The sequence below is a fragment of the Emys orbicularis genome, chromosome 9 (assembly GCF_028017835.1).
Source record: "Emys orbicularis isolate rEmyOrb1 chromosome 9, rEmyOrb1.hap1, whole genome shotgun sequence".
In the NCBI taxonomy this organism is placed as follows: Eukaryota; Metazoa; Chordata; order Testudines; family Emydidae; genus Emys; species Emys orbicularis.
In genome coordinates, this window is record NC_088691.1 from 42,305,889 (window position 1) to 42,377,398 (window position 71,510).

The 71,510-nt window shown below is 48.4% G+C and overlaps 1 protein-coding gene across 1 annotated transcript; it reads left to right on the top strand.

Moving 5' to 3' along the window:
- The first annotated feature begins 5,072 nt into the window (after positions 1–5,072).
- On the top strand, positions 5,073–43,843 carry LOC135883341 (Krueppel-like factor 5). The gene is made up of 5 exons (XM_065410393.1): positions 5,073–5,240; positions 30,856–30,900; positions 35,117–36,011; positions 38,883–38,942; positions 43,665–43,843. The coding sequence occupies exons 1-5, from the start codon at positions 5,073–5,075 to the stop codon at positions 43,841–43,843; spliced, it is 1,347 nt and encodes a 448-aa protein (XP_065266465.1).
- The last annotated feature ends 27,667 nt before the right edge of the window (positions 43,844–71,510 follow it).

The window sequence follows — 71,510 nt, forward strand, 5'->3', positions numbered from 1 at the left end:
GAAATCAAAAGATCCTCCTGCTGGGAAATCATTGCCAGAAATCAGTGTAGTCCTAGAATTTGACTGAATGGTCACTGCAGGGAAATGCCCGCAGGTCTTGTTGAATTCCTAGAGGGGCCCAAATGTGAATGCAAGGGGGGAAAAAAGCAATAAAGGATCGATTTCACTGCATAGCAGAATGTCATTTAGTCTCTAAACCCAAGGAATGATACCTTCAAATCAGAACAGTGTCCTCAGCTGTGTTATAGTAACACTTTGTATGATTAGAAATGGAAGAAATTTTAAAACTTGAATTTGCTGTAAGCTGTTTATGCGGTTTGTTTACTTGTGTGTATTTCACTTCTCATGGACAGGGGAAAGAGACTGATCACTTTCTCAGACTGGGCACTTTCACTTTCTCCCCCTAGTCAGTTTCATTGCCTTAAATTCTTATGAGAGCCGGTCAACTTTTTTCAAAAATTCAAATTTTGGATGAAAGTTTTTCACAAAAAGGGTCAAAAATCTGTTGAGGAAATTGTTCATTATTTTGCCACCAGCTTTACTTCTTGTGCACAGCACAGTTCTGGAGTTGTCAGACTAGGTCCATACTGAGTTTCCTAGGTGCTCTAGCAATACAAATAATAACTATTATTGATAACAATAATTGCAAATCCTGCAGTGGGAGGTTTGGATTAAAAATAAATGTTTTCATTGATATAAAAAAAGTCCTGAAAACATTTCTAATAATAGGTTTTATGCAACTTGCTGTATTTTTAAATGTTTTGATTCTGCCCAACGCTGTCTCTTTAATATTAGAACTTGGACTTATTCAACAAACTGGATTCAGAGCAGTTCTTTAAGAGCATATGAGTACATTGCTGAGTGTACTGAAGTCCAAAGTCTTGCATCTGATATAAGCTATTTGTTTTACATATTTGTTATGTGTTCTGCTGGCAAAAGCCTGGGGCGCTAATAAAGACTGACTGATTGCTTGCATTTTTTGGAAACATTTACGATCAGTGTTTGCATTAAAGGACTGATCTTGTGAGGTGCTGAATGCTTTCAGCTCCCACTGAAGCTTTTGCCAGCAGCACGGAAGCAATTCCAGTCTGGGATCAGTCTTTCATCCATGTCAGATGCAAGGTAGCAAGGATTGTCTTCTACCTTCCCTTCCTAAGTCTGACCGCTGAAAACAGAGCTTTAGGGACTTGAGTCCCCTACTGAAATAACTTGGCCGATCCTCTGCTGGTGTCAATCAGTGTAGCTCCATTGATTTCCAATGATGTTGATTTACACAGTCCAAAGCACCCTGAGTGGACTGGGGAGTCTGAGCCAGGGGATACAGGTAAAGCTGCCACCAATTCGTAATTGCAATGTGGAACAATATAATCACATCGTAACACTGTGCCTCTGGGTATGTTTACACTGTAATTTCCATCTTGGGTAGATATACCCGGGCTAACTCTGACTGAGTTAGTGCATTAGAAATAGGAGTGTATCTAAGGCTGCATGGATGGCAGGATCTAGGGTTTCAAGACGGGATTACACTTGGGGTGGTTAGCCCATCCCACCACTCACGCTGTAGGAGCTACACTGCTATTTTTAGTCCACTAGCTTCATCAAAGCTAGCGCAGGTATGTCCAGGGAAATGATGCCTCCAGCTCCAGTGTAGACAGATCCATTGTGTCACAATGTCCTACCATGGCTATTTTTCCTTCATCTATGATGCTGGGGGGGACACCTTGCAATATCACTGGGACGTGTTACATGATGCAACGTCAGAACACAACAGTGTGATGCAAGGCCTTATAAACCTCTAGTTTCCCAGCTTGTTGGTCAGGGCACAGAAGTGTGAAAATTGTGATTGTTCCCAAACATTTTGATGGCTAGGGACGACTGAACCGCAAAGATTTGGAGAGGCAGTTCAGAGAAGCCCCCAGAAATGCTTGTGATGATCCAACTTTGTGGGTTTGCAAAACTAGAAACCTTCTGAGAACAAGATTTCCACTTTTCCTGTGGGAATTCAGATGCTTCTTGCTTCCACATGAGCCAGAAATAGAGGACAACAGCCTTTGCCCATGTGGTTAGTTTGGCCATTCCTGCTTCTGCACCTAGACACAGCAAAATAGGAAATGTTATTCAAATCAAAGACTTGGCTTCATCCTGAATGACTGTTATTATGGTAGTTCCAAGGATACTCAGTCATGGATCAGAGCCCCATGTACAAACACAACAAAAAGACTGCCCCAATTAGCTTACAGTTGAAGTATAAGACAAGAGACAGGTGTATGCAAACAGACCGATGGCAGAGCCCAAGGAAACAGTCGTGGGTAATAGTTTGTTCTTACTCTACCGGACCTGGTTGGCTTATATCTGCAGTGGTGACCCTGTGAGTAGATCAGGGATGTTAGGAGCAGAACTGGTTGAAACTTTGGGTTTTCTCTATGAAAAGTTCAGAAAAAAATGAACAGTTTTAATTTGCAAGTTTTCACTTTCTTTACCCTGTTTTTTGATTTGGGAAATGAAATGTGTTGAAGCAACATAGAAAAACTCCTTTTAAATGGTTTTGTTTGGAAATGTTTCATTTTGGCTTTGGATTTTCTTTCCTCTGTCGTTCTCATTCTTTTGCTCCATTTTTTCCAGTGGAAAAGTGAGAGCTTTTCCCACACTTCTCCACTGGAAAAAGTTTAAAAGTGCAAGAAAGAGTTCCCCACCCTTACTTTCACTTCTAAAACTTTTTTCCAACTTTTTCTGGTGGGGAAAAAATACGAGTGTTTTTTTTCTTCACTCTTTTTTTTTTTTAAACCTTTTTCCTCTTTCCCCCCCCCCCCCGTAGAAAAAACTAGGGAATAGTAAAAAATCTGGAAGTGGGAATTTTCCCATTATGTTAAAAAAAAATCATTTTTTTTGTAGGCTTTCATAGAATTTAAGGCCAGAACGGACCATCATGTTCATCTAATCTGACCTCCTGCACATCGCAGGCCACAGAACCTCACCCACCCACTCCTGTAATAGACCCAGAACCTCTGGCTGAGTTTCTGAAGTCCTCAGATCTTGATTTAAAGCCTTCACATTACACAGAATCCACTTTTTAAATTCTTGATTTAATGAAAATTTTCAATGAGATTTTTTTTGGAAAACAAAATATTTATTTTCACCCCCCCCAAAAAATTCCTTTTCAATGAACCCCCATTTCTTGATTGAAAAAATGTTTAGTCAAAAATTGTTGACCACACTCTTAGTTAGTAGATTACTTTCCAAGATCTGCTATACTCTGAATCTCTCTAGGGCAGGATGGCCTGGCAGTCTAGACTCTAGAGCAGTGGTTCCCAAATTGGGGTTTGTGAACCCCTGGGGGTTCGCAAAATGTTACAGGGGGTTCTCGGGAAAAAATTCCCTAATGGCGGACATAGCTGTCCCTAGGGACCCCGGGCAGCACGGGGCCAGCAGCCCGGAGCCCCTGGACTTCCAAGAGCTAAGCAGATCAAAGCAAGCATATCTATCACACTGAGGAGATTTAAACTTCAAGACTCCTTATAAGAAATGGAAAGGGAGGTGAATATTTTTTGCTGTTTTTAAAATTAAATAGGCAGCTAGTATTGTTTTTAAAATTATTATGAAGAACAAGTGTAAGCTCTGTCTTAACGTGCATTGTTTGCCTGGTCTGCTCAAGACCTGAATGCTTGTGTAGGAGGAACTCTTTAAGTTGGCTTCTTAAATACCTTCATGCTGTTTCACATCTGATACTCCTTGATGAAACATAGGAGCCTTGTCTTATAACAGGCTTATTCAAAGTGATACAAGCTACGAAAGTGAGGTCTTGGAAGAGTGTTGCTGTTTTCATAATGTAATAAAAATACTGTAATGATAAATAATAATTAATAATAAATAGTGTGTAATAAGCATGTCATAAAAACAAATTTTATATTTCCAAGATCAATGCTTTTATAATTTATACTCAGGTAAAGGAGAAAATCCCTAGAAATATTCATTTTTAAGAGGGGGTTCACGAGACTTGACGTGCTAGTGAAAGGGGTTCACAGGCTGTTAAAGTTTGGGAACCACTGCTCTAGAGCGTTGCTCTGCAGGAAGCCAAGTGAAAGTCCCTGGGCTACGGTCTCAAGATCGCCAACCTGGTGGAGCATTCAGTGCCCAAGAAGGGAGCACCGTACATGGCTCCTCTACCTCTGGTTGCTCAAGGAGTAGCACTTATAGGCTCCAAAATGAGTCCTGTCTTGGCCAAAAGAGCAGAGCTGTGATGCTGGACCCAGCAGTGTGTATGTGAGGGGTGTCAAACCAGTGTGAGCATCCAGGCCCTGACAGGGGACAACAGAACACAGCTACAACTGTGTCACTTAGGGTTTGTCTACACTAGAAAGGGTTTGCTGTACTGCTATAGCTATACTGGCAAATCCCCTGGTGGAGAAGCAGCTTATACTGGCAAAAGAGGTTTTTTTGCTGGTATAGCTTATAGCAATTCTGTGAAATAAGCCGTACCAGTAAAAAGAGTTTTTTGCTGGTATAGCTCCATGTACGCTAGGGGTTTTTGCTGATATAAAAATGTTGTGATGAATCACAGCCCTAACCAACATGATTATACTGGCAAAAGTTTCTCGCCTAGCCCTGGACTTAGATTCTCATGCAAGTCTGTCTGTAATTTTCTCTCCCCTTTTCTCTCTCTCTCTCTCTCTCTCTCTCTCTCTCTCTTACTAGGTAGACCTGCTGCAGGTAACATGGCTGGTGGAAAGAGTCACAGAAAGCAGGGCTCTGTACTCATTGTATCTTGTGTTGCCTTAAAGAGATGTCAGCTGGCTTATTGGCCAGAGCAGCGTTAGCCCCGGTCCTGATTGGCTCAGCCAGCTTGTCACTGAAGTTTGCCAGGTTAGTGTGCCTCCTACTTCAGGACAGGTAAGACTTTTCTGTAACAGATCAGACTTCTTAAGGCTACAGTGCACCTGGATTCCTAAGGATTAGCAACAGGCTTGCTTCCGAGTTCTTGAATCCCTTCCAGCTTTGTCCAAAACCTTTTTTTTTTTTTTTAGTTTTTGGTTTGTAACACGCTAAGAAGGGGGGGAAAGGGGACTGCAGGAGGGATGAGCAGCAGTGGGCTGGTTCTGAGCACCCCAAATCTTGAAGAAAGTACGGTGTTTACGCAATTAAAACCAGTCACAATGTCTGGGGAGTCTGCTGAAGACACCTCGGTCTTTGAAGACATCAAACCTGCTATAAGGATCTTGGAAAACCAACATGAGCTGGCGCAGGTAAGTGAAAGCCTTAACAGCTCTCCTCACACCTCAGTATCCTTATTGATGTGGAATAATGAGGTACTGGCTGTTGATTTTCAGAGGTTGGTTTTCATTATTTGACATTTTTGTGGTTTTTTTTTTAAATTGGTGCTATAAATGTTAAGAGAAAAGCCAGATCAGAATACTGCCAATGAACACAGCCCTTCCCCAGAAATTGCAGCTTGCAAAACAAGCCTAGCATGGGGAAACAAAAGGCCGGATCCTCAGCTCGTGCAAATTGGTGTAGCTCCATTGAAGTCCATGGAACTGCCCTGATATACACCAGATGAGGATCTGGCCCATCAGGGTATAGTTATGAAAATTTCCCTTCTGTGGGTGCTAGACTGGAAAGATTTCAAAGCATGTACTTTCGACAGAAAGAATCCATCGGTCACTAGATGATAAAGGTGTGGATCTGATTTTTAAAGGGGAAAAAATTGCAGTGGGATTTTGTTTTGTTTGGAGGAATTTTAGAAAGTGTTTTCTGCCAGGTGTGAAACAAATGGGTTGTGAACAATCCTCTGGAACGTAGTTCCAGTCATTTGTTCCGTGCTAGGAAGAAGCCAATGTGGAAAGATTTAAGTTCTATAGGAGTTTGTTGAAGTTTGATTTTCATCTTGGAGGAGCAATAGGAGAGTCCCTTTTGTAAAACAGAGACGATCACTAAGGAAAGGCTCCAGGAATGGATACTTTCCTGTAGTTCAGGCTCCTATTTTTCAAATCACACTAGTGGAGACAAGAATGGAATTCTCCTTGAAATTCCCCAGTGCTGCTGCTTCCCTCTGTGAACAGCAAGGCCAGAGATAAAGCAGTGGATAAGCTGCCTGGAAATCAGCCTCCAGCCCCCCTCCCCAGAGTCACAAGCAAAGATCCCAGACAGAGAAGATTGCTGAAAAGCTCTGGGAGCAGCAACCCCTCTCGCTCTAATTGCGGGGCCGGTTGTGAAACACGGGCAGTGTCCTGCCGCAAGCTAGGGAACCATTTTACAACGGTCATTGTATTGCCGCCTTGCTCTTTTGAGATGAAATGCAGGTTTCCCAGCGGTCAGCAGTTCCTTCACCTGCCTTTAAGGCAGGTTAGCATCACCCTTTCTTCCCCCTGTCCAATCCAAGTGGAAATGAGTGAGAGTTTTGGAAATGCTCCTTCAAGGAGTTCTTGAAAAGAAGTGAAACTCAGTGGGGCAAATCTCCCCTGGTGTAACTTCCCTGATGTTAGTGGGGTTCTACCAAGGGTCAAGTTGTCCCTAAAGAATGAGTCTTCATGGGAAGGTGAAAGGAACTCTGGGATCTGAATGACTTTGGCTCATGGTTTTGAGGCTTGGATGGGTCACTTCTTGGAGCCGTGTCTCCTGTTATTGATTTGCCGCCGTTCCCTAGAGCAGCCTTCCTGGTTGCTCCCAGAAGTGGTGCAGAAAGCGAGGAGGTTGGCGTTGCTCTGTGGTGTCTTGCTAAGTCAGAGTGCTAAGCTGGCTAATGATTAACCCTGGGTGCGCGCCTTCCCAGCGCCATCTTGTTGCAGGCACTGGGAACTAGAATGGGTCTGTGTGCTGGGCCCTGGGAAGTGGGTGGCGGGAGGGGAGCAGGAAAGCTCTTTCTGGATTTGGAGGGCGATCGTGGTTCTTTTAGGACAGGGCGTGGTGCGCCATTGCTCTGGACCTGACTTTGTGTGGGCAGAGAAGGGAGAACCACCAAATAAAATAATTCTGGGTCAAGCGATCCCCCGAGAAGTACTGATTCTCACCTCCGGGTCATGCCAGTATTCTGTCTGGGGATCTGCTAGCTCAGGGCTGCTGGCATTAGAAAAGAGTATGACAGGAAGTTGCTAGGAGGAGTGGACACCACTCACGGCCTCTTTGCTGTGACCTGGTGCTCTGGAAACTCTGTTTTTAAAGTCTAGTGAGAGGGACCCTTCCCTGCAGCCTTTTCCCTGGGTGGCTTTGCATGTTCTGCTGCCGGCCCTTGCACTGTGCCAGTGATTCTTCTGCTGTCCAGGTGGGAGTGGCATGCAGCCCATCCATTGGGTCTCTACTCTGCCAACCAGCCAACAATCCAGCCCCACCTCCCTCTGTCTTTAGAGCCCCTGGCGAGGGTGGGGCTGGGGAAGTGTGAGACAATTCAGTGGGCACAGGAGGGAAGGTTGGTGGTGGAGGCTCCAGCTTTCCATACCACCACTACTGCCACCAGCAGTAGAATGAGTGCCATAGCAATGGGCTAGAGGCCAGAAAGCAAAGGGTGCATCTATGGAGCCGTTTAGACCCCAGCATAGCTGGGAGCACAGAGGGCAGAGGCCAGGGGTGCCAGCCATGGGGTTGATTCCCCCCCCACCCCCGAGGGTTACTGATGCAATTCCCTCAAATGGTTGGGTTAGGTTACAAATGGACTCAGCAATTTGCAGGCTGGCCTGCTGTCACCCTCCAGCAGCAGGATCGGGGTGGGGGTGCTGCTCCGTGTCCCCCTCCAGCAGTGGTACCAGAGGGGGACACAGCAAGTTGGTCTGATCTCCCACTCTGGCAATGGGATGGGTGGGGAAGCAACATCATCTCTCAGCAATAGGACAAGAGGGGTTGTCGTGGGGTGGCCCTGTCTCCTTCTTTGGCTTGGGGATGCCCTGGGCAGGCATCAGGACACTGCACAAACGGGCAGGAAGACATGGTCTAGCACTGAGACGGCAGGGGGATGCCAGGCTGGCCCCGTCTCCCGCTTCAGGAGCAGAACCACAGGGAGGTGCTATCCCCATCCCTCCGCCACACCTCTGCAGCAGGCTGGGTCCCGCTAGATCCTGGGCTGCCCCTGCTCTCCCAACTGCAAACAGAACCACTGGCTGCTCCGAGTGCTGAGTCAGCCCAGACTCTGTGATATCCCTCAGCAAACTCCCGGGGAGTTAATCTGAGGCAAGGGGCTCCCCTGGTGACCCCGAGACTCCCACAGACAGCTGGAGAGTACTTCAGAGCCAACGCCCTGGCTGGTTGTTAGCTACGACACACGCTTTCCTTAGTGCTCTGCCTGCTGAGGATTTGCACACGCATACCCCCCCACACACAACACACATGCATGCGTGCGCACACACTCCCACCCTCACCTCCCACCCACAATGCACATGCATACACACACCTCTCCCAGACACAGCGTATGCATCACACACCCCGCCACTCTACCCACTCCTCTCCCACACAATGTGCATGCACATGCGTGCACACACTTCGAATATGGGGGGGGTCACATTCTAGTCATTCTCCCCACTCCCCCACTTGTTTTGTTGCCCCCCACTCCCCGGTCAAAGCAGACGGGATTGCTGTGCTGGGGAGAATGAGTGAACTGCCCTTTATCTCCCCACAGAGTTCTAGGGAAAGTTGTTTGGTTGCTTGTTGGGACTCCTGGCCCAACTGCCGTCCAATGGGAGTTTTGGCATTGTCTGCAATGAGAACAGAATTTCACCCATGAAATCATAGCTTTGCACTGCTACACACACGGCGATTTCTGCCTTTCCCTTCCTTGAAGAACTTTTTTGACTTTTACAGGGACGGGCTTGGGCCATGCAGTTCAGATCCCACGATAAATGGATCTGGTGGGGAGATGGGTTCATGATTCAGGGTTCCAGTTTGGGGGTCTTGATAGCAATGGGCTAAGAAGTTTGGATCTTGGTTTTGTGCATGTCCCCTTCAGTCCGTGGAGGGGGGGTTGGTTTAGGCTTCATTCTGGGTTAGCTCCATCTCTGATCTGTACTGTTACATCTGATCCTGCATAGTACCAGACATCGCACTTTACCCAATGATTCCAATAGCTTCCGATGAACTAGAGGACCTCTAACGGGAGAGACAGGTGGGTGTAGCGTGGGGAAGCCCCTTGGATTAAATCTGAGGCATGTTGAGACGAGGCAGGGCTGTGACTGTGCTGCCTCCGGTCAGTTTCGCCAGCTCCAAGTTCAGGAGAAGGAAGCCCCACCCTAGGTGTAAGCTGAGGAAATCCAGGCTCGGGGATGTGCAGGCGGGGGTTAGCCTTCTCCCCTCACGGCTCGGGGATGTCAGCAGGGACATGTGCATATAGCAGTGTTCATTCCGAAGGGTTTCATGAATTGAGAAAAGAAAAGGCCAGGTTTGAGGGGCTCCTGGGGCAAGCTCTTGCGTTCAAGAACCGAACAAGGATGCGAAGCACAAGGCCCATCATGGTTCTGGGGCAGGTTCTCATCTCAGTCAATGTGAGGCCAGAGACCAAGACTTTACAAAATGAGGTCCTACTTTAGGCTCCTTGATCCGTAGTTGGGCACCCAAATTAGTGCTCTGATTTTCAGTTTCACTTCTCCCACTGACGTCTCTTAGGGTTTGCTGACACTGCGAGCTAGGGGGTGATTCCAGCTCGAGGAGACATACCTACGCCAGCTCTTATCAATCTACCATTCTAAAAATAGCAACATAGCTGCAGTGGTGCAAACAGCATCAGGGGCTAGCTGCCCAGAGTACTGTCCTGTCCAAAAGACAAGGCACATACTCTGGGCGGACAGCTCCTCATGCTGCTTGCACCACCACAGCTGCACTCAATCAGAGCTAGTGCGGGTATGTCTCCATGAGCCGGGTATCACACCCCAGCTCCAAGTGTAGACATACCCTTGGTTTCAGGAGCTGCTCCAGATCTGCACCAGCGTAAGTGCCACTTCTCCTTTTGATATGGGCTCTCTGGGGCTGATTCCTTCTGGCACGATCTTCCAATGCAGGTCCCGGGAAGGAGGCGGGATATTGGCAGTGATTGATTTGCTGTAGTGGAGGAATTCAGGGAAACCTCTCTCCCACACACAGCATTCCCCTCTCATCTATCTGTTCCCTGGCACTAAACATCATTAATGTCCTAGCCAGGGAATGTATGCCCTCCTACCCTCTGTGGGCTGGAGCTTGATACCTGTATACAGAACACCTTTTGGCACTTTCCTGAGTAAGGACGAAGCATGGGCTTCCTGTGATATTCATGGCATACACACAAGGAAGTTCGATAAAAACAGAAGTACTCTTGCTGGAAGATTGGAACTTAACACTGCTTTATTTCTTAGAATTCAGAATGGTAACACAATCTCCCAACACCCCCTCCCCCCAAAAAACCAGCGAGACACAAAGCAGGCTGCTCCCCTAAGGCAGAGAGGCATAACTCATCTGTCCTTGCTCTGGACTGGCTGATTCTGATCACATACGTCCTTACAGAGTCACCTGCCCACAAGCAGGACCAAGAAAACCCCAGAGAATTTAAAGTGACCGATCCCAGTTTTAACACCACACTTCCAACACCCCACGTTTCCCAAGACTCTGGGGTTTGCCGACTGTAGGCCTGATCCAATGCCTGTTGAAGTCAGTGGAAAGATGCCTGTTGACTTCAGCAGGCTATGTTACAGTGTCCTAGTTACCTCCCATGTCCATTTCGAGGGAGTGCCCTCAGAGAGTCCACCTCCAGCCTACCCCATCCTGGGAAGTCAGAGTCAGAATGCAGTTCTGCTGGGAGTTGGGGTGCCCTGTAGTTTCAAGCTCCCAGGAGCCACATGAATGTGCATACATGGCACCTTGTTAGCCCTCTGCTTTTCCGCTCGGTGCCCTGTAGCTTGTCAGGACAGGGATGGTGCCACCCTGATGCCACAAGCCAAACCAGAGCCAGCAGGGCTGACTTCAGATTTCCCAGCCTGGCTCACTTGCTGCCAAGAGCCCGCCAAGAGTTCATCAGTTTCATTGAGCAGAAGACAGGCTATGACTGTACCCCCCACCTCTGTGGCCTTTGGTTTTCATAGGCACTCAGCCATGGTCAGGGCAGTGTCCCAAGGGGCAATAGCAGCAGATGCATAGAGCTATAAAGACCAAGCTGATCCTGGATCTAGGAGGCATCCCAGGGGCTTTTCAGAGCCAAAAGGGGCCCTTTGCAGGAGGAGGCTCAGGTTGGCTGGAGGAGGGGAGGAATTTTGTGGGCTGGTACGTGAGTGAAGTAGCTCTGCCTGCTGTCTGTAGTGGTGGCAGCTCCTGTCCAGCCTGTCTGTTATTCCAGGTCCGGCATTGCACAATTGGGAGCCTCTTTTAAAGCCAGGCTGGCAAACACAGGCATCAGCTCTTGATTAGTTTGTTCTTTGATCTCAATCAAGTGAGGAGTTTGCTTCCCTCCCTCCCCACATTGCTGTTCATTAAGTGGTCATAACCCAAGCATTAGGATGATTAGCCAGCTGGACTCAAGGTTACTAATCAAGGGAGCTACCAATGAACCACCAAGGCAAACAGAGCTAGCGTCTCTGGCTTGTTTTAAATTGACTCTCATCACCCTCTCTCCTCAGCAGCATCTGGTATCAGCGGTGGCTGAGCAGTGCAGAATGGCTGCCACGTCCCCTTTCACAACAACTTGCTCCTGACTGTTTCTGTCACTGTGGGGCTCTAGCCAATAAAATCTCAGTTCTGCCAGCCATCTGGGATGCTGCAGAACAATATGAATCTTGGACCATTTAGCCTATATTCCTGTCTCCGCTTTAACGGAAACATCAGATTTCCCATGCTGGGTCAGACACCTGGGCAATCAAACCCAGTGGATACATCTACACTGCAAAAAAAAACCCATCGTAGAGTCCAGGTTTGTAGGTGTTCCCGCTCAGACTGGACTTCAGGCTCTGAGACCCCTCCGCCAGGTTTCAGAGCCCAACCTCCAGCCCAAATGCGAACATCTACACTGCTAATTGTAGTGCCAAAGCGTGAGCCCGAGTCTGTAGACCCGGGCTCTGATTCACTGCCATGGGTGGATTTTGTATACCTAATGTCTCTTCCCCAATGATCCAGAGGTATGTGAGAGGCAGAAAGGGTGGCCTAGTGGATGGGGCACCACACTAGCATATAGAAGCTGTGGGTTCAGTTCCAGTGTGACTTTGGACTCATCACTTCAGCTCCACGGGCCTTGGTTTCCCCATCTATAAAACAGGGATCATGCTTCCCTTCATCAAAGGGATGTTTTGAAGATAAAAACCATTAATGCGTGTTAGTTGCTCAGACACTATGGCCTTATGAGGGCCAGAGAAGTACCTAGATCTACAAATTCCTAGTTAACCATGTGATACTGTGTATGTGGAGAGAAGGGCCATGGGCATGAATTCTCAGCCTAGTGATAAAATCCTCCAGCCTCGGTATCAGGCTCTGGGATCTCCCAGGACAGGATGTCCCATGAGGCAGCCATCTGTGTGGAGAAACACTTCTGTTTATTAGTTCTAAATGAGGAAGAGAGAGAGAGTTCAAAGTTGTCTCATGGTGGTAGCTGAATAAATGGGAGTTTGGGAGATCCTTGCTTCAGGAGAAGGGGGTTTTCTGAGCTACTCGATGGGAGTTTATTAAAAAGATTACTCCCAGTGAATGCGTCACCAGGGCAATAATAGACCCAAGACGATAGCTAACACGGCATCTCAGAGCATGCAAAGCTAGTCTTCCTCATGTCTTCTCTCCTGCCATGGGACAGAAGCTAATTTTCCTGCATTATGATCTCTCTAGCTGTGGCCAGTTTTTTCCATCGGAAAGTTTTGTCCTTGAAAAACAGTTTTTCGATCAAGATAGAAGTTGTCACAAAAGATGTTGGGATCGGTCTACATTTTCTGATTTTTTTTTAATTCAAACAAAAAAAGTCATTTTGATTTGATTTGAATTGAACCAAAACATTTTTGATGTTCTTATTTTGTTCCTCCCGTTTGCCTTTTTTCAGTTAAACAAAAAAAGGGGGAGAAAAGGGAGAAGGTGGTCAAAATATAAACGAGAAAAACTGATAGTTTTCATTTCAGCTTGAATCAGATAGAATCAAAGGGGAACTCTTTGTTTTAAAACAAACATTCATGTTGGGGAAAAATAAAAAAAGTTGGTGGAAAATTTCAAACAATGAAAATCATTTCTTTTGTTTGGATGTTTTTGAGGGGAAGAAATGCCGTTTTCCGACCAGTTCAAGTTGTCAGCAAGGTGGCAACGAGTGATGGGCCCTGCCCAGAGCATCGGATCTGAGCTCCTGTGAGCTTGGCTCAGGGTCCAGATCCCCATTCAGAACTCACGGCTTGAGTCCATCTCTAGTGACAGCCCCCATCTGTACTCAGTGCAACAGAGCACGTGGGGAAGAAGAGTCGGGGAGCCCCTCTCCTACCCCCATGCAGCAACACAACAGGCTTGTGAACTAGTGGAGAAGAGCCAGTTCTTCTGCAACCCCAAGCGTGGCCTGCGGACAATGGGGCGTGGCCACGCCCAACCCCACCAGCTGTGGTGTGCAGCCTATGCCAGTGGGGGAAGAAAGGCTCAACAAAGCACTCTCAGCCATGCTCTTCCCTCACCCAATAGCCATCCGTGCGCTGGCAGAACGGCTGCATTTATCTCACTTGATCAATTCCCTGCCACTGCAGGGGTCTTGAGCGCTGGGGCACCTCGGTCCCTCCTATTCTCTGCCTGTGGCCCCAAATAATTGAGTCTCCTGGGGGCTGTGATACTGTGGTCTAATTCTGGCCATTGGACTTGATATGCTTGGGTGGCGTTAATGGCCACTGATAGACAAGTCGTACTGGATGTTCTGGAGGTCCCCTCTGACCTTAAAATCCACTGCCCCTTCCCAGCAGCTAGCACCCACAATATCTGGGCCTTTGTAATTAACAGCAAGCACTCCCCATTCCAAGTGCCCTGGGAATCCACACGTAGACAGGTCAGGTCACTCCCTTAGCAATCTGCTTTGGCTGGCCCTGCTCTTTCCTTTCCTCCTTGCTGTGGTTTACACCATAAATGACCTGCCAATGCAGATCAGATGCTTGGCGGACAATTCGGGAGACCTCTGTTTACACCTCAGGGCAGGTAGAGCATAACAAGCTCCCCGCTCCACTACTCAGTGCCTCACCTCTTCCATCTCTATATGCATCTACACTGCCATGTAATCCAGGGTTAGTAGAACTCAAGTAGCAGATGCTGGGTTTGTTATCCTGGGGCTTGAGTGTCTACACTCATTTGTAACCACAGGTTAGGAATTGTTGAATCCTGAGACCCAACCTGGGGTTCCAGCGTCTACATTGCATCATGTGGGCCTGAGTCCATCCACCCATGTCCCAGACTTCTTAGCGCCTTCCCAAAATGTGGCCACTCTAGCCCTTTGGTCATGATGCAATGTGGGAAAATTTGATTGTCTAGAGGACAAGGAGAGTCAGCCCGTGGGATTGTGGTATACTTATGGCAGGCTCCCAGCACACGAGTACAGTAGGGCTGTGTCTACACTGCAAAGTGACAGGGCTTGAACCCTGGGTTCTGGCATGTCTCAGGCTCAGACCCTCCACCCCCATGAAGTCCTGGGTTAGCACAATTTGCGTGTAGATGGAAGGAGAGTTAGGCTTGAGCCTGAGTTCGAATTCTGGGCTTACACTGTAGTGCAGACATACCTTAAGAGTGAGGGGGAGGTTAGTCCCCACGGTCTCTTCAACCCTTGGTCTCCCTGCTGAGAATGCAAGATGGATGGTGGTTTGGTGATGTGGCTAGAGACCAAGCCACCAGAAATCAGCCTGAGACACAGTCACGTAGGTCATTGACACACCTCCAATGATACCTGCTGGTGATCTTCACCACCCTGGGCTGGGTTTGAACTAGTGGTAGGTAAGAAGCTCCATATCCCTTGCCAATTCCCTAAGACACCCAGCCCCCTTCCTCTTCCTTTGTCCCGGTCACATGTTGGGCCTGCTCCTGCTCCTTGTCAGGAGTTTTGCTATTGCCTCGCATGGGAACAGGATGGGGCCCTCTGATTGCACAAGGAGCCCCCCTTTGATTTCCTTGTGGCCTGATGTAATTTCTTGCTCCTGCCCGGATCCTGCAGTGAAATCAGCTGTGTCTGGGCCCCTGCCAAGGGGAATGAGATCATGTGAAAAGGGCTCAGGTTTCCACACTCAGGCAAAGCTTCCAGGCGGAAGTGAACATGTAGCCATGGGAGGTGAGGATGAAGTTTAATGCCTTCCATGCTGAATAGCAGATGGGTCCTGTGCCTCTTCCTACTCTGCCTTGACGGCTCTGATCACCTGGATGGAGGTTCTAGGGGACACCAGTGAGGGCATGAAGGGGTTAATGACCCTGGGTTAAAATGGAGTGGTTCAGATTGTACCAAGCTAGTGGCAATTACCAGTGGATTATAGTAACGATGGAGGGAATTCAATGGCTTGTGCTGGCCACCCAGCTGAAGAGCCATATTCCACCCAGTATAAGTCCAGGATCACTCCTCTGACATCAGTGTCAGAGTAACTAGTGTCACTCTGGATTTACATCTGTGTAAGTGATGGCAAAGGCTCAATGTCTACATAGCAGCTGTGAGGTGTAAATTCCAGCTCAGGTAGACGGACACGTGCTAGCTCTGTTTAGCAAGTGCCTAAGTATAGCAGTGTGGCAGTATGTACTTGGGGGGTGGGGTTGGACAGGATTGTGCTTGGGTAGGTAGCTGGTGCCACCACACGCACACTGCTACTTGTAGGCAGTAGCTTGAGCTACCCCCACTGGAATTTACCTCTCAGCTGCTGTGTAGACGTATCCTATGAGAGACCCGCCTGTCTTATTAACCTCTTCCCTGCTGTTAGCACATGCCGTGGCATGCCTGCTGTCAGATGACTCCGATAGCATCTGTGCCCATTTATCGCATGCTGGGAGCTTTGGGCTGCTCTGGCAGAGTGGGGTCCGTGGGTGTATAGTACCCAGTGTGCTGATCAAGATTGAACGAGGCAGTAGGAGACCAGAGGTTGGGTTTGATGATCTCCCTCAGTAATCATTTCTCCGGAGCTAGAAATACATGCAGTGAAATGTACAGCACCAAACAACAGCAGTGGGGTAACAGCAAGCCCCTGATGTGTGTGGGTGTGGTTGGGTGTTTCACCCAGGCTGGCTGTGGTATGCGGGGACCATTCTCACTCTCAAGGGGAAGTCAGCACCTCCGTTTGCTCTGCAGTCATGCATGGATGGCCTTGAGCAGCTCTCTGGGCGCCTGAGCTGACCCCTGTTGAAGTCAATGGAAAGGGCCCCATGCCCTGTGTGAGGGAAGGACGCTGCGATGTGGGTCGTGGGATACAAAGGGGACTAAAGGAGAAAGCCCCCAGTGCTCTGAGATATCCCCTAGTGACACCGTGGGAAGTAGGGCTGAGCAAGTGATGGATTTTTTGGTTCAGGGGATGAAATGAAAAGAAACAACTGGAAATCTGGTTCAATTGGAAGAAAAAAAAATCTTTTTTTTTTTTTTTGGGGGTCAAATTGAAAAAAATTCGTTTTGAGTCGAGCGAAATTTTTCAAGAAGCCCTGAGAGGAAATTTCTTCGAGTTTTCTGCTTTGTTTTGGACATTGTATGCCTTTTTTCCCCTTTTAAAACTGGCCAAATTTAAAATCAAAACAGCATTCTGAATTGAAAAGTCAATACAAAATGCTTTGACTCTGCGATTTTTTTCCCCCAACCAAAACTATTTGTTGAATTTCACCTGAATTCGGCAAATAGTTTTGGACCCCAGAAAATGCATGTTTTGCCTTAAAAAAACCCAATTTGTTGAAAAAAAATTCACCCAGCTCTACTGGGAAGCTTGCTCCTGGGTCCTGTCTATCTGATGCTCCAATCTCCCTCGATGTAGCCCCTACCACTGCAGTGCTTGGAGCTCCCTTTGGCCCCACCTAAGCTGATCTGAGCTCCCCTTTTCTGATCCATCCTGAGTCTCACTTGCTTCCCCCACTGCTCAGAGCGCGCCCCTTCCACTCCACAAGGAGGCCTGGGGTTGTGAAATGTGGGACAGAAGGGAGCAGACGAGGTAGCAGGAAGGAGTTCAAGGAAATGAAATGGCGCTGGAACAAGATGTTCTCAGGTTCTTTCCTTGGCTGGCGGACTGAGCCATTATTGGCACTCCAGATCAAGGCACCTGATAATGGGCTTTCCCAAGCCCTTTTCACAAAAGCCGTGTACGAGGTGTCGCTGATCAGCCGATGACTTCAGCGCACAGGGAGCTGGCTGGTTCTTACCACTGTAAATAATGAGGCAAGTTTGGCCTTAACCACTTGATCCTGTCCTAGCTTTCACTAACCATTTTGTAGTCTTCTCCCCCCGGTATCTACATTAAGTGTGCTGTGCACTGCTGGCTTTTCATGGGGTTTGACAGCTCCAACCACCTCTGCTCTTAAGGGCTGGTTCACGGGACTGTATTTTAGTAAGGAATAGATTGCAGGCTTTCTGGGATAAGGACCAATTTCTTTTGTCCTGTGTTTGTACAGCACCCAGCACAGGTGGGTGTGTGGACTGGGTCCCATCGGTGCTATGGTAATACAAAAAATAATCCTCATAAACGAATGCATGTTATACAGACCATTATGCCACCACACATTGTACAGGGCAGTAGGATGAGGCTGTGGATGAAGTTAATTAATGGGACAGCTCCATTTTCAAGGTTCTGTCTGGCTTGAAGAGCAGTTGAAGAGTCACCGTTTTAGTTCAGCGGTCTTGATGTCTCAGCGTTGCATCAATTTGTGGTACCATTGCATTGCCACATCATGACATAATGTGGCCATTTGCTGAGGCAACGGAAAATTAGATTTACACTCATTAGCTAGATAAACTAGTGATTCATAATGATTTGTAAGGGCCAAATGCTGCCTTTAATTACACCTAAGTACTCCACTAGTACTGGGTGGGTAGCTTAGCCCCAGCGCTCCCATTGGAATCACAGATTTGCACCTGTGTAAATAGGAGCAGAATTTGGCCAGTGGGAGTCATTTCCACAGGATCGATGTCGCGGTCATTTATTTATAAATGCCATTTAATCTACTAATGTACTTGGCACTATTGATCGAAATGTGTGTGACTCTGCATGTGCTCACTGGCTGAGAAAGCAGGGATGTAGGTCGCACTAGGCCTGACTGTGCTGTAGAAACATGCATGCATCTGAGATCGGTGTGTGCATGCTGTTACCATGATATGCCACAGATGGGTAAATTTCATACGTCGTGTGGTGCTGGCAGCCCTTGTGAGCTGTTGCGCTTCCCATATATGCTGGAGCAGATCCTGACTGTGCAGAGATGGAAACAAAGACCTGGGAAGGGATGGGAGAACCAGGCTGCCTGTTATCTGCCAACACAAATTGAGATTTGCTTTTTATTTTGCTGTACTGGGCAAATGTTTGTGGGCCTTATTCTCCTCTCATGCTGGTGTAGCTCAGGAGCAAAGGTTGGCGGAAAATGTTTTTCCCATCCTGCGAATGTTTTCAAGATTTTGGAAACATTTCCTGTGGAGGGAAAAGTCAAAAGTTTGAAAGCTTTAATGAACTGAAAAATCTTTAAAAAAATTGGTTCAGGTCAATTGAAGTGTTTCATTCTGATAATTTCAAAACGTTTCATTTTGCTTCCAATCATTTAACTTTTTTTGGTACTATTCTTAGCTAAAATTTGAAAGTGACGTCGTTTTGAACTGGGAAAGTGAAATGATTTGTTTAAAAAATGGCAAAACAGCAAATGTTGACAACTTTGAAACTTTTCAAGTGGAAACATTAGTCAGAGCTGACCCTTTCCTGCAAAATGGTTCAGTTTCCACAAATTGGGACGATGGTTTTTTTTAAACAAAAAACTTTTGTCGGAAATTCCCAACCAGCTATAATCAGGTGTAAATCCCGTGAAAGGGTTGGATTTAAACAAAAGGGGAATCAGACCCATGAGTTCAGATCTGAACCAGCCCTTACAGGAAGGAGGAGAGGAGGCGTGATTTCCATGGGGAAGGAATCGCGCTTCTGTTCATTCAGCACAATGAATGTAGTTTATTCATATTCAAATATCACCAAGCCAAACTGTGGACTGCAAGCCATATACACTTGTCCAATTGGTATGCGGCAAACTTGGCTCTCCTTCTGTAGGCGTGGACAGCCCCATGCACAGAGGGGCTGGTGCAGTTCTGCTGTCTCCCACCTTGAGGGCTCCCAGTGCCACAGGAAAAGCATGGAGAGCACGAGAAGTTCCTGAAAGCTCCAGCATCCGCTTCATAAGAAAAGCCGTGAATTCCTGCTCTGTCTTAGCATTCCCCTTGCAACAATGTTTCATAGGGAAACCGCTGCCTTTCCCTGCAGGCTGGCTACAGCACTGCAGGAGCACGTGACAGGAGGATGAACTAGGCTGCATTAAGGCTCTTACCATAATTCACTACAGGCCTGGCTCCAACGCTCACTGAAGTCCACGGGAGCCTTTCTGTTGATTTCAGTGGACTTCAGATCAAGCTGTAGCTGGGGGTTGACAGGAGGAAGCAGAAGAAGGCTTGAGACGTGGCAGTTTTAAACTCCCTCTCCCCTCCCCTTCCATCGCCCCAGGAACCTTCCTTTTCTGGCCCCTTTCAGGCCACCTTTCCAATGCAAATACTAGTCGGCAGCTATGGAATTTTGTTCGTACTCCCAGTTTGCAAAGTGGGAGCTGGCAGAGGCTGTTGGGCCACTAATCATGCCTGAAAAAGGCAACCAGGCTCATGGAGTGGAGAAGACAAGGGGCTGTAGGAGCTCAGGGACCTGGAGGAGCTAAAGGAGGGGGAAAGTTCAGACAGAAAACGCAGTGCAGTAGATATGGTGACAGCTGTCGAGAAGGGGCAGGGGCAGAGTCTGGTCTCAGTTACACCAGTGTGAATCCAGGGAAGTTACTCCATATTTGGCCTGAGATCAGAATCTGACCTCCCAGTGAGCTTCCCCCACCTACTGTTTATATTAGATTCATCCTTCCACCAGGAACTACTTTTCAGAGTGGAAGGACATGCTACATGGCTCCCACTGAAACCTGCCTTTCAAAACTGGTTTTAAAAAAGTAAATATGTTTCTAACGAGGCAGCCCTACTGGAGCAGAGGCAGTGTAGTCTAGTGGGCAGGCCACTGGCTGGGATGTCAGGAGACATTCTGGGGTTCTGTTCTGGGCTGTGCTCTTGGGCAAGTTTCTGTATGTTTTGGTTCTCTGCCCAGCCTTGGTCTGTCTGTTTAGACTAAGCTCTTGCGGGCAGGAGCTATCTGTCATGGTGTGTGCGTACAGCCCCCAGCATGATGGGGCCCTGGTCTTGGTGGGGGCTGAAAAATAACTAATAACAGAAGCGTGGTAAGCTCCAGCTGGCTGCAGTGCTTTAGCGGTCCCTGTCACAGGTGATTGACGGCATCGAAGGCTTTGACCCCATGCAGCTCAGGGCATCTACACCAATGCTCTGCTAATGTGCGCTCTGCCAGGGCTTGGGGCAAGGAAGATGCCAGCTGACTTGGGTAGGCTGGGGATCAGGCCCATAGTGACCTATATTAGCTAAGAGATTACAAGAGCCTGAACTTACATTGGAAACGATTCCTTTGGAAAGTCTGAGCTGTGATTTCCTGTCTTCCCAAATGCAGGCCTCCTGGGGATCCAAGTATTGACCCAGGTTAACGCTATGGTTCCTTCTGAAGGGCTTAGCCTGGGGAGTGATGAATTCTGAGAAGGCTTCACCGCCTGTCTGCTAACTCCCTCAGCTGTCTATTCTGCATGAGAAGTGTTGTTTGTTAGCTCTGGAGGACCAGCCAGAAGCATTCGCAGTCGTGCTGTGTGTGTCAGGGAGAGATATCTTCCACAGTGAGATGAGAGAAGATACTGTAGATCAGGGCAATAACAGATTCGGAGCAGGATTGCTGCTAAGAAATGGCCCAAATAGCCAGCCCTGGAGATGTCCAAGAATCATAAGGATGGGGAAAACAGGTTGCTTAACAAACCCTGCATTAAAAGATTGCTCTAGTTTCAGCAGGAGTTAATTCAGGAGAGCCCCAGGGCCTGGGCTACACAAGAGGTCAGAGCAGATAGTCACAGAAGTCCCTTTTGGCCTAGATTGAATAATGTTGGACAAGTAGGGAGTCCTCTTCAACTTGGGGATAGTGGAGTCTGCAGTTGTGCTAATGTCTGATAGGAGGTGCCCCTCAGTCCGGTCACTTATCTGGAATACTTCATTAAGAAGACTAGGTTGTTTTCCATAGATACAGACTCCATCAGTGGCAACAGCCCAGGTTCAGTACAGCCACGTGTAACACAGAACAAGAGCTCGATCCAAGCCGAGGACCTGTCGGGCTGCTAAGGGAGGTCTTAACAAGCCAGTTATGGATTCACGGTTGTTTCTGCTCCCTTTCTCAAAGCTCCAGTCAAATATGTCCTCTCATTTTCTGTTTGGCAGACGCTGGAGCTTGGACCTAGGGTCAGAGTTTGGATTTGGACTGGGTCTTCTCTGTGCACCAGCCTCATCGTAGCTAGCAGCGGATTTCTGAAAAATAGCATTCGTTAAGAAATTTCCCCCATCCTGCCTACAAAAGCTGAACACCTCTGCCCGACTTCAGGCTTTTGAGGGGGTTTTTCAGGCTCTCTGGGTCTGCATGCATGAGTTTTCTACCATCGCCAACTAAATCAGGGGAGCTAATGCCTTTGCAGATGTTCCATAAACTTTGTTGCAGGACATAAATGTGTGGGGTTTACCCTGAAACTTTGACCCAGATCTTCAAAGGTATTTAGACTCCTAACTCCCAAACCTAGAACAAACCTTTGTAAGGTGCCCATCCTAGGGTTTACAACCATGTTAGCTACCTCCAGTTAAGTGGCAATCCATTAACTCAAGGTAGAAAGCTGTAGTGTGGTCATCACCCCAGGGGCCTTGTGTAGACTAGGGAACAATGTGATTTTTTTATATTGAGTTAGCAACCCTGAGGTAAGTAACCCCACTGGAATCCCCAGTTAGCACATAGTGTAGACACAGTTTAACACCTGTAAAGTTGTGCTAGCTGGCTGGGGTTGATACTAAGTGGAGGCTGTAGTGGAGAGACGCTGATTTATGCCAGCTGAGAATTTGACCCATTAACTTCAATGGAACTGTAGCCAATTTACACCAGCTGGGGATCTGGGCACATTGATTGCCTTGGAGCTATGATGATATACACTGGCTGAGTATTTGGCCCTCTGTTTGTGTGTGCGGAGTTGCTTGAAAGGAAGAATCTCAGACTTTTCTCCTGGTAGGCTAGGCTGCCTGTGCTATCGCTAATTCTTATACTCAGAGAGTTCTAGAACAAATGAGGCAACAAACAGAAACTGACTTCAGTTGAGGTCAATATCAAGACTGAATGATCAGAGATGCAAATATTTGTACAGGTCAATATTTAACTAGAGGGACAATAAATGCTGATACTGAACCAAATCTGTATATAAATACATTCTATTTATAACACACATTTTTAAAGGGATGCTGCCAAGAACTTGTCATGGCTTCTGATTGATGTCTTTCCTTCCTATTGTTGGTAATTCCTTTTTAGGAGCTTGGAAACTGTGTTCCTAGCAGGTGCGTGTGCGCGAGGGGAAAGCGGTTGTACTGTAACAGATCCATGCCTGCAGACAACAGACTTGGGTCCAGATCCACAAAGGTTTTTAGGCTCCTAACTTCTGCTGATTTCCATGGACGTTAGGAGCTTACATACCTTTGTGGATCTGGACCTGGGTTGCTGTCACACACACACTTGAAGAGGTGGGATTAGAACCTTCAGCTTCAAAACAACACGTCTCTCCTATTGGAACTAAAGAACAGCTTCTTTTGCTTGCACCGGTCCTGAATCTTGTATGTGGCCTAGCCACTAGAGGGAAGCCTCACTCATACACACGGAGGGCCAGAACCTGTATCACTTTAGCACCTGCATAACTTTATTCACATCAGTAGTCTCACTGGCTTCTGTGGGTCTACTCAGGTGAGTAAAGCTACACCCATGCTTAAGGGCCTTGTCTGCTATTTCCCTTTCCCCTGCCCTTTGTCTTCCTTATCTGTTGAGACTGAAAGCTCTTTGACGCAGGGTTTGTGTTTGTACAGTGATTAGCATAATCTAATAAATTTGTTAGTCTCTAAAGTGCCACAAGTACTCCTGTTCTTTTAGCATAATAGGGGCCTCTTGTTTGTCAGCCCCTAGGCACTACCACAATAAACCATCATCATCATAAAGGGTCCTGAATGAAAGACTGTTGATGACTTCCCATTCACTTCACCAGGCTCTGAACCAGGTCCTACGTGTTTGCAGGAGCAGGTTCAAAGCTGGTATCATGGCAAGCACCCGATGGCAAATATGTTGGGTTGGAGTGATCAAAAACCTGGAGGAATGCTGAATGGCTCTTTTCCCCCACTACCAACGTAATAATCCCTTTCTGTTTTTAGCAGACATTGATTCCCTCCGTCCTGCCTGGGTGCTGAAAACACCTGATGTTGCTATGGCTGTTTGTTAGTTAACAACTTCAGCTTACACAGCACCTAATCATCAAGCCAGCAACCTGAACTGATCAGCACAGTTCTAGGTACTGTGATCATTGCCTGCTGTTGCTGCTGAAATGGCAGGGGGAGCACAAGACATTGTTTTGTGTGTGTCCCCAGATTAGTCAGCTTTTAAAACACGAGATTGCATGATGAAAGGATGCTTTAAATTTTCTTTTCTAAAAGGGACTAAATTGGACTGACTGGATGGCCCTGGAGAAAGGACGTGATCTTGATTTTATGGAACATTCTACCTCTAGGGCACTGGTTTGAATCCGGACTGAGACAGCAGCACCAAATTATTCCTGTTTGGTGGCCAGCATGAATTGAATTGGTGGATTTCAGCCCAGGTCATAGTGGATAGCCATCCTGGTCACTGCTTCTCTTTTTGTCTGTCTCTTTGGAGAGGCTAAGGATCACGTGGCACATAAGTGATCCACGTGACTCAAAAATTACATTTTAATATTTGAGAAAAATTTCAAAAGAAACGAAATGGTATGATATGGTTTTGTACAAAACTGTTCAGGGATTTTTTTGATGATAAAATTGGAAATGAAAATTTTATTTTCTTAAGTATTTTTCCCTTCCCCCTTTTTTGGGGCGGGCAAGGGCACACTATGATCTGGTGGCCAAAGCCCAGTAAGTTTGGGTTCTGCTCCTGCCTCTACAACTGACCTGCTGTCTAGTCTGGGGCAAGTCAATTCACCTCTCTGAGCCTCAGTTTCCTCTGGAAAAATGGGTCTGATACCTACTCACTGGGAGTTGAGAGGATGAATTCATTTGCTCTGTAAAAAGCTTGGCGATTCCCTGATAGAAAATACTAAAGGCTTTCTCAGTATAATCATTTCTGGAGTGTGTCTCCCTGCAGTATCTAGGCACCCCAAGCATTGTTACTGCCAATAACCCCATCCCAAGCTAAGCACTTGGCAGTGAGCCAGGGAAAGGGTTAAATCCTTTTTCTCTTTGTGGCAGGCGAGAGGAAATGATTGACATTAAAGCACCAGGTCATTGACTTTTCATGTAATCGAGGAGAACCTAATGGGTGACTAGGTTAGCACATCACTGAGTCCTCACCTGCACTTTCCTCAGTCAGCCCAGGGACAAGCAAAGCAATCATGCATGCAAACAGCTAGAGCTGGCCCAAAAATGGTTTTCCATCCCACAATAAAATTCCAGATGTTACATTTTTTTCATCCCAATTTGGGAAAGTCCAAAATTATGATTTTTTTTGCAAAACAAAATTCTGAAAAAAAAATCCATTTGGGGGTCAATGAAAACATTTTGTTTTGATTTTGACCTTTACTTAATTGTATTTTATTGTTTAAAATATGTAAACTAACACCATTTCAAAATGAAAAACCGGAAGCTTTTTGCTCTGGAAATATCAAAAGGGGAAGTTCCAACACTTTAAAAAAGGCTTTTTCCTATTTTTATTTTTCAAAATGCAGTTTCATCACGATCTGTAAGAGGATGTGAAATATTTTGGTGTAGCAGAAACAGCATGTTCCAAGGGAAAAGTGGGTCTGCTGCATATTTTCCAACCCGCGCTAGTAACAGCCTCTCTAGTGAGGGAGTGAAGTTGTTTGAAGTTGTGAAGTTGTTTGAAGACCTGCGTTGTGAGCCAGCTGCTCCTGTGCTTGCATTCTTCTCCCGATACACTGCAGGTTGCAGGCAAGTTGTGGGAGCGGCAGCAGAGCACTGCGTACTTACCTCCCTGCGAAGGTTTGGATAATGCCCACTTCTCTGCGATTCCTGGCATGCGTAAGGAGAGAACCCTTTTAGGAGCATTCTGCTTTCAGGTGGCTTTTGTCACACTCCCGCCTCATCTTGCCATGTCTGTGGGTATGTCCACATGTGAGCTGGAGGTGTAATTGCCACCGTGGGTGGACGTATGCTCGCTAGCGTCGGTTGAGCTAGCATGCTAAAACTAGCAATGCAGCCGTGATGGTGTGGGCAGCGGGATGGTCTAGGCTAGATTCCCGGTCCATGCCAAGGGTCTCAGATGGGATAATGCTCGGGGTGGCTAGCTCATCCCGCCTCCCACGCCACCATGGCAACACTGCTCTTTTTAGCACGCTAGCTCAGTCACAGCTAGCACGCTTACATCTACCCAAGTTGGAAGCGATCACCTCGTCTCCAGCGTAGATGTACCCACAAAGCTGGGCTCACGCTAGTGTGCTAAAAAGAGCAGTGTGGATGTTGTGGCACCGGTGCACACTCTGGGTAGCCCCCTGATCTCAACTACAACATCCACACGCCTATTTTTAACATGCTAGGTCAAGCCCTGCTAGCACGAGTCTGTCTGTCTGGGCTGGGAGGCTGGCTCCCCCCTGCAGTATGGGCGTACCCGAGAGAACAATAACAGTTAAGTCACAGGCCGAAAGATCCCATTCCTTACAGTGTGCTGCTGTGACCAGGACTCTAATCTCACCATTCCAGTGCCATGGGAACAGAGAGCCTAATTCAGCTCTCGCTTATTCCACCGGGCTCAGTTACTCTAGAATTGGAGCAGAACGGGGCTCAGAGATTTTACTGGAGGAGAGAAGATTCCTGAAATGTATAGTGCATTTTGGGGGTGGGAGGGGTTCTTGTTGGAAAGAAAGAAAGAAAGAAAGAAAGAATCATAGGGTGAGAAAAAAGATGCCTCCCTCTTATGGGACTAGCCCAGAAGAGGCAACCTGTTCTCCAAAGGAGGGGATAGAGGACGTCAACTGGTTGACTTCAGATCCAGCATCGCAGCAAGGAATTGTTTCCAGGAGGTCTCAAAATCCAGTCTGGATCTTCTGCCTCCTTATTGCAAGAGAAGCGGGAGTGAGAGGGTTCTTTGTCCTTGCACTACCCACCCCTGCCCTGCCTCTCTTACCAGTACAGACCCGGTTATCTCGCACTTTCAGGTTTGTGGGAATTCGTTGCCTGTGAATGTGCAGGACTGAAGAGTGACAGTGTTTATGCAACTTGTTGAGCCTGAGCATCCTGGCCTGGCAATATGTGTGTGTGTGTGTGTGTGTGTGTGTGTGTGTGTGTGTGTGTGTGTGTGTGTGTGTGTGTGTGTGTGTGTGTGATCTCAAAGATCTTCCAGTTCTGGCCAGAAAACATTCAAGCCAAAACATCATCAGTAGTCCCTGAGCCCTTGATCTCAGGAGTTGCTGAGATCAGGACCACTGATGGATTGGGCCCAACGACACTGGCATGTGCTGTGCTTCTAATTCCTAAGCAATGGAGCACCAAGCCTAAGGAAATGAATGGAAGAGGTTTTCAAACGACTCCGTTGTGCTGTTCCGATCGATACGTCATAGGGTGATGGGTTCGGATGGACAGTTACACTAGGAAAGGCTCATGCTGCATCTTCCCTTTGTCTTTAATGGAAGCCATTATCCATGTCACTCACTGACCCAGCAGCAGAGACAATTTTATGTTTGCCTTCCAATCCCTTGGCTGAATAGCTCAGGAAGAGGAAGCAGAAACCAAACCATGGATTTCTGCTGGATGCATGTGGTGGGATTTGTGTTGCACGCCTGTGATGGGTTGGTGATGCATGCTCATCATGGGATCCATGTTGCATGCCTGTGATGAATGTGCGATGTACACTCATCGTGGGATTTGTGTTGCATGCATATCATGAGATTTGCGTTTTCATTTTCGCAATGGGGATGTTTTGTGCTTTTAGGCTATTTGACACCCTTACCTGCTGTGTTTATCACTTAACGAGGTCAGTCGATATACCTGCTTCCTCTGATCCATAGCTCCCTCCAGCTAGTGCTAATTAGTCTGAGGAGTCACAGGAAATGGCATGGATGGGCTAGAAGAAAATCTATCACAGGGCACCTCTTCCTCTGTAGGGCTGATTTGTTTGGAAGCCCAGGTATAGGCGCCGACTCCATGGGTGTTCCGGGGCTGGAGCACCCACGGGGAAAAATTAGTGGGTGCTCTGCACCCACCGACAGCCAAGCTGTCCTCCCCACCCCACCTCACCTCCACCTCCACCTCCGCCTCCTCCCCTGAGCACGCTGCGTCCCCGCTTCTCCACCTACCTCCCAGTGCTTGCCACCGCAAAGCAGCTGTTTCGCGGTGTAACAAGTTCCAGGGGGGAGGAGCGGGAACGCTCAGGGGAGGAGGTGGGGAAGAGGCGGGGCCGGGGCGGGGATTTGGAGAGGGGTTGGAATAGGGGCAGGGAGGGGGCGGAGTTGGGGCGGGGACTTTGGGGCAGGGGCGGGGCCGGCGCCAGCAGGAGTTGGTGCCTATGAGCCCAGGGATGTGTTTGTATCTTAGGGCCTTACATTGGTGGCACAGTTCTGAGGTAACTGCATCTCTGATCCCCTCCTGGAGGGCCCCCCAATTAGGTCACAGGCCTCGAGTTGTCACTGTTCTTGGAGCAGAGTCACACAACTCTCTACCTCTGGATTTCGGGTGTGGTTCCTCCTGCAATTCACTCTGGGTCTAACATTAGTCCTGTTGTCTCAGGGGCAATGACAGGGTTAACCAGTGGCCAGCCAGCCTGCATAAAGCAAAGTACTGTTTATTCAGAACAAAAGCGTTCCAGGGAAAACCTATCAGAAAAACAACAAACAGCTTCGATGCAGGCCGAGCTTACCGGGGGGCACTCATCTTCCTCCTGGAGACCCTTGCAAGTTTCAAAGTACTTCAAGCCTCCTCACAGGGTCTGGTTACAAGCGGGTTGGATGCCTGGCTGCTGTCCCTTTCCATTAGTGCTTTGGTGGAGCTGTGGCAATTCTGCACATTATGGACCGGACGTAAGACTTTTAACTGCACTTGCCTACCACCCTGCCAGCCCTGGACTCGGTCAGCCATTCTGGCTAAGCCATGCTTTGCTTTTTCCAGAGTGCTAACAAAAGCTTGAATTTGCAGCATTCATCTGTTCAGATTTCCTCCTTGAAAGGGCAGGGCTGGCTAATGTAGCTGAGGGCTTGAAGGACTCCTGTCTTCACAGGCAGCATTGCCTAATGGGGCTGACAGCTGGAGAGCACGAGTCCCTGATCTAACACTTATTTGCTGGGTGGCCATGGGCAAGTCACTTGTCTCTTGTTTGCTCCCATCTCACAGACAGACAATGTTACAGCCTGACCCCACAGGGGTTATGAGGATTGGGGAATGGCTTCTATGAGCCTCACACCGCTATTCTTGTCTTTGCTCCCTCCCCACAAGTCTTGTTCCTTTCATAACCTCTGTGTTCCCAGCTTGTTTATTCCCAAATAGAAAGTGATCCGTTTCTGTCTGGGAAGCCGGGGTCACCAAGCTCCGTGGGGTTTGGCATGGCAGCTTTCCCCATCGACCTGAAGAATGTCCGCCCCGGGCAGCAGACCCACCCAGCAACCCCACAAAATCCCTCTTTGTCCCTCAGGGAGGATTAGGCCTCTTAAGAGAAGTGAGAGCCGAGGCCTGCTGAGCAGGCCGAGAACCAGCTCCCAACTCATCCGACTGGTTGGTTTATCCCCCGGACGTGCATTGTCCACAAGAAAAGCAAGAAAAGCTCTGAAGGTGGCAGATTGGGGCAAAGCAGCGTAATTCCATACCCTGCCCCCAACCCCACTCTCCAAACCTAAGGATAATGGGTTCCCCACATTCTATAAGGAAGAAATGGGATTTACTGCTGGGCTTAGAAATGCACAGCATTGATGCCCTCATATCATAGGGCGGGGCGAACAGCAATAGTAACCACTTACATAATGATTTTCAAACATCAGCTTATCCTCATAACTCTCATCTGCCCGGAAGGGAGGTAAATATTATCACCCCCATTTTTAAATTAAATTAATGGAGATATCCTATCTCCTAGAACTGGAAGGGACCTTGAAAGGTCATTGAGTCCAGCCCCCTGCCTTCACTAGCAGGACCAAGTACTGATTTTGCCCCAGATCCCTAGGTGGCCCCTTCAAGGATTGAACTCACAACCCTGGGTTTAGCAGGCCAATGCTCAAACCACTGAGCTATCCCTCCCCCCTGACATGTAGAGAAACTGAGGCAGGAGGGATGCTGAGTGACTTGTCCACAGGCTCAGTCATAAAAACTCATGGCTCAAAGGAGCTGGTGTTCCATTCTGAGCCCAGGATCTATCTGGTGTTAGCTCTGGGATTTGAATGTATCTCCCTGGCTCGCAGTTCTGTGCTTAGAGCACCAGGCCACAGCTCTGAACACAGAGTACTAACTTATTCCTCAAAAGTCTAGGGCAGGGGCTCTCAACCTGGGGGTCATGATCACTGCATTCCCAATGTTACTAAATGGGGAGGGGGAGGAGTTATATCCTGGCTGCACAGGCAGGGGATTTGGGAGTGCTGGTATGGAAAAAGAGGTTGTGGTATGGGAAAGGACCATTGATCTAGGGGATTCCTGACTATGGTCTAAAACTCTGAAACCTCCCCCATGACTTGATTGTTTTATTTTGAATTTTTCGCTGGATCCTGCACAAGGTAAATGTGTTCCTTAGGTAATTTTGCCACAGGAATAAATGTAGGAACATTTGTGATATTGTCACAAGGTAGAATTTTGTTACAGAATTTCCCCCACACAAATTCACAATTTCTTGCAAACAAACCCACCCTTTTCTAGAACAATTTCCATTTTGTATGTGTGCATATTTGCAAAGATTTGCAGCCTTGCCAGAAGCATTAGGGAAAACAAATGTAAATTGATTCCAAATGCATTCGAGCAGTTTGGAGTGGAGTTTCAAAGCAACAGGCATTAAAAAACAGAACATGCAAATTACAAAGGAGGCTTTTTTCCCTAATTAAACTAGTCTTGGGGTCAGTTGGGTTCAAGACCCCCATCCTCTGGGAAATGAAGGCAGAAGCTGGGGTCTTGGCTGCTGGTGGGGATTGACTGGGGGGAACCTGCTGTCAGCAGCTGGGACCAGATGGAGCCACAGGCAGCAGCCAGTGGGGTTATTAAGCAGGGGCAGCGGCTCTCTAGCTCACTGGCTCTTGTGCGTGTGTGTTTGGGGCTTCTGGTTGGCCAGTGGTACTAATGACATCGGGAGAGGCTGCTGAGGCACAGCCAGGCATGGAGGGACAGGGCCCCAGTGCACATGCAAAATGGCAGCTAGCATTAAGAAAGCCCCATCCTGTTCCCTGCACCCAGCTAGCAAAGCACACAGAGCTCTGCAGGGCCCTAGTGCAGAGTGTTTCTTTCCAACAGCCAGGCCCCTGGCACATCCGAGTCAATCATACCCTGAGCTTCCATGGCCGCATGGCTGCTCAGCAGGGCCACTGGTCTGGTACAGTGTGATAAGTGGCCCCCATCTGGTGGTAAAGTTCCATAGGATGCTGAGTCTCGTGTTTACTATGAACTGCATCATGACTGCCCAGTAACGGGCTGTGTTTATTCCACAGCTTACCCCACTGAGGATGGAGCAGCGAATGCCGCTTACTATGGAGGTGAAGGTTTTTATTATTCTATACATGTGTATTTCTGCCCCCCATAAAGCTAACTCGGGGTAGCGGGCGCCTTTGTGAAATGCAGCTGGTTTCTCCTTAGCAGATCCATCCCCGGGGTTCACTAAGAACCAAATGAAGGGCCAAGAGACTGTAAATAGAGCATGCTGAATTCCCTGCTCCCTGTCCCTCTCCCCACCATACTTGATGCAGTACACGCTGTAGATGAGTTGTACTGCTGATTGGAAGGGGAGTCTTGTGGTGAAAGCTCTGGCTTGGGGCTTAGGAGATCTGGTTCAGTTCCTGGCTCTACCATGCTCCCCGTGTGACCACAGGCAAGTCCCTGAATCTCTCGCACCTCTGTGCTCCAGCTGTAAAATGGGTTCCACCTACTTCCTTCTCCCTCCCTCTGTATTGTCTGTTAGGAGTTCTCTGGAGAATTTTTTTGGTGGCTTCAAAGTGCAGCCACCATCTCTTGCTGGTGGCCACTCTCAAACTTTTCCCTAAAATACTTAATTAGCTGTAGGAAAACCGAATAAATAGACACATACACACATCCAAATCACTGTAATTTACTTATTGCTAGCTAGCGAGTCTGTTGTGAAAAGTGATATTAACCAACATACAAGTATCACTTTTCACAGCAGACTTACTCAGCCCTGGACAAATTAAGCCCTGGATGGAGGGTTGGGGGAGGCAGCAGGGGGCCAGGGGTGATGGGAGTGGGTGGGGAGCAGTGGGGGGCTGGAGCCTGAAGCCCCACAGCCAGAGCCCGAAGCCCTGTGTCCAGAGGATGGGGCCCAGGGACGGCGCCTGAAGCGTGCTGCCGGAGACTGGGGCTGAAGCCCAAAGCCTGAGCCCCACCGCCCCTGGAAAGGTGGGGAACTCACCAGCTGTTTGTTCCTCCAGCGCTGTGCCCCAGGTGTCTCCAGAGGGGGGCAGGGCCCAACCCCTGCTGGCGGCCCCAGCAACCAACACCAGGGCAGTGCAGCCAGGAGCACCGGGGAAGGGCTGCTACTTTGTCCCCCTCATCCCCAATCACAGCCCAGGAGGCTCTAGCCGCAAGAAAAGCCCCTGAAGGCTGCATGCGGCCACGGTGGCCGCCTTTGAGACACGCTGGGGGCGGGGAGTGTCTGTTATGATGTTCTTGTAAAGTGCCTGGCACAACGCAGGCCTAGTCGTACAACAGTAAAAACACTCTTCCCTGGGAGCCAGGATAGAGCCAGTGTCCAAGTATGGCGTTGGGGGGCACCTTGATGCCAGGGGGATTGCCTTTCAGATGACACACAAAGGGTGTCCTGGCAACTACTCCAGGTTCCACTGCACTTTACAGGAGCAGGGGCTAGCCCCGGGATTCTGCCCGTATCTGGGCTCAGGTCATCCCCTTCTGCTGGCCTATAAATGGTGCTCCAGCTGAGCCTGGGTACAGTATTCTTCACTTCCTGTCCCACACAATGGGCTTGTGGCGCGCTGCTAATCAGCTGCCACACCCCACTCCTGAGCTGGCTGCATTTCAGTAGTGTGAGAGGTAGATTCGGTTGGCTGCATCTCCTTTGGGGGCGGAAGGTGCAATATAGTGTTATTTATTATTATTGGTGGTTCGGTGAAGGTTGCAGAGGCGAGGTGGGGTTTAGGGAGTCCCTGTTTGAGAATGCACAGGATTAAATAGAGCAGCATGGAATTCATGCACAAAGACGCAGTGTCCCAGATCCTCAAAGCTATTTAGGTGCCTAACTCCCATTGATTTAAGTGCGTTAGCTACCTAAATACCTTGGAGGATCTGGGCATCCTTATGGAAACCTCTTAGAAAAACTCCTTTCCTGTAAAGTGAAGGCAAGAAATCAAAATACCAGAGATAAGGGAAACTTAGAAGTAAAATATGTCTGACACCCACACTTCCCTCCTCCATCTCCCCAGCGAGTGGGTCATTTCATTGCTCAGGTATGTGTGGCATTCAGAGGCGGAGGGAGAGCCCCTGGTACTGCCTAGCAGTGATCTGATTCCTGACTCTAAAAATAACAGGCTGGAGTGGCACATAGTGCAGAGAAAACCAGGTGAGAGCAGGCAGCGCTCCAAGGGCTCTGTGTAATCTTCACCCAGGGATGAGTCCAAATAGGAATCATGGATACAAATGCTGTGGAAATTGGGATTCAGATCCAAACTGCAGTTCGGGCATGTCTTTAGAATGAGCCCAGCCCCGATGCCTGAGTGCGAACACCTCTGAAACGTCGGAACAGTTCAGAGTTTGATCCAATTCTAGATTTGCACTTTGTGGCTCTGGTCCATATTGTCTGAAACTGTAACACAGGGTGGTCCCAGATCAAAGGAGAGTGTTTGAGCCCATAGCACCTAGGGGAATAGCTCAGGCATTTAACACGAGCTGAACTTGGGGGCAACAAACTATCCCTCAACCCCTTGCTTTGACAATGTCCCCTCTAATGACAGCTGGGAGCTTTCCAGCACATCTGGCTTGACAGGGATGATGTGCTGATAACACCAGACAGGTGGGTAGAACACTTCTTGCTAGTCTAGGTGCAGCCAACGGCAGCCTAAGGTCCCAGTGCAGCCTGTACAGTTCTGCGGCAGCCGCCTGTTGGAGATTTCAGGTCCCTGCCCAACTGCTCTGATCAAGATGGAGCACTGCATGCTGGGACATGTAGTGTCAGGGAGCTGCCTCCATTTTAAAGAGCAGGGCGGCTGCAATACTTGCTCCATTAAATACAAATTAGGCGTGGTTCTAGCTTCCTGGCGCATTGCCAGTATGGCTCTCAATTGGGCAAAGTCTCAGTTAGGCATTTCCTAGCTTTTGAGTACTTGACTTTGCAACCGTAATATTTTTAATGTATTTTTTTAGTGTGTATAATTAAAATATATACTGCAGTAATTCCTAAAGGCCTCCGTTGTTCTAGGTATTGTAGAAACACATACTAAGGCGATGGCTACACTTTTGAAGGAGATATAGGCATATCTTGTGCCATATAATGTGCAGGGTGGATAAAACACCTTGGGCCAAATTAGTCTCCATTGACGGCAGTCAGGTTGCACTAGGGGAGACTTTGGCACATAGCGATGCTGTTCATTGCTGCAAAGTCTTCTGGCAGAATGCACAGTGGGTGGTGATGAGATGAGCGTGGTTTCAGCGTGGTTTCAGTAGGCTCTGCAGGCCCATATCTGCAGGGCCCAGGGAAACTGGACTGTTTTGCCATCTCTATTACATATGAGTGAGTATATGAGGTCTATGTAATGAGAATGACACATGGGTAACCACATAATTAAAGGCTGCAGCTCCATTAAGGAGTATTAGTGGTAGTATCGTTAACCACAAAGAGCAGAGCTTGAGTCGTCAGATGCTAGGGGTTGAATTTCCTAGTACGCTGCTGCCCTTGAACTGCCGAATCAATGGGAACATGTCCAGAAGATGCTTTGTCAGATAGGAATCATGAAGGAATCTGGAGTTTGATGATATTCGTAAACATACATAGAAAGACATAGGACTAAATCTCTGCTCTGTTGTATTACAGATGTGAAAGTTTCATGGGGAGAGAGAAAATAGACCAGTTTCTCTTTTGTTCTAGGCAGTTTCAGATCTAGGATCTCATGTGCTAGTATGAGGCGGACGTGTTCCCAGGGCTGTAGGCAACAGTTAAAACCCAACCTCATCCTCTTATTTTCAAAGCATTATGAAGGAACAATGAACCAACTGAGTTCTCATTAGGTTTTATACAGTTTAAAGGAGAGTTGGGCCCAAACCTCAAAGTTCAGATCCTAACTCCCCCAAGGTTTGAGGGCACTTGGATCTGGTGCTCGGACTTAGGCTCATCAGCTCTAATTTTAAGTTCTCCCCCTCTTATTATTTATATAGAAAAATCTAAATCCTGGCCCTTCTTTATTTGACTACATCCCTTTCGCTGTTGTTGTGTTCGCTCCCTAACTACTTATGCATAGCTCATCACTGCAGTATCCAAGCACCTAACACCCACTTTATCCTCACAACAGCTAGGGCAGGATTATGCCCATTTCACAGCGCGGGGAACGGAGGCACAGACTTGAGTAAGTGCTTTGCCTAAGGTCACACAGGGTATCAGTGGCTGAGCTGCGTTTCTGCATCCCAATCCATTATCCTTTCCTGCCCTTTAGCCACCCACCTATCTTAGCCACACACATCACCGTAGCGTCTGAACACTTTACTCAAGAACTCTTTCTTTTGTTCTCCCCGTAGGCACGTTCTGAAATGGACAAGTACCTCTCCAGTCAGCTGATGCCAATTCCAATGGTGCCAGACAAGAAGTACCGTAGGGAGAGCGCCTCTGTGGTAGACGAGTTCTTCTCGACAGAGAAGCCCTCCTCCATGCCATACAGTGTGAACATCAATGTGATACTGCCTGACACCACACACCTGCGAACCGGGCTCTACCGGCCAGCCAAACCCCTCACCCCATTCCCACAGATCAAAACAGAGCCCGGCACCAGCTTCACCCAGCCCTGCTCATCCACGGCAGGCTCGACGCAGACGCTGCCGGATTTCACCAGTGTCTTCAGCATGCCGCAGTCGGTGGCGGTGAACAATATCTTCATCAAGCAGGAGATGCCCTCGGAGATCCCTTTGTCTGGCAGCCCGCAGCAGGCCCAGCTTTACCAGATGCCCATTGGAAATGGTGATGCTGATGTCGCCACAATGGTGCCCTCTACTGGCAGCACCACAGCCATCAACACCATCAGCAGCGTCACCATGTCCACGGGCAGCGCCATGCTCCCCAGACCCATCCAGCCTGGCGGACAAGTGAAGCACTTCCAAAATGTCTCCCAAGGTCAGGGGAACTTCAACATCATGGGGCATTTCTACCCTGTCCCAGGACTGAGCCTGCCCCCTTCACCTCCAAACTCACAGCCTGGCAGCCCTGAGAATCAACCCGAGCTCATCAACACCATCTCGCCCCCACCCTCCTACGAAGCCACATTTGGACTGAAGCTGGTACAGTCGTCCCAGATCCCCACACTCCCAAACAGTCTCGGGACCCTCTCCCAAGGGCACATTATCATGCCAACCCCCAAATACAACAGACGCAACAACCCAGAGCTGGAGAAAAGGAGGATCCATCACTGTGATTACCCAGGTATAGCCATGGCTGCTGTGTTGGTTTGGTGTCGGAATCCTTTCCTGATGGGCGTAGATCTAGCCTGTTTGAAATTTGCCATACGTTTGTCCAAAATGTCCCCTCCTCCCAAAGTTGTTCTATGTAGCTGATTGACACCCTCCACCTCAGAGGTGGATGCATTGTAGTAGTGGGCTATGCAGCGATATCTATGTGCATACTATATGGAAGGCGCACTGTAGTATCTGTGAGAGGCATAACACCACTAATACTATATTGGCTCCAGATCACATGACATACAGCTCATCTCTGCAATGGCCATCAAAGAATCGGTTTCAGACTTTGGAGCCAAAATTCTCCTTTTGATGCAGCTGGCTATTAAGCCTGCATATGCGCTATTATTTCTCATGTGGTAGATTGTATGTTGAAGAAGAGGGGACATGATAAAGATATAAAGAATAACGGATTCTCCAGAGGAGGTAGATCAAGCCCTGCTATTTACCCTTTGTCTTAATAAATGTGTTTGTAAATTGGAGAAGGTTACGAGAAGAATTAAAGGATAAGACAACATGCCTTCGTGATAGACTCAAGGAGCTCAATCTATTTAGCTTAACAAAGCGAAGGTTAAGGGGTGACTTGATTACAGTCTGTAAGTATCTGTTGGGGAACAAATATTTAATAATGGACTCTTCAATCCAGCAGAGAAAGGTCTGGCCAGACAAATTCAGACTGGAAATAAATTGTCAAATTTTAATAGCGAGAGTAATTAACCAGTGAAACAACTCATCGTTGAAACATTCTCACCACTGCCCATTTTTAAATCAGGATTGGATCTTTTTCTAAAAGATCTGCTCTAGGAATTGTTTTGGGAAAGTTCTCTGGCCTGTGTTGTACAGACGGTCAGACTACATGATCACAATTGTCCCTTCTGTCCTTGGAATCTATGAATAATCCAAGAACATGGGGGCATTCAAGGAAACTGACAGGCAAAACATTGAAAACTGATAGAAGGAAATGCTTGTATTAACACAACACCAAATAGCTTGTGGAACTCATTGCCACAAGATATCACTCAGGCCAAGATGTTAGCAAGGTTCAAAAAGGAATATACAGAGTTACAATAGTTGTGGTTCAGAAACAACCAAGAGTTTATGAGTGGTCTTGTTTAGGACACTCCAAAGTTAGGGGATGTTCAGATCCAAGGTTTTGGTTTAGCCCACCATAGAGGGGCCATTAGTAAAATTCAGTTATAATTCCAGTTTCCCTCAAAGTTTAAGTGTGTTTAGATCTGGTCCCATCTCTATCTGATAGAGACCAAAGGAGACCTGGTTTGAACCTTAGCTGCAAAGGTGGCTCATGTAAACATCACTACAAGTTCCAGCTATGAGGTGGGTGACTCCACTAGTCAGCTGCATTTCCTTGGGGCATCTGAGTACGAGGCTGGTAGATGCAATACAGCAATCTCTCAGTCACCTTGGTTTATGTATAGCAAACTTCAAACAAAGAAGAATCAATCTGATCTTGATAAAACAGATTCCTGGCAGAGGAAAAAATAGCCCTTAAATTTTAGGAAAGCTGAGGTCTGAACTCCAGAGAGAGCATAAAAGCTGGGGAAGCTGGTGAGGTGCCAAACTCAAAGAATTTGGAGTATGGCTTCAGTTCCGATGAGCACCAAACATCTGGATGAATCTGATGTTTAGCTGAACTATCTGCATGTTGTGAATAGAGCTGATTGGAAAGCAGAATTTCTATCCCAGGGGAGCTTCTGACATTTCAACATTTGTTTTTCTTCTGATTTGGAAAAGTTGAATTTCAAAATTTTTCATGCAATCGAAATTCCAAAAGGTTTTTGATACAGAAACATCAATATATTTTGTTTCAATTATGTTGAAATAAGGTAAAGACATTTTGTTTTGATAATGTCAAAACACTATAATATATTAATTATACAATATATAAATATAATGCAATACTAAAATTAATCTTATATTATAAAAGTTGAAATGAAACAAAATAAAACAATAAATCAAAATGAAACTTTTATTTCATCGAAGGGAAACATTTAGCAATTATATAAAAGAAATGAGAGAGTCGAAATGATAAATTTTGGCACTTTTCCTCAAAAATATCATTGAAATTGACACATTTATCCGAAATGTGTTGATTTAGATGAACCTGCATTTTCTGACTGAAAACTGTTCCTTTGAAATTTTTTCAATCTGCTCTGCTCTTGAATATTGAAAACTGGGCCAGCGCTTCACAAAATTGCCAGTGCTTTGTACTTTCTCATATATCGTTATCTTCTGCTGGAGCTGGGAATACCACCAAAAAGAGCCTTTCTTGCAGTATTTTGGCAGTGATTCTAGAATCCAGAAAGTCAGAGGCAACGCAAAACTGTCAAATAATAATGCAGAAGTTAACATTTTTATGCTACCTACGTACAAGGTTCAGATTGAGCTTGGGATGAAATCTTGGGTCTGATAGATTTGGTCTTATTCAAACTGATTCTTCCATCCCCAGTTAAGACACATAAGTGTTAGGATTGATCATACTAAGGAATATCACATGGGGGTCCTGTTAGAAAGTTTGGATGCTCCTTTGCATGCCTGATTTGCCATTGTTGTGCACTCCTTGCTCCAAAAAGCTCTCAACTTGTTGGTGAAAGAAACTTGTCCTTCCCCACTGACATATGCAGTCTTCAATCTGAACAAATGTCCTTGTTTAGCTGCTATAGAAACAAGCCTTACACAGGTACTAATTTGCAAACTATTACACATAGTTCTTTTCAATCCTCTTTCCTTCTCACAACTCAGAACCTTGGTGCATGTATTTTAAATCTGTATTAGAATTAAACATTTTTCACCCTAAGGGGTTTCTGTTTTGTTTTTACAGGTTGCACAAAAGTTTACACCAAGAGTTCCCACCTGAAGGCACATCAGAGAACTCACACAGGTAAGTGTACACCTGAGTCTGGCATAATACTTAGGCTCTCTCTAGCCATGGTATTTTTATACCATACCCATCATTAGGGTGGTAGCTGTTGATTTCAATGGTATTACTCCAAGTGCAATCTGATCGCTAACACAGTGAATACAGTTAGATAAACAGATCTAGTGGTGTTTGTGGAGGAACCAATCAGAGAGATCTAGCTGTGTTTGGGAGAACAAAAGACATACCAGTTGCAACAGAAAATCGGTAGCTGTACACTGCAGTGCATACTTGCCTATCCATGTGTGTGTGATGCCCATTAACTACTGCAGAGGATCTAACTATGGGCTTGTCTACATGGTGCAGCAATGTGTGAACTCCAAGGGTCTGATTTCTAAAGCACACTAACATGTTGCACAATAATTGGTCTGTGTAGATGCTGATGGTGTGCACTAAAAGTTCCCTAATGTTTCAAACAGCACTACTTTAACGCACACTAGGGGGATTTTAGTGCACACCAGCAGGACTAATTAATGCATGACACGTTAGTGTGCTTTAGAAATCGCACCCGCACATTACCCCACTGTGTAGACATGCCCTGAGTTACCTTTAGATACCTCTTGCACCCGGCTGGGGTATTGGTTCAATACAGAGTCCCACCCATTGCATTCTGTGCCCTCTGCATTTACCCTGGAGGTCTCCCATCTAAGTACTAACCAGGCCTTGCACTGCTTAGCCAATGGGATTGCAGCCTGAGGTAATTGGGCACATATACACAGCGTATGAGGAGAAAACAGAAGGGGAAGGGCCATCCCCTTTGTGAATTGTTTCCCCTTTGAGCCGGGGGAGAGCCCTAGGATTCGATACTCTGGGCCCTGAACAATTTATTAAAACAAAACATATTCAACAGTGCCCCAGCGTTCCCTGCATAAAACCAGCCCCTGGCCCCTCTCAGCGCAGGCAGGTAGAGGGCTCCTCCGAGGACAGCCTGAGCCCTTATCAGATCCTTGGCCAGTCCCAGAGCCAGAGCTCCCCTCATAAATCTCTTTTATAGAAGTGTTGATCTTTACTGGGTGCAATTAAGCTGTCCCTGGGGTCACTTTTCTTTTTTTATGAGCAATGAACAAATCACAAAGCAAGTCCCAAGCCTGGGAATCATTTCTCCCACCTGGCTCCGCTCCTATTTCATCTTATCAGGCCCCTGAACAAGGCATGAGGTGCAGTATTTTCTCATCCGTGCGCCGTAGAGGCGCATGCCGTAGAATGCCTCAGGAGGAGATGGGAGGAAAGAAGGCCAAGAGCTGCATCCAAGCTACCATGGGCAGACAGTAGTAAGGAAGGGCACTGAGTTCCCAGGGAAGGAGCTTAAGGATGGGGAGATGGTAACAACCATCCCCTCTTTACAAATAAAGAGCTCTTCTCCTGATCCCAACCAGGTCCCTGCCCTTGCCCATTAGCCCTTCGCATGAGAGGTGGGTAGCCCTCAAAAGTTGTCTGAACCATTGTGCAGTGACCCGATGAGACAAACCCCAGCCTCTCTCTGGAGCCATTTTATTGGGCCTGAGTTTGACATGATACCACTTCCTTCCACCACCTGCCTCAAGATGCCCTCTTCATGGGGCAGAGGGACAAAAGAGGATGTGCCTTGAACTGGTAGAGAAGTATTAGTGGAAGTAGCTAGGGGGAAATCCAGAATGGTGGAGGGGAAGCCATTGATGAGTCAACTATATTGGGAGGTTATGTAGCAGGCAAGTTTTCCCCAGGCACAAGCTCAAGGCCGCCATGTTCAGCCTAATGAGTACCCAGAAATCTAGAGTGGAAAGGCCAGAGTATTAACCTGCATGTCGCATCCCACAAGTAGCATCCCACAAGTCGCTCAGTCACTTGAAGGGTTAATAAAGCCATTTGGGATAACCCACCCAATTGGATCTAGCCTGGGAAGTCTATCAGGCCCAATTACAAACACCTTCCCCTGTGGTTTGCCTGTTGCTACGGTCTAGGCCATATCAATCTCCAGGGGACACCATTCATTGCCCTGGCGCCATTGTGCGATTAAATATATAACCCACTGGCCGCTCACCCACCTCCCGGGGATCGGAATGCCAGTTGGGCCCATTGTTCCAGCCTGTCCTGCCGTGCTGTCCTGGGGGAAGGAGCCAGCTTGCGGGACAATGGAAAGCATTTTGTTTCCATCCTGGAGATCAACCTGTTATTGTTTGAAAGTAAAAGGCCTTGGTGGGGCTGACCCAGCCAGATGACCTGCCTGGGACAATGGCTGAGTCTGAGTGGGGCAAACCTCGCCTTTGTCTTTCAGCTTAGAAAACTAATAAAGACGCCCACAAACCCATGTGATCCTGAGAGTGCCATAAAATTTCCCAAGTGCTGCTTGTAAATCGAGCTTAAATTCTTATTGACCTGAGCCATAAACATATTTCTCACACCTGGCAGAAAGCTAAGGTGCTTTGCATTTCTTCACATTCTGTTTGCTGCTGGGTTCACGCCTCATTCTGTGTGTGCATGCGTGCATGGGAATGTTTATGTGGGGGCATGCAAATGTACACATATGCTTGTATACAGAAGCTTTCTGTGCATGAAAACAGACATGTTTATGAGTATGTGTTGTATGTGCCCAGAGATGCATGTCTCTGTGTTAGCATGCATGGGTTTGTGTGGGCATGCAGCATGTGATAACTTCGTGTGTGTGTGTGTGTGAGAGCTCTTGTTTGTGTGCATGCACAGATATGTGTATACTCAAATATGCATGTCTGTGTCTGTGGGCACATATGATGTGCACCCATCCTGGGGCATGCACATGCATGTTGCCTGTGTACGTGCACTTGAGCTGTTGTTAAGTTCTCCATAATTGGCCGATGAAATGGTAAATATTTGAGGTCGGGAAAGTCAGCACATTCCATGAACTCTGCCTGCTTGCTCAGACTGTTAAAGAGCGAGGACTAATATTTGAGGGGACCACGCCCTGCCAAAGCGTGGGCTGCGGCACTCAGTCCAGAGTTCAGCTCAGCTTCCCGGGCTGCAGCCGCTGCAGGGTGTGGCCAGTCTGTCCAGATTTGGAGAAGAGCCGGGTGAGGCTGGCATGGGCTTTTCCACACAAGCTCCTGGCTGACTGAGACACTTCCCCATTTGATCTGCAGGATAAACAGGGAAGTGGGAACACTGAGGCACAAAAACACACTGAAAAGGTCCTGCAGGAGCTCTTCTGCACATCAAAATGTCAGTGTGACGGGCCAATATAGAGCTGATTGGAGTGTGAGGTGGGGACAGAGTTCTAGGGAAAAAGTAGCTGGAAAACAAAAATCTTTGGAATCTTCCATGGAAAATGTTGATGTTTCATCAAAACTCAAAGCAAAAATGCCCAGGGACTTTGTACAAAGCACTGCAGCCTGACCTGGCTGAGCCTGACTCAGTTGCTATAGGCATACCCTCATCTCGGAGGGGAAGCTCACGGTATGGAGAGTGACCGTTCAGGTACAGCTGAGCAAGAAGGGTTAGGGATCGCCCAGTGAGTGACTGCACATGTCATAGGAGAACATGCCTACATACCACAATGATTAGCTAGCTAGATATGTCCGGGGATGGATGGTTGGACAGAGGGGTGCGTATGGGGATGGATAGATGGATGGATGAATAGAAGGATAAGTGTTTGGGAGGCAGGATGGATGAATAGCGGGGGAAGGATGGATACACAGAGGAGTGTGTATGGGGATGGATAGTGAGATGGGTATGTGTAGGGATGGGTGGATGGTGGATAGATAGAAGGATATGTGTTTGGGAGGAGGTATGGATGGATGCATAGATACAGGAGGAGGGATGGATAGATACAGGAGTATGTGTAGGGATTGGTGGATGGTGGATAGATAGAGAGTGGGGTATGTGTGTGGGTAAGGGATGGATGTATAGAAGGTAAGGGATGGATGGATGGATAGAAGGATATGTGTTTGGGGGGAGGGTTGGATGGATAGATAGAGGAATGTGTATGGAGATGGATAGCTAGAGGGGTATGTGAAGGGATGAGTGGATGGTTGGATAGATAGAGGGGTATGTGTTTGGGGGGAGGGATGGATAGATAGAGGAGTGTGTATGGGGATGGATAGCAAGAGGGGTATGTGTAGGGATGGGTGGATGGTGGATAGATAGAAGAATATGTGCTTGGGAGAAGGAATGGATGGATGAATAGCTAGAGAGGAGGATGGATAGCTAGAGCAGTATGCGTAGGCATGGGTGGATGGTGGATAGAAAGAGAGTGGGGTATGTGTGTGAGGGGAGGGATGGATGGATACCTAGAAGGGAAGGGAGGGATGGATGGATGGATAGCTAGAAAGGAGGGATGGATGGATAGCTAGAAGGGAAGGGAGGGAGGGATGGATAGCTAGAACAGAAGGGAGGGACGGATGGACAGGTAGAAGGGAAGGGATGGATGGATGGATACCTAGAAGGGAAGGGATGGATGGATAGCTAGAACAGAAGGGATGGATGGATGGATGGATTGACAGCTAGAAGAGAAGGGATGGATGGATAGCTAGAAGGGAAGGGATGGATGGATGGATAGCTAGAAAAGAAGGGATGGATGGATGGATAGCTAGAAGGAAAGGGATGGATGGATGGATGGATGGATAGCTAGAGGAGGATGGATGGAGACTGACAGATGGATGTCTAGACAGGTAAGTATTGGACACTGGTGTGCTGCTCTGGTGCACACTGTAACCTCTGGCCTGTTGCCCCCTGCAGGAGAGAAGCCATACAAATGCACCTGGGAAGGCTGCGACTGGCGCTTTGCCCGCTCCGACGAGCTTACCCGGCACTACCGCAAGCACACAGGTGCCAAGCCCTTCAAGTGCCTAGCCTGCGGGCGCTGCTTCTCCCGCTCCGACCACCTGGCTCTGCACATGAAGAGACACCAGAACTAGTGGCAGAACTCCTGCCCCGCCCTTGCCTCCCTTCCAGGAGCAGCTGGGACGCCTTCCTCTTGGACGGATGACTCGTCTTGTACATAGGAACAAAACCATGCTGTGATCAAATGGCAGCGTGTGAGCTCTGTGCACGCTTCCTCCTTTTGCCCTGTCACCAAGGTACTCTTAGTTAAAGGATGATTAAAACTATATCTGTATCCTGGCCAGGATCCCACTTCCTGACCAGGAGATGTTCCTTGGACTCCAGGACTCTCCCTTCCAGTGAATTTGCTATTTATTTTTCACTCCGAAGCAATTTTCCCTTTTGTCAAACTCTTTGGAGCCTTTCCTTCCCTTTTGGGGTCTGCCTCTGGTTGGGAATGAGCAGAAATATGTCGGGCGGATGGGCCACTGGGCTAGCCATGTTGGGAGGGCTTTATCAAGTTCTTTGTGGAGCCTTCTTGGACTGAGCTATTCCATAACCAAGTTGCCACCAGCAGTGTAGTACACAGGACATCCAGGCCATGCAAGAATAGCAGTGAGTGTCCATGTCTTGTTTGGAAAGTCAGGTCTTTAGTCTTCACCCCTGTGGTTGCAAGAAACAAGGGCAGGAAAACCTATCCCCAAGAAGTTCCGCCACAGCTGGGACAGATCCCAAGCAGACAACAAAGCCATTGTTCATGCTTCACTGAGACCACCTGATATTTCCAGCAAGAGAGGTGGCTTTGGGTCGTGAATTCCTATATTTCTTTGCCAGGCATGTCCAACATCGGGCCCTTAGCATTTCTGCTTGGAGGATGGTTTTGGCTTCTGCTCTCTCTGTTGTGAGAACCAGGTTGGCTTTCAGAGGCGGGAAGTGGCCAGTCCCTATGAAGAAGAAAAAAAAGAAGACACACTGGTTTCCCAGAATGCATTGTGCCTTTGATTTCCAAGGATACATTGAGTGGGGCCCCCCGCAGGCCTCGAACACAAGAGACTGGTCGTTACAAACCACTTTTTCCTGTTGCCATTTGTGCATTTTACCACGTTCAGAAAAGCAGCTTTGAAAACAAACTTGTGCAAACTGTGATCATGTTACCTACCTCACAGGTTCATGGCCCCACGCTCTGCAAGGAGCCTTCACTTGTCTTCCTCAGAACACCTCGATGTGCAGCGTGCAGGGGAGACCCCGGAAGCACATGAAAAGTTAAACATGGGCAGAGTAAGAATAGGCTATGCCCATTGAAACTGCAGCAATGTAGTAGATAAGAAACAAATCAGGACACGTAATCAGCCTAGCATGTTCAACAGTACTTTGATTTTTCCTGGCGAACAAATGTAAATAATGTACAGACAGTGATGTGTGATAGAAAATCAACCAATAGGCAAAACCACATGGGCTGTGGAGATTCTGGAAACTTTATCCCACCTGCAGCCTACAAGTCAAATGTGGCCCATCGCTGCCCTGAAGGAAGCCAATCAAACTTCTGGTGAACATAGCCAGTCATGTATGTCTGTCCAAGAAGATACAAGGGAGGGCAGATGTCAGGGCTTGTGCATGCTCATTAGTTACTGAGTTAGGTTTACACATGCATTACTGTAGGTGTGCCCCTGGGATTCCTGGCAAGCTGCGCACAAAGTCTCAATGTTTGGGCTGTCCCTGATTCAGCGCTTTCTAAGCAGTTTATCTCTCCAGTCCAGGGAGCACATGTTAGGCCACATCAATTACCCAACTGCAATGATTCATTGTGATTAAACTTCAGTGACCTCCAGATGTGCAGGCGGAGCTGGGAGCGGAGAAGTCTCTGCAGAGCTTGGCCCTGGGTCTGTGAACAGGGACACGGCTCATGTCTTGGCTTGCTGAGCTGCATTCCCTGGGCTTACCGGCTCTGACTTGATTCTGCTCTTCAGACTTGCCAGCTCACCTGAGTTCCTTGCCAAATGGTCTGGGAAGCTCTGGTGGCTGTGGTCCTCCAGCATGCTCCCTGCCTGCCTGCCCCGCCTTTCCTGTTTTGACCCTGACAAATGGCAGACACCCAGTCAGGGCCTCCAAAGCCAGGCTTGAAAAGCAGTCAGAGAGGATAATCATAACTGGAGCCAAAATAAACGAGGAAGGGAGCCTGAGGGTGCAACTCTGAATTGCACCCGCCCCTTTCTAGGGTATTTTGGAGGCTCCTCCATGCACCGCCGTCAGGGGCTGCATTTCTATAATAAAAGGCCCTTGTTATAATACAAGGATCCCTGGGGAATTGATATGTGCCATATGTTTATTGCTGTAAAGGATGCATTATTTTATCGTGTACTTTGTCAAATAGGTGTATACGTGCGCATATATGTGTGTGTGTGTGTGTGTGTGTGTGTGTATATATATATATATAGGGTGTGTGTGCATGTGTGCATGTGTGTGTGTGTGTGTGTGTGTTTAGGGCAGAATCTGCTTCATTGGCACAGATTCTGGTGTGCACAGGAACATGGCAATGAGGTGGTGGTCCTAATTCTCCAGTGCTCAGTTTATAGGGTGGAGTTGGTGGCTCTGATATACAAGAGATCAGATTAGATCATCTAGGATTTCTGGTCTTCAACTCTGATGCTACGGTTCTCTGTGTACATGGCTCGTTCCCTTTTAGTTCATGACTTGCTTTAAACGAAGCTTCGTAGTAAGCATTTAATCCTGAGCTCTGACCAATGCTATGCCAGTAAACACCATGTCACACCAGAGCACGGCCAATCCCAGGCATGCCGTTTTCTGGGCTCGGTGTGCCATGAATCCATCAATGAGATGCCTCCCACTGAATCTGTACTCCGTCAGTTGTGCCAGCATGCATCCATTTGTAGAGAGAGGTTCTCTGTGTGGATCCTACTGTATCACTGCAGGGTGGGGAAGTTCTCTGTGCACTGAGAAAGGTCTTGCTGTTGAGAATGTTCAGGCCTTCAGTACTGCATGCACGCACGCTCACACACAGAGTCTCTGTCATTTGGGATTATCTAAACTGGAAGGCATTTCATTGTAAGACAACAACACATGTTTAACCAGTCACATCTCCTGGCTCCTGGAAGTTAGGGCTGGGTGGATGGATTGGCTGGGAACCCAAACTAGCCATGTTGGAGCCTGTCGAGCCCAACCCAGTGTTGGCTTGGGTTCAGCTGACATAGCATTGCGATATATTGAACTTGCAAGGCCTTTCCCACCATCCCTGTTGCTCATGAAACTCCTCCGCCCACACGCACACATCCCAAATATCCACAACACAGGATCCTAGTGATTAGCAGCCTGGTGACAACAGTTCCATAGAATAGGGCAGCTGGAGAATGCAACATTAGCAAATCAGAGTCATGACTGTCACGGTTGGGCTACGTGTTGACCACATTCCACCGTCTAGCTGTGTGGGCAACCGTCATGGACACGTTGAGAAGAGTCACATTCTGTCTGTGGATTTGGGGGAGTACGGAGCCCACAGTGTGAAAGGCTGGTGGGAGATCCTCTGATAAAGTACCACATCAGCTGCATTATGACAGCACAATGAGGGAGTGATAAGTCTTTACCTGCAAAGGGCTTTGTTGTAGCAGCCTTAAGACTGGACTTTGCATGGCGTCCTGTGTGCTTTTGTTTTTAAATGCTAAATTTCAACAGAATCAAAGGAAAATTTCCCTGCAAAAGAGATGAAAAGCAGGTTAAAATGTGAAATATTTTATGCCTTGGACTTCATGGCTTTAGAGCTGAGTAAGAACCAAACTCTGCCTCTTCCTCCCTGTTAAATCTCTCACACCCACGCAGTGTCATGCCGACAGTGGAGGACTAATGGGCATTACCTATTCACTGGAGCTGGTAAAAACCGGTCATTCGATTTGTTTGGTGGGAAATGTCATTGTTTTCAAAATTTCCTGATGAGCCTTTTTGGGGCGAAAAAGTTTTTGTTTTTGAAAAACGGTTTTCAGTAAAATGGTTAGTTTAAAACAAAAATTTTAAAATTAGTTTTTCGAAAATCAAATTGTTCCCTCAGAACTGAACCAAACCCCATTGTTTTTTAAACTGCATGTTTTTGATTGAAAATTGAACTAGTTTACAGAAAAATATCTGGATTTTATTATTACTTTTTTATTTTTGGGAAAGAAAAAAGAAAACATTTTAAAAATGTTCGTCCAAGAGCCATTTTTTCATCAAAACAACGCTCTGCTCTTCAGCTTTACCTGATCCCCAAGAGAGACATGCTGGGTCTTTGGATGGGGCTTGATAGCATTTGAGGAATCCGCATACTCCAGAGTGGTTTTTGGATAGTGCCTCCTTGCTAGGTGGAGCATCATTATAGAAGGTGTTTGGCTCTCACAGCCAACTGGCATGTCTATTATTATTCCCAAAAGAAACGTAATAAGCCCAGATCAACACATGGCCATGTCATGGGGCACTGAGAAGAGTGGACCATCAGAAAGTTTGGGAAGAGTACTGGGGGCTATTTCTATATTCTAAACACCTCGGGACACAGGACCCACTAGCTGGATTTCCTGAACTTTCTTCAGAACAAAATGTTGGGGCGTAAATGTCCTCTTTTCATTGTCGTTTGTGCTTTTGAGCATGTAACACAGCAGAGGGATTTCGGTAAATAGTAAGGAATGCTGTACAGATTTTTGTATGTGGATTTGAAGCAATTGTTTACTGTATAATATGAACACACACCAAATCGGGACCTGGAAAACTGTGGTGGAAGGTTTATTTTATGGATATGTTTTTGTTTGTTACTTTTAAAAAAATATTAATTCATCTGCTATTTTGTAATAAAATTATCCTGCAGGGAGGGCTGTTCATTCTTCTATCCCCACACCAAACACCATCCCAGCACCCAGCTCCTGCTTCTTGCTACCTGCCTTAAATACCGTAACCAAGTTGCTAACACGTCTCACTGTGGACAAATTCCTGAGATCAAGAGACAGCAGTTTTAAGGCTTGTAGTAACTTCATTGCTCTCTGCAAGTGGGTTGGGGGTGGGCTGTTCCACTCAAGTTGGTGAAAAATAGCAGAGAGGTGCTGAAGGAGGCGCTATTTCCTCATACCACTGAGCTATCTAATCCTGCCTGTAGCTGATGCTTTGGAGAAAAGTGGAACTGCCTTCCTCCTCAAATGCATGCGACTGACTGTGCAACACTGTGTAGGGAAAAGCAAGAGAGAGAATTCCTCCCAGCCCTTCACAGGCGACCATCATCCAACCTGAAGCATGATACTTGATCACCCTTATCCTACATTGTGTAGCTACGAGTGGTGTTAGGTTTTGTTAGAACATGCAGCATGGAAAGGCAGCTAAAGGGTTAATCAGCATTTTAATCTCCCCCCAGACTTGGGCCCCCTCGTGCCCTGAAATGAGCATATATGCGGTGAGACTAACGGTCCCTCATGGAGCCATCTAAAAGACTTGCCAGCCTGCCCAGACAAAGCATGTTTGCTAACATTGACCTCCAAGGCATACACCTCTCCTGGCTCCTAAAATCCCATAGGTGACTTTGCAGGAGCAGTCTCCCAAGCAGCTCTCTTTATTGGGGGATTCTGAGGGGGAGGAGGACAGGGGGAATAAAACCCCTTCCTTGAGCAAAAAAAAAAAAAAAAGAGAGCTCAAGCGTGAGCTGATGGGTGTATGATGTAATGGGTGTCCTGGATGTTAAACTCAACGTGTACATTATTATTATTTTTTTTTTACAAAAAGGAATGAAATAAACAGATCTTTATAAACCGTGCCCCCATGAGTGTCGCCTTCCTTCTCCTGCTGGTTCTTTAGGATTGCTTTGTCCAGCTGGAATATGGCATCCCTCTCTGTGCCTCTCCTAATCAATTTCCCAAAGGCATTGTGCATTACGCCTCAGGGCGCTGGGTAAATGCCCAGATAACAGACATGCTCGGGCTGTCGGTGCTGCTTGCACAACAGAGACATTGGGTATGTCTATACTGAAAGCACAGGGTTCTGGGTGGGTTTGTCCGGCCCATGCTGAAGTGGCTTCACTGCTCTGGCCCCTGAGTTACCTAGCTTGCTTGGGTATGTCTACTCAAATGGTAATCACGCCCTTTGATGGCATGATAGACGTACCCATGGACTCAGGCATGTAGGAATGGTTTCCATGGTGTCTTTTTCATTTCTGAACAAGCATAGGGGGTATCTTCCATGCAATGGTCCTGCCATTTCTCTACTGCCTTTAAAGGACAGAGAAAGTGTTGCATTAAGAGCACCGGCAGAGAGGACGGATGGACTTAAGGATAAGGTCCTAGACTGGGACTTAAGAGACCTATTATAGCCCTATCTCTGCTGTAGATGTCCAACGTGATCTTGGGCAAGACATTTAAACCTGTGAGGGCTCACGTCCAAAAATAGAGGCCCTCTGAAATAATGTTTTTGAAAATTTTAGCTTTAATTGCCTCAGTTTCCCCATCTGTAAAATGGGGATAATGACACAGCACCCTCTCACAATGGCATTAGGAGGCAAAATCCATTAATGTTTGTGACATGCTCAGATACGACAGAGATGGGGCCATAGAGAGGACTTTAACATGCTAGACGCTCACTGTCTCCTAAACGAGTCAAACCCCAGCTCGCTCTGTATCTCTGATTGCCTATGGGAGGAGAGCTGCTGTCTATGCACAGACATCTACCTAGGAGCCATCCCTGCTGAGGGGACTGCTCAGTCAGGCACCAATACTCTGAGTCTGTGTAACTGGGGGCAGGAGGACACTAAATGACAGGGCTTGTGTCCCACCCTAGGATGCTGGCCCCTGGGTTGAATATATCAAGGTATCAGCCAGCAAAGCTGATTTTTATCAGGAGTTGTACTGTAGTGTTCCTCAGAAGAACAAGAGCATTCAAAGCACAGCACGCCTCCCTCCTCCCCAGCTGGTGACAGTGTTTGACTTCAGTGATAGGCCAGCGTGGAGAATAGATCTCCATGCACAGATTCCTGGATCGTTCTTCTAGCTCTGCCACTGATTCTCTGGGATACAGTGCTGAGATCCCAATGTGAGAGGCCTCACTGACAGATCGACAGATGAGATGAATGATCTGGTAGTAAACGGCTTTTATTATTCATTCCCCTTTACATTTTCGTTTTCCCAGTGATGTTATGAACAACGCTGGGTGAATCTTCCATGAAGCCCAAAACCATGAGGCGCTCGTCAACTTTGACCATGGATAGAAACCTGGCTGTGTTCAATACAAACCTTTCATTGACACTCAATGGGAACCTTGCCTTGTCTCTGCAGAGGGACAGTCATTCAGAGGCTGGGTTTCTCTTGGGTCTGATGATAAAGTCGGTGACAGATGGTAGAGCTTCAAAGTCAGCCAAATCCTGAGGAGCTCTTGAAAACCTTGCCTATGCCACCTGCAACGAACCAAAACAATTTGCTTTGTGTTTTCCCTTTGCCAGAGCGGATACAAAAGAATCTAAACTTAAAGCAAAACTCAAATCTACTGCTATTGCCTTCAGAGAAGCTACACTGATTTACTCTCTGCATTAGAGCTTGGCAAGAAATGGTTTTTCCCATCACAAGAATTTTCAAGAGTTTTTTTCTTGTCCCAAATTGGGATGTCAAAATCTCAAAAATTTTCGTGAACCAAAAATACCAAAAAATTTTGGATCAGCTTGAGCAAAACATTTCCTTTTGAGAATTTTGAAATTTTTTAAGCTCACTCTTTTTTTTACATTTCTTTACATTAAATTAATTTAAATTTCAAAATGAAAAGTCATTTTGAACCAAAAAATTGAATGTTTCCATTTTGAAAATGTCAAAACAGGATGTTTTGACGATTTTGAAACTTTTTAAAGAAAAATTTGTAATGAAGAAATTTGTCAAAAACCAACCCTTTCTACAAAGTTTCGGTTTTGACAAGTCAACATTCTCCTACCAAAAAAATGTTTAGCTGAAAAAAACCTACCCAGCTCTACTCGGTCTTGGTGAAGACTCTAGTCAGTAGAGCAGTTCAGAAAATAGAATTTCTATGTGCCAGGAAATGCTGAGATTTCAACATTTATTTTTGTCTCAAAAATGGGACAAAAAGTTGAAATATCCACCATTTTCAAGGAATTAAAAATTCTATTTGGAAATGTCAAAATGAAAAATGTGACCATTTTTGATCAAAGCCAAAGGTTTGGTTTACAAATGCCAACATTTTTTGATATTTTTCACACTGTCAAATGGCCAACTATTGATTCAAAATGAAATGTTTTGTTTTGAATTTGCCTGGCAAAAGATCAGAAAACAATGTCAAAATCATCATTTTCCTACAAAAGATTTAGATGTTTGACCAAACAAACCAAAACACTATTGCACTGGGAAGATTTTTGGATCAAAAATTTTCAACTTCTTTAGTATTTATGCTGTTTTAGAAGGAAACCTTTTTAGGAGGCTGCGAAAAGTAGCTTTAGAATCTTCGCTTGTGGTTTTTATAGTCTTGTTTATAGTCTTCTGCTGCCTTATTTTTTTTCTTCTAGTCTTTCTCTTTCTGCTGCCATTTCCAGGTTGAATAGTGACTTGCAGAGTGACTCAAGGAGAGAGAGCTGCAAGAAATATTAAGGGAGTCTCTTTCAGTCCAAGGCAGGCAGAGGAACTAAGCAAGTCACTCATAGTCAGTTGCCTGGAATCAGAAAGGGCCAGATCCTCAAAGTTTAGGCTCCTAATTTCCCTTGAACTCAATAGGAGTTAGGTGCCTAAATACCTTTAAGGAGATGAGCCAAAAATCCTCTTGTTGTGTCCTTACCCCTGCCCGTGTGAGCATCTCAGAGTGAATGGAACTCATGATTTAGGTTCTGCTCTGTCATGTCCTCACTATGGTCATGTGAATGGTGGGGCGTTGAGCTGCTACATTTAGGAGATGGTGCAAGATCCTTAGCCTCTTCTCTTGAAAATGGCCTGTGGCTCTAGGCAGATGAATACTAAATATTCTCACTCAAGATCGCAGTGGAGAGACTACATCTTACTGTTTATTTTATAAAGAGTGTGTTATGGCTCTGACTTATATGGTGCTTAGGTCCCTTGATGATGGCTGCTTAGATACATAGACAGAGATAGATGCAGAATGTAGTATGAACTGGGATGATTGGCTAAGACATGACAAGCTGGTAGTAAGAGACTATGCAATGGTGCGACATCTGGCCAGACAGCTTACAAAGAAGCTGGGTTTTATAGGGTTACCATACGTCCGGATTTTCCCGGACATGTCCGGCTTTTTGGGCCTCAAATCCCCGTCCAGGAGGAAATCCCAAAAAGCCAGACATGTCTGGGAAAATAGGGAGGGAGGGGTTGTGGGGCTTGGGTCCGGGCCGGAGCCTGGGACCGGCGGTGCTCGGCCGGGGGCCGGAGCCGCTGGGGCCGGCGGTGCTCGGCCAGCCGGCGGTGCTCGGCCGGGGGCCGGGGCTGCTGGGGCCGGCGGGGCCAGGGCGGGCTGGAACCAGGGCTGGCGCCCCAGGGTCCGAGCCGAGCCGGGCGGGAGACGCCAGGGCCAGAGCCTCTTGGCCTGGGCCGGCCGGCCGCCAGAGGGAGCCACTCGGCCGGGGGGGCCGGACTGGGCCACGCCGCGCCCCGCCCCGCCCCGCCCCAGCCCCAGCTTACCTGCTGCCTCCCTGTTTCAGGCTTCCCGCGAACATTTGATTCGCGGGAAGCAGGGGAGGGGGAGGAGCAGGGGGGCGGAGCGTTCAGGGGAGGGGGCAGAGTTGGGGCGGGGACTTTGGGGAAGGGGCAGGGGCGGGGAAGGCATGGAGTTGGGGCGGGGCTGGGGAAGGGGCAGAGTTGGGGCGGGGCCAGAGTGTCCTCCTTTTTTAAAATTAAAATATGGTAACCCTAGGGTTGAAGGACAGGAGAAGGAGCATTCTGTTCAAATCAGGAACCACTCCTGGTAGGTTTCAAGGCTACTTCTCAGAATCGGAGTACTCCTGGTGGGTGAAAGGGAGCACTGGAGCTCCCAGACCAGCAACTCTGCTTGTGCTTAATTGGCTGCATTGCGGCTGCAGAAATATAGCCTCTCATTTTGCTGGTATGGGAGGACTGGAGCTGTTCAGCAGAGTGTATAGAAAAGGAACACAGGAGTTCCCTCCAGAGGCAAGGTCCCTTCATGGGAATCTGTGCCCTTGTGTTATCACTGTCTGAATCTGAGTAATCAAAATCCTCCACGATCAAAGTTCATCTCTTCCTGACCCCATCTCTTATCTATAATGATGTTTCCTAGCCTGCTTTTCCTAAGTGCCCTGGAGTTCCCAAAGTAACAGCCAAGTCATCACCAGAGTGCAGCTGGAGGCCATCCGCTGAACTAAGGTTTGCCCGCAGTGCCCTTTGATTGCATGAACTGCCTGTGGCTAGACTGCGGCTGGGGCAGAGTTCTCAGCTGAGCACTGGGTCATGCTGAGGTTTTGAACTGCTAACCCCTGCGATTCCACAGGAAACCTGAAAAACAAGAAGAAAGCAAAGGTGGGAAACAGTGTCTTTCTGTGCTCAGAGTCAGGGGTTCCCACAGGAAAGGCCAACAGATGGGGCAGGTTGGCATACCCTTCACTGCTGGAGACAGGGGAATGAACTGGTAACACTGAGTCTGGTGATCTCATTTATACAATTCCTGAAACCACCCCACAGGTTGCACAGTTGACAAACTCTGCTCAGGGGAAACCAGGACTGGAGCGGGGTGGGGTGGGGGTGCTGAATTGAGATGCATTAGCAGAGCTGTCAGTGGGCAGTGGCATAGCAAGAGGTGCTACTGCTCAGTTTAACTGATTTTTTTTGACGTGGTCTCCAGTCTCCTTCTCTATGGCCTTTTACAGAGACGAGTTATGACATGATCTCCCAGCGCTGCTGGTATGAACTGCGCATGTCTCATATTCATACATGCCTGATCCACACAGCAAGAGGCAATCACATGCCCATATACCTGAGCACTATATCAAACCTCCCTTTCGGGCTGGCGGTTACTGCAGCACATCATTTGCTTATCAACTACTCTGCTGGCTTTATGCTGGATATAGACCCCTACTATTTCTGACAAGCTCGCAAGAACCAGTGAATAACTGGAAGATCTGAAGTGACCCAAAGAAAGTCTAGAGGGTGAAATATATCACATGTGAAATTGACTCATTCCTTCCTCTAAAGAGCCTCCTGGAAAACCTGGAAATGCATTCACATCGGAGACAAGCGTGTTTTGTATGCCTCTGGCTTTTGATTGGTTTGCTAGGGACCTGGAATAGGTCCATCTTGTAATGGATGGAAAGGATCCAAACTTTCCTAGAGTATTGGTGTGTGCATTTGGATTGGGTGTCCAATTGCTGAGCTGGGGCCTGCTCCTGCTCCTATTGGGCCAGATTTGGATACCCTTACACAAGTTGAGAACTACTTCCCTCTTCCAGTACTCCCATTCATGTTGGTGTGTGTACGCAAGGGGTAATGGGAGTGGAATGATCAGAACCACGGCCATTGAAATCAACAGCAAAACTCCCATTGACTTCAATGGCTGAGGAGGAAGATAGATTTTCAAAAGTACCCAGCAGTTCCTATTGAGAACAATGGAGAATTTTCCCCTCTTGCCCTGCCGCCTCCTATTTGAAACCGATGGGAGCTGCTGAATGCCTAGGACTTTAGAAAATCTAGCCACTAGTGACCAGCTGCAAAGCTAAGAACTGCAGCTGATTTTCCCCAGAGTTCAGGAGTGTTTACACCTGAGGATTCTAGGGTTTGAACCCATCCCAAAATTCAAAGGAAAAGTCAGTCACAACTGCCCAATTTTGCCTGGTTTGAGATCAAAGAAATGTGAAACTGCCACTTCCACAAGGTTTGTGACACCAAACTATAATAGGTTTGCTGTACACTCGACCTGAAACTCATCCCCCGGGTGTGCTTGACAGGTCCATGAACCTTAATGACCTCCTTCAACACACCTGGGTTAAGGTTCAAATTTGTTTGAGAACCAGCAGCAAGTGGCTTTGGGTATTGTAAAGGAAACTAGCTGTATCTATCTGTGCATGTCTACAGCAGTGCTCACTGGGATAAGCTGTATGAGCATGTACGAAGTAAAGGGTACTAGTTAATAGGGGTCAGGATTTCAAAATAGCTTAGTACCCAACTTGCACTCAATTGGCTGAGCTCTTCCGAAAGTCTAGCCACTGGTTTTGGTGCCTAAATGGTAGCTGAGCTGCCAGTTTAGAACAGGTTGGGAATTTTTTGACACAGTTTTTTCACTGAAAAATATGGATTTGTCAAAACCAAAATGGTGCATGGGAAAGGGTCGTTTTTTGACAAAGTTTTGACTCGCAAAAACGGTTAGAAGAAAATTTTCAAACATTCTGCACTCTCATTTTCCCGATGAAAAACTCCAGTTTGCCGCTTTGAAATGACTTTGTGTTTTGAAAATTAAGCTAATTACAACTAAAAAAGGTTTAACCCCACCCACCCACCCACCTACCCAATGGTCGAAATCTAAATGAAACATTTTGATTGACCTGAATTAATTTTTTTTTTTCAGATTTTCAGTTTGCTAAAATTTTTCATTTTGGGATTTGGGATGGGAAATTTGTTCAGTATGGTAAAATTTTTCACAGGACGAGAAAACCATTTCCCACCCAGCCCTGCTGCCACTGTTGCAACAGATTCTGCTGGGTGCTGAGCTCTTTTGAAAGTCTGTCCCTAAGAGTTCTGGATTGCTGACAGATCCTGGAGCACCCCAGGAAACCTTGGATCAAATCAAAGGAGGACATTTACAGCACCAAAAAATTACCAGCCTTCGCTGGGCATTTTTGCGGGTGTCCCCACTCTTCGGAGAGATGCCTTTCCTCCGGGGTCATGATATCTCAGGAGGGATAGGAATGAGAGCTCCCTTTTTGGAGCACATGTGAATTTTCTTCTGCTATGATGATTACATCAATGGCAGCTGCTTCTCTGCCATGGTGACAGGATCCTCGCTGTAAAAGTTTCCCCTTTGTCCAGCACTGTAGAGGAAGGGTTTTTTTTTTTTCACATTCTCAGGATTTTTACTTCATGAACAAAGGAAAATATCAGGTTCTTTTTTTTGGACGGGGGAGAAAGGGGAGGATCAAAAGGAGGCAGCTGCGGTGACAGAATGTTGGCAAAGTTCCAGATGTCAGAGCCCAAGAAGATTGTATTCTGCCCTGGGATCACTGTCTGACCTGCTCCTGGGCATGGGGGTAGCTTTACAAATGAAATGGTTTGACCTGTGGGGAGAGGGAACATGGAAATATGGGTGGGTGGGGGAGGGATGGTGAAGAGAGATACAGGAGGGGGTGGATCTGATTTCTGAGAGAAACCAAGGAGGAGACAAAAGGCCTCAGGCTTCCTCTACGCTACCAAACTAACTAGGCTGAAGTAAGTCGCCTTGTGTCAACCTATTTGCACGTGTCTATGTTCAAATTTATCTCTGGTGCAGCCTGCCCACCTGCCCAAATGGCATTGAGCCACAGTCACTGCATTGCAAGTGTAGCCATTGTGAGCTGTGTGGCCTTCACAGTCCTCCATCAGCTGTCCCACAATGCCCCACCATGACTGCGCTGGTGGTCACAGTCATGCACTCCACTGCCCAGGGGTCACGGTGCCTGGAAGCCTCCCCCACACAGGCATAGGTTGACTGGTCTATTTGGGGACGGGGGTGGCACACATAAGTGCATGCTGAAGCCGGTTCCCCTGGCTCACTGGGTCTCTCCCACACCTGGAGTGGTCACTGGTCTGCTAGTGCTGGGGGATGGGCCAGCTTAATGGGGGAGCCCCAGCTGCTGCTGAGGGGATAGTGCATGCTGGGCTTCCCCCTGCCATTCCCCTATCCCCTTCTCTTTCCCACCCCCTCCCTGGCCCCACCCCCTCCCCTTCCCTTCCCCACTGCTCCATCCTCTCCCCTTTCCTCTCCCCACCCATCCTCTTTCCTCTCCACCCTGTCCCCTGCCCCTCCCACATTCCCCTATCCCCTTCTCATCCCCACAGCCCCACCCCACCCCCTTCCCCTGCTCCACTGCAGGTACTCACCATTGTACAGAAAACAGGGCACCCAGCACACATAGAAGGGGACGATGACTAGAACTAGTTTACAGGAGGCAGCATCCAGCTGCAGAGGCAGTAAGCACCTTGCAGGACAAGCAGCTCCATGCCACCCCTTCTTCTCCCCAGTTTGCTGGGAGAGGGGCCAAGAAAGCCGGAAACTGGCTGGGGGGAGGAGCAGCGTGGGAATGAGAGTCCTCTTTCCCATCCCTGGTAGGCCGAGCAGAGAAAGCCCCGGACAGCTTGGCATTCACAGAAATTGGGGGAAGTAGCACATGAACCTGTGTGCCCCCCCAGCCTCACCTCTTTTTTTAGGTGGGGGTAATGCATCCTGTCCCCCCAAACTATGCCCATACTCTCCCACCCCTTAAAAAAAACCCAGGTATTTTTGAAATATTTTTTCCTGATTGCCCAGCTTGGTGAGCACACCTAGCAGCTCTCCCTTGTTGTGTGCAACCGCCCACGTCGGCTCCACACACTAAATGTGCTCCAGCCGGCCATACCGACCTGTGGTGCACCGCACTTTGCATTGACACAAGCACTTCTGTGCCCTGTGCCGTGAATCCATTTCTCTGTTCAGCCTGGAGAAGGAGATAGGGGCACTTCCCCCTGCCCCAGTGCAGAAACACCCGAGGCCTCAATACCAACAGCAAATGTGAGCCCACGTGCCCCAGCATAGGAAGGTGACTGCAGGCAGAACTGGAGTCGCTAGGGAGGCACTGAAAATGGCAGCTGTGATGGTCACATGCTCTTGAAGGGCCTGGGCTGAGCTTTCCACAGACACTATGCACCCAACGCACTGAAATGCAGTGGGATGTGGGTGTCTACGACTCCTTTGACAATTCCAGCCCTGGAGTAGCAGGACTAACAAAAGAAAAATGTGGCTTTACTATGGAGAACGGCACTGGGTGGCCATCGCTGGGGCCTGGTGACCTCTATTTAGCCACACAGCAGGCACAACATGGGCAATGGTGATGCCAACTTTTGCCACAATGCTCCACCAGTGGCCTTGTTCTCCATGCTCCCCCCCTCCCCCCCAACCTCCAGGGTGACAGGACTACTCACTAGAGCTGGGGTGAAAAAAGTTTCAGGTTGAAGCAAAAATGAAAATTTCTTCAAATGGCAAAAAAAAAAAAAAAAAGGGGGGGGGGGAACAAAATGTTTCACTTTGACAAAACTGAAATGTTTCATGTCGATTTCAACCATTCGTTACTAGTTCTGATTTTTTTTAATACAATTAATGAACAGTTTGAAACAAAAAGTTTCAAAGTGAAAAATTGAAAGATGTCACTTTTTTGAGGGTTTCTTCCCTCCTCCACCCCAACCAAATCTGTTTGGCAAAATCAACACACATTTGTGTAAGGTTTTGGTGTCACGGAATCGGCATTGGGTTTTTTTGCTGTGTAGCGGGCTGGTTACCCACTCCTGCCCAGAGGGGTTTAAAGGCAGCCCTGGGAGAGGGCTGGGGCAGGGGAAAAGCTACTAGGCTGATTGGGGAAGCAGCCGCAGCTGGGCCACACCCTAATCAGGCCTCAGCTGGCCCTATAAAGGCAGGGAAGCCAGGGGCAGACACAGTCTCTCTCTAGCTGTAGAGGGAGATGGGCCTGGCTGCAGGGAGCTAGAGACAGGGTACTTGAGTGGAGCAGGGCTGGGGAAAGGCTGAGGAGCTGGGGAGCTCCAGCCTGGAAAGCCCCAGGCTGCGGCCTAGCAGAAGGCCAAGGGGTACTGGGGGTTGCAGAGGGCAGCCCAGGGGCAGGGCCGGCTCCAGGCACCAGCTTACCAAGCAGGTGCTTGGGGCGGCCACTTCGGAGAGGGGCGGCATGTCCAGCTATTCGGCGGCAATTCGGCGGACGGTCCCTCACTCCCGCTCGGAGTGAAGGACCCCCCGCTGAATTGCCGCCGCAGATCGCGATTGCGGCTTTTTTTTTTTTTTTTGGCTGCTTGGGGCGGCCAAAACCCTGGAGCCGGCCCTGCCCAGGGGTAGGCCAAGGCAGCAGGTCCAAACCCAACCTTGCCAGTGATGAGTAGGTTGATACTGCAGTCTGCCCCAGGGCATGGGGCTAGATGGTGACTGGCAGTAGCCTTATACTGAGGTGAGGTGGGGATAGTGGGTGGGGGTTCCCGGGGAGGGGAGACCCTAAGACTGAGGGGTTACTGCCAGGGGGCAGCACCCCAGCTAACAGGGCACCGGAGTCCAGGGAGGGACATGGGGGCCAAGCAGAGGGCGCTCCAGGCTGGAAATCGAGCTAATTCCCTGAGAGACCAGCAGGAGGCGCAGGGGTGAGTCCACCCCCTTACAAGTTTGCTCAGTTCTACTCCTAAGTGCTTATGTCCTCTATGAAAATGTTCCTTAGCCAGTTGAGACACATAGGCCCTGCAACACTCAGCAGAGCAACCCCTAAATACCTTTAAAAAGCTGGGCCTAAAAGAGCAAAGTAAACAATAGGGTGGGCAGATTTTTCCCCCCTCCCCTCTCCTCCTTTAGAACCTTCGTCCAAGGATTCTCCCTGGATGTCAGTTTGCAATTTTCCTGGGTCACTCCTGCAACAGAGATGAAGTGGGGGTCCCTAGACTGCTGCATGCTCTGGCCCTGGCAAAACAGAGAAACAGTTCCCAAGCCCTCCTGCACAGGGGTAGGGGTGTGTGTGTGTGTGCTCGCTCTGATGCTATACATACTGTACCTGTTCTGTGGCTAAACAGAGATTTCAGTCTCCTGGGCTAGTCTCTTTGAAAATATATCAGCTGGAGATGGGCCTGAAGCAAACACCCAGATCCAAACAGCCCCCAGCTCTGTGGAGCTCACACATGGTGGCTCAGCTCTGTCTCCTCTACAAACCCATCTGCAGACCTACTGCTGGCTCTACAGTTCCATAACTCAGTCATGCGCTGGGCCACCAGGTCCCACGCAAGGCACTGAAAGCATGGGAAGGGCAAACTGGCAGCTAAACTGCGAGGCAAGGCCCTGCAGGCGCGAGCAGCGGCGGCCTGAGAAAGCAGAGCCCAGGCTGTTTGTTTAGCCTACATGGCACACAGAGCAACGGTTGGCGGCGACGAGTGCCGTGATGTCAGCATTACATATCTGCATCGTGTGGCATGTCTGTGCCAGACGCCACGCAACGGGTTTAGCAGCATGTGTATCGAATGCTATAGTTCCAGGAGCTAGTGCCAGCATATACTCACAGCTCCAGCACCGTTCCCCTGGCTACAGCTCTGTGCCTCATTTGGGTATAGTTGCCCTTTATGGCTAATCACGCCCTCTGTGGGGTATGGGTAATAACGGATTCTCTTCCTCAGGCAGCAGCGGACTAAGGGCCTGGGCCTTCTCCAAGCAAGGTCGGTGGGCATTTTAGCCCTGACTTCAGACTGAGCATAGACTTGAGCCCAGTGCCTATACCGTAAAGGGTGCTAAAACACTGCCATCCCAGCATGCTTTGCACTGGTGGGATGTCAAATGCTCCAGCACCACGCTCAGCCTTTGATACCCCGAATCCCTCTCTGCCCCCAGCTGGGAGCAATCTGTAGAGATGAGGAGGCCAGGGAAGCTGGAAAGCAGAGGGTCAGCGGTTGGGAGGAGATGTGCTGGCTGATGGGTTAGAGGATGAGGCACATCACAGCTCTGAACCTGTCCACTGACATTTGCATTTCTCTGGTGCCTGCAGCCACAACACCAGCATGGGAAGAGTCTGAACATTCTAGGAGCAGTCCTCCAGGGTGTGAAGTGGAAGCTTTTCCTGTGGCATAGGGCTGTCAACTTTCTAATTGTAGAAAATCCAATACCCTTGCCCCCTGCCCTGCCCACTTCCCTGAGGTCCTGCCCCTTCCCCCCACTCACTCACTCACTCATTCATTCATTCATTTTCACCAGGCTGGGGTGAGGGCCTCCAGACTGGGAATCATAGAATATCAGGGTTGGAAGGGACCTCAGGAGGTCATCTAGTCCAACCCCCTGCTCAAAGCAGGACCAATCCCCAGACAGATTTTTGCCCCAAATCACCCCCCCAAGGATTGAACTCACAACCCTGGGTTTAGCAGGTCAATGCTCAAACCACTGAGCTATCCCTCCCCCCTGAGAAAGTAGTTTTTCACCCCACATGGGACTTGAACCCACAATCTCTGACTTAGAAAGCCATTGCCTTATCCATTAGGCCACTGGGGCTGAGCTGTTTGATGTGCAGGAGGGGGCTCAGGGCTGGGGCAGGGGGATGGGGTGCGGGGTGCAGGCTCCAGGAGGCAGTTTGGAGTGTGGGAGGGGGTTCCGAGCTGGGGCAGGGGGTTGGGGTGCAGGAGGGGGTTTGGTTGGCTCTGGTTGGTATGGTTCGTGGGGGCTCCAGGAGGCGCTGACCTCAGGCGGCCCTGGCATTTTCCAGGGATGGAGGAAGACTGCACGGCTCTTGGGAAGTGGTGGCATGTTCGGCTCCTAGGTGGAGGGGCAGCCACCAGGGCTCCACGCGCTGCCCCCGCCCACAGGCGCCGCCACGAGTGCCAGCTCCACAGCTCCCATTGGCTGTGGCCACAGCGTTCCTGGCCAATGGGAGATGCGGAGCCCGCACTTGGGGAGGCACCTGCGGGCAGAAGCAGCGTGCGGAGCCCCCCTGGCTGCCCCTCCACCTAGGAGCCGGACATGCTACCTGATGGAGCTGGCAGGGTCTCTTTTCGACCAGGCGTTCCAGTCGAAAACTGGACGCCTGGCAATCCTAATGTGGCGGTGCAAACAAGGGCAAACTCACACCACCCAGCCCAAGGAGCTGTGAGACTGAGCATGGAGCAGCCTGTTGCGTGGCTTAAAATAGCTTCTCTTGGAGCAGTTCTAAGGCACTCCAGGCTGCAGCCACCCTCCAGGTGTGTCTGCCTGGTCAACCTGGGAGGGGACTGAGTTCCTACTGAACTCAATGACCAAACGCATTGTTTCAGTGGGTGCAGGGTTGGGCGGAGGGAGCGGAGGAAGGGAAGAGATCTGCACCTCCTCCCCCCACACACGTGCTGCTGAGTTCCAGAAGTTCCAGGGCTTGCAGCTGGCTTAGTATCCAGCAGTCCCATGCCATCCTAGTTCCACATGGCCCTTCTGGGATGTGCTCAGCTGATTGGCTTGGCCCTTGGGTCCCATGGACAAACCTGTGGAGTGCTGGAAATTCCCTGGAAGCCCAGCTGGGAGCTGTTACCCCGGTGCGGGGAGTTTGCTGCTGCTCTGTCTTCCATGAGCGAGAACAACAGCCGTGTGAGTGTGCTGCACATGCAGCAACATTGCATCTGTGGCTCTCTGCGGCCACCAGTCCCAGCAGGCTGCAGTTCCAAGAGGGTAGCCTTGGCGCCTTTGAACAACAGACATAAAAGCAAGGGAAGTTACTCCATCCAACAGGGCCGGGGTGGGGTGGAGGTAGAGGAAATAAATAAGCTCCCCTTAGGAACGGCTAAGTGAGGAGTTTCCCGGGCATCCCAATCTCTTGCTCTGTGGGAGCACTTTGCTTTTAACGGGACCACAGAAACAGGATTCAAACTCAGGACTCGCCATGGGTGATTTTCAGTCGCTCCCAACATTTGGGTCTATTTGGAAAATAAAAATATCTGAGCCTTGTCATCCACAGGTCTCAAAGCGCCTTACAACGGTGGGTAAAGAGCATCCCCATTCTGCAGATGCAGAAGTGGAGGTGCAAAGAGGAGAATTAGCGCTAAGTCACACAAGTCAGTGGCCAAGCTGGGACCAGAACCCAGAGCTCTTAAATCTGAGCCCAGTGCTCTAGCCATTGGCTGACTCTGCCTCAAATCTGAGCCTCTTTATCTTGAAAGCTGAGCCAAAAACAATCTCATGAGGACAAACTCTCTTGTAAGCTCTCTGGCTCATCAGTGAAAACATCAGTCCAAGGTGTCGTGTGTGTTTTGCTTCTGGTCTCAGCTGGGATCAGGTGGAGGAGAGGTGGGTATATGAGATAAACAATGGAGCTGGGCTCCGTGAGCTACAGAAGAGTTGGGATGTGGAGCTAGAGCCAGCATTTGTGGCTCAGTCCAATTTCTAAGAAATACTGGGAGAAAAATCAGGCTTGGCTTAAATTTGAGTCAAAGGCTCAGGTTGATGCATAGGCCTTGTCTGTGGGGCTGAGTCTTAGTGTAGCTGCACCAGTCCAACCCCCCAGTGTAGACAGGCAAACCCACTATCAGCTCAACTTGCCCCAGTTTCTAACCCTCCTCTGGTGCCAATAGCAGCTGTGGTTTCCCCTATTTCCATGAAGGGGTTTGCTCTGGGCCAGGGCCCAGCCTACTGAGGTCTGAAATCCTCAATAGAAACAAAGCCTTATTCTGTTTACATGGATTCAGTCATCGCCACCAAGTTCCCCAGGTCTGGTTCCTCTCTGCTATGGAGAGAGAGCGCTGATAGCACAGCCAGCAGAGAGCGGCATCCTAGTGAACCAGAGGGTAGGAACCCAAATGCAAACAGCATTGTGATGGCACATTCATCACAGGCCGCTTGGCCTTTCTGGGACAGCCGCGGGCTATTTCCTCTAGCGATGGCCCACTCCCGCCCCTGTGTTCAGAATGACTTTCACCACCCGCTGCAAAGCCACAGCCTGAGCTGCACTGCCTGCTTGGCCTTGTTTGTGTTTCGGCGATGAAGCAACGCTTGCTGTAAACCCCCTAGTTCAATACGATTAACTGATCTGAGCAGTTATGGGGCTGTTAAAGCTGGAGGAATGCCAGGGGCTCCAACGCTCAAGGACAGGGAGGCAGTGCTTGGAGAAGGAATAAAAAGCAAGGCAAATACCAGGGGGCAGACAGAGCAGCACAGCAGACGTCCACAGCCAACAGCATGGCATGGTATTGGCAGAGCCGAGTTAACCCTTTAGGGAATCCATTCCAGTGGGAAGACAGAGCCCAGAAACTCTGGGAGTGGTTTGAAGAAGGAGCACTGCTTTCCCAATAGATCCACCGTATGCTTCGTCTAGGGTAACTCTGTATTTTAATAGCACCTAAAGGCGCCAACTGCGACCAGGCCCCATTGTGCTGGGCGCTGTACACTCAAGACAGTCCCTGCCCCAAAGAGCTTGTAGACTAAGTGGACAAGACAGCTAAAGCTGTGAGAGGAAGCGACTCACCCAAGAGCCACGAATAAAACCCAGGTCTCCAGAGTAGCACCCTAGCCACTGAAAAATGTCTCTCATGGCAGTGTGTTTCTTGGAGGGGCTTAGTCATCAGGCACGGTGGGTGCTCTTTAGCACCTTTGGAAAAGCAGGACCTAGGCCTGGCCAATGAGCTAGCAGGCCCAAATGACAAAATCTGAACCTCAATTTCTCCACTGTCCAAGGGCTGTTATATGTAGAGGAGGCTCCTCTACACAGCTCCAGCCCCTCATTTCCCCCAAGCAATGAGGATGGCTTTTCTGCGTGGAGAGCTCTTTTCTATCAGGGCTTGTCCACACAAGGACACCCAGGAAAATTAATCCAAATTAACTAAAGGTGTGAATTTCAAGTGGATTAGTTAATCCGCATTAAACCACTACGTGAACATACTCATTCAGAATTAAAGTGGCCTTAATTCAGCCTAGTTTAACTGAGGGTATTTCTACAGTACAATGGCATAGCTACAGGGCTGCAACTGTACTGCTGTTGTGTAGACGTTTCCTATGCCAATGGACAGGGTTTTTCAGTCAATGTAGAGAATCCACCTCTCCGAGAGAACTCTTGCATTGACCTATCTGCAGCTGCACTGGGGTTTAGGCCAACCTATGTTGGCACAGGGTGCAAAATTTTTCACTGCCCTGAGCAATGTAACTAAGTCAATCTAATTTTAGGTGTATACCAGGCCATACTTCCAAAGTGAAGTAAGCTAAACTGAATTGAGGCCACTGTAATTCTGACTAACAGCATCCACACAGGGATTTAATGCGGTTTAAGTAATCCACTTCAAATTCACATTTGTAGTTAATCTGGATTAATGTTCCTGGATGTCTCTGTGTAGCCAAGCTACACATGTCAAATATCATCACAGTATCATGCTACAGGCTGGGTGCACCCAGAGTTATGGCTCTAACATCTTAGCTTCCCCCACAGAGCAATGGCTGGCAGAACACAGAATCTAGTAGAAGGCAGCAAGGTACAGGGTTTCAGATGCAGCCGTGCTCTGAACTTTGCCCACTTTTTAACAGCCCTTTTACATTTCAAGTGCTACGGGTGCCTGCCAGTTAGCAATGCCAGCTGAATCATTGCCTTTTAGGACAATTTCATTTTCAAACTGAATTGACAAAAAATCTCTCCCCAAGGTTGCTCTGTTTGATGTTTTCATGGCCCAGGCTGTAAAGTTATCCATTGACTTGGGAAAACACAATTAACTGCTCCGTGAAGAGAGAGAGCAGCTCAACGGGTTATTCAGGTATCTCAGGAACTCAGTGGGGGTCGCTGAAGGCCATCAACCAGTGGCTACTGGTGCTCTGGCTACACCTCTGTCTGGGCCCCCACCAGGTTATGGCCCAGAAACTCATGGCTGGGTGGTCATTCTCAACTTGGAATTAATACTTTTTAATGACTGAAAGCTCTTCCAGGCAAGGACCAGTTCTATAGCTGAGTTTGTACAGTGTCTAGACCACAGGGGTCCCAAATGGGGCCTGGGGTATTTTAATATAATAGACTGAGATGCCAGTCACTGGTGCTGCAGTACCAAGTGGCCAGGAATTGCAGCAGGAAAGCCAATGCCAGCCTAATCAGCCAGGAGTTGTAACATGTGCACGTAAGACTCCTCCACCAAATCTCCTAACACAAGATTGCAACATCTTCTGCGTTCCGCATTCCCAGCCTCAATGAGGATGTACGTTGAGAGTTGCCGAATGACACGCCCATTTCCTTTAGGGTGAGACAGGCCCAAAGCAAAGGCCTGGCTCAGAACCCCTTTACCTTTGGGGGGTGGGGGATTGAAAGGGAAATCCCAGTGTTGTGGCTCAGGCCCATTTCATCCCATCAGCATGAGACCCAGTTCAGCCACTGCTGGGGAGACGTGGCGGAGAGACACAAATGATGTGGCCTTTCGTACAGCGACTATCACATTGGGGTTCTGGGCTGTGACTAGGCCCAGTGGTAGGGTCCCCAGCAGCAGAGTCATTACACAGAAACTAGAGTTTTAGCCCGTTTAACTGGGCCTTTATCTGTCTTTTCCGATGGTTATAAATCCCTAAAGCCTCCCAGGTGGCGCCGTACCATGCAGCCAACACAGGGGCTGGGCAATTAAAGTTAACTATTACCCAGAGTGACTTTTTATTTGGGGCAATAAAGACCCCAGGAAAGTGAGGGAGAGGAGGAAGGCTCGTTTATTTCAAGATCCCAACAGCCGTGCAGCACAGAACAAGCTCAGCAGCCAGCGCCTAAGTGGTGCTTAAACAAGATTAATGTTTAAGTAATAGACAGCAAACAGTGTATTGCCTCTTTGGCTGAGCGCCCACCTGGGCCTCCCTGCAAAGGCGGGGGGTGGGGGTAGGGGGGAGGAGAGGAAATGCCGGGGCCTAACTGAGTCTGGACAACACAACAGCCAGATTACAAAGAGCCACAGTGGCCAGAATTCATGGGGCAGTCCCAATTTGCTTTATCTATCTGAGCCACTGATAGAGCTCTCATGATCATAGGCTCAAAGCACCTCGCCCTCTGCTGTACTTACCCTCACAATCCTGCTGTACTAGTAGCCCCATTTTACAGATGGAGAAACTGGGGCCCAGAGACATTAAGCCCTTCAAAGGTATTTAGGCACCTAATGGCCACTGAAATTTATAAGAGGTGCCTAAATACCTTTGAAGATCTGAGCCTAGGAGACCTGCCTGAGGCCAAACCGGGAGGGTGCAGTAGAGTGGAGACCTGAACCTGGGTCATCGCATGCTAGAGCTAGTTCCCTAACCATTGAACCATCCTGCCTCTCCTTTATTACAAGAGCCATGGCTGGCTATCTGAGCACGCTTGCTGTCGGGGCGTGACTGCAGCTCATGTAGACAGACCTGAGCTAGTTTTAATCCGGTGGGAGAGGAGAACCAGGCACTCAGTGACTCGGAAGCCAAAGGAGGACAGAATGGCCAGTAGGAGGGAGCAATCGCAAGGCTGTGGAGGATGGAGTGCGAAGGAGGCGGCTGGGAAAAGGCCCTGCTAATTGGCTGGCTAATTACTGATATTGTTTTTATTACTAACGTCTTGCTGCAATAAATGATCAACTATAATGCAGATTACGGTGTCATTTATGGTTCCAGCCGCTGTTTGGCTTTGGTCACATACCATTTCCAGTTACTCTGCATCCGGCCAAAGGCTTAATTAGCCATAGTAGGCTCCGTTTGAGTCGTGGATACACCAATGTAGATTCAGGGAAGGTCTATATTACTGCTTAAATCTATCTAATTTATGTCATGCAGGTAGGGCCGGCTCCAGCATTTCTGCCGCCCCAAGCAACAAAAAAAAAGCGGCCATCGGCGGCAGCAGTTCAGCAGCAGGTCCTTCACTCCTAGAGGGAGTGCGGGACCTACCGCCCCCAAATTGCCGCAGGTGCCGCCCCTCTCCCTTGGCCGCCCCAAGCACCTGCTTGTTAAGCTGGTGCCTGGAGCCGGCCCTGCATGCAGGGCTGTGAAAAAGACACACCCCCCCCCCGAGTGATGCAAGTTACAGCGACCTATGCACTGTCCATACCAGCGCTCTGTTGGCGGGACACGCTCTCCCGCCGATATAGCATCTGCCTCTCGCAGAGGAGTAATCATGCTGACGGGCGAGCGCATCGGCATATAGCATCTTCACCAGATGTGCTACAGTGGTGCAGCTGTGCCGATGTAGCACGTCTAGCGTAGACCTGCCCTCAGAGTAACACCAAGTTTGCACCAGCGTAAATGCGAGCAGAATTCGTCCCCGATCACAGGGAAAAATTCTGTGCTCAGAGGTACATTTGGAGTAACTGAAAGCAAAATGTGGACCTTTGTATCTGGAGATGGAAAAAGGTCTGTTAGGTGCTTTCACCACCCCCTTCTTTGGCATGCCCTGCGTTAGAGCTTCATGCTTCCTTTAGTATTGGCATGGATGTCACCATGTGCTGGGAATTCCTTTCGCTCTAGGAGGTTTTTCTCTGCCACCCATCACCATAGTAATGCACATTAACAGATTTACCCTCACAGCCCCCCAGGAGGTAGAGAATAGCAGTATCTCCAGACTGGGAGTTGAGGCACAAAGGCCGAGGTTTACAAAAGTGACCAGTGATTGTGAGTGCCCAACTTGAAATGCCTGAAGGGGCCCTGATTTCAGAGGGCAGGTATTCAGCACGTACTGAAAACCAGGCCACTGGAAGGTGTATTGGGATGGACACCCAGAAGCTAAGGGGCACCGAAAATCACTAGTCAATTTGGAAAATCAACCACACAGCTTGAGTGATTTGTCCAAGATCACACAGCACCTGGGAACTGAGCTGAGATCTCCTGAGTTCCAGTCCAGTGCACTAACAAGCCCATCCTATAGGAGTTAGCATTAGGTTCCTAATTTCCCTATACACCCTCCCTCCTCCTCTTTTGTCTTTCACCACCATCCTTCTTCTGCCCCTTTCCCATGCTCTGGCTCGTGTGTGCGTCTGTCCGTCCGTCCGTCCCTGGGTTAGCGTAATGTTATCTTCAGGAGTGGATTCCCCTCTTGTTGGTCCAACAGAATCTGGGTCGGTTCTAGGGTCCCATTACTGGGGGCACGTGGCTATTTTGGAGTCCCGGGATGTTGCTATTTTAAAAATGAACATGAAAGCGTGGTGGTGTCCGTTACACAAATGATGCAGCAGACAGAGCTGCGAATAACAAAGCCTCTCATTGTCACTTCCACTGCTTAGCACCGGCTAATTTATACATGTTTTGGCTTTTCTGACAATAGTTTGGAGCCCTTTGAAGGTCATGGGGGGAGGGGAGGGGGTGGATGTCCCCTTCACCCCCGCCCCAGTAGTGCCGGGTGTGAACTGAACTGGACAGCGATGCCCCCCCAGCTGCTGTGTGCTGACTGGATTATTCATTCTCATGTTAAGTTCAATTTAAAACACCTCCATTCTTTTGACTGAAGCTGTCCCCCAATTCCCAGGCCTGCCCCAGAGCTGGCCACAGAAATTAGGCCAAGCTGGCCGCAGAGAACCCTGGGACCTGCCCTCAGGCACAGAGCAAGGCAAGGATGGATCAGTGTGAACTCCATGGGGCACAGCTGGAAGAACTGGGATGAAGACAAAGACTATGAGGAAACGTTTCCGAATGGTGGGCTGCAATAGCTGCTAGGATCCCCTCCCCAAGGGAGATGGTGGAAGCCCCATCTCTTGGGAGAAAGTCCCGGAGAGTAGGGCACAATCTGTCCTGGCCCCCAGGGTGCACCACATATCCCAAGAGGACTTCCCACCAGTAATGCTGTGATTCTATGAACCTGCCTTCTGAGCCCCCCGCACCTGCCCCCCCCCTCGCCCAGCTCCTGGGCACACAGAGATGGCGCAGCCACTTGCCACAAACAGCCCAAAGACGCTGTCCCCGCCAGTAATCGAACCACTTGCACAATAGCAAACCTAAACCCGCTAATCCCCCTGTAATCTGTTGCCAAGGAGATCCAGGCAGCTGCATTACCTGGTGCCATAGAAAGAGAGGGGCCCAGTAGCAGGCAAACCGGTTCCTGTTACCAATGGACTCCTTTCACTTTTCAGAGCAGCTGGACAGCCTAGCTAGGTTTCACTTAGCTCGCCTTAGGCCACAAACTGTCAGAAACTCACAAGCCTCCCTCGTGCAGGGAGAGTATTTGTGTACGTGTGTCTGGGTGGGTTGCTTTGTGCAGCTTCTCAAAGGGAAAAGGTTGACAAGTGGCTTTAGCATCAGCCCTGCAAATACCTTTGAAAGCCACTTAACATTCCCAGGGCAATTCTTCTGGTTGGCGTTTGATGGTGTTACAATGTCCCTGCCTCCCCCCAGCCACCTCTCTCCATGGGTGGGCATGGTGCCAGCCTCCTCACCATCTGGGGAAGATAGAGACTTCCCAGGACTTTTCAAGACATCAGAAAGAACATTTTCTTTCTTTCTTTCCAAGCTGCTTTCTAAAAGTTTCAGCCAATGCATGATCTTAAAGCCCCGCTGTACAGAGTTTGGTTCTCAGCCTTCGGTGGTGTCTCTGCTCTTGTCCATACCCACGCTTGTGCAGGTTTTTGCCAGTTTAGTGCAATCCTATTGGATTGCTATACATCTACACCTCTAAACCAGTTTAAGAGCATCCACATGCAGGTTTGCATTCCTTTAATGAAACCCGCTTAACTAAACTCGTTCACATTTCTGTGTAGACAAAGCCTGAGCTGATTTCTCTGGCTGGACACCTCTTGTGGAGGACATAACCCACTGCTAGGGCACTGACTGGGTACTCAACAGGGCATAGCAGAACTGCTAGAGGGTTAGATAACCACAGAGGCATGGTCCAGATGCTGGCCAGTGGGTTGGGTGCCACCTAGCATATAATCCTGTTGCTAGAGAACAGGATGGTGCCTAAGGTAGCAATGCCAGCAATTACACAATTAGTTGGCCATGACTCAGTTGTTAGAGAGGGACATGCATTGGCAGAGCTGTGTGTGGGCCCAGATTGGAACAGCAGGGGTTGGTGTGGGTGCTACAGGTCACGCTGGATGCGTGTTGGCAGAGCTGTGGCGGGAAGCTTACACTATACCTGTATGCACAATGCAGGGCTTCATCTAGAGCTCATGTTCTCACTCTCAAATATATGTTCCTCTTGCCCAG

Bases quoted from the DNA above. Each gene is read 5' to 3' on its own strand.
- LOC135883341 (XM_065410393.1), top strand. From the start codon at position 5,073: ATGAGCAGCAGTGGGCTGGTTCTGAGCACCCCAAATCTTGAAGAAAGT. The intron at 5,241-30,855 runs GTAAGTGAAAGC...TTTATTCCACAG, and splicing joins ACCAACATGAGCTGGCGCAG to CTTACCCCACTGAGGATGGA. The intron at 30,901-35,116 runs GTGAAGGTTTTT...TTCTCCCCGTAG, and splicing joins GAATGCCGCTTACTATGGAG to GCACGTTCTGAAATGGACAA.